A 72,089-nucleotide genomic window follows, 5' to 3' on the forward strand; every position below is an offset into this window, starting at 1 on the left:
GGCACGCGTTACATTCAGTTTTCGGTATAAACAAAAAGCGAAACTCAACTCTAATCACAGGCCCAGAGCCAGTGGTTTCTAGAGAGCTAAGTAATGTTTGGTCAGTTTTCATTTCGAGACGAGAGAGCGGGTTTTTAAAAACAAACAAACCCATTTACTGACCTCATTAAAAACTGTCCGGCACAAAATGCTAACTGCTGAATAGCTATCGCCGTCACGTCAATCAAAAACGCACACCTGTTTTTTTTTCACACTTTACTATTTTCCAACTGCGCGTCGTCAAGGCTTTGTTTTTCACGGGCACCTGTTTTTTTTCACACACACCTACAAACACCCGGGCAATGCCGGGTACCCCTCGCTAGTCTAGAATATAAAAGGCAAAATGTGTGCGTGTGTATGTCTGCCAAAAATTTTCAACAGAGGCGACGAATCCTGATGAAATCGGTATTGCTTTGAAGATCAACATCTCAGACAACAAATATCGAAAAATTGGCCAAAAAACATTAATTCCTTCACCCTAAACTGGACAGTTTTCTGCAGGAAGGGGTCGGTTTTCTGAGTTGCCATTTTTGAAAGTCATTGTATTGGTTGGATTGACTTGGCTTAATTTCAATGTTCAGAACTTCTGGTTGCGTAATGGAGCATTGCTAAGACGTCAGATGTTCTTTCACTTTTTTTTCCGCCTTTGCGTCATGGGTTCGTGCCTGGCTGCCTACTACCACTTTTATTTTTGTTTAACACCTCTTTCCACCCTGGCTGCCTACTGTTGTTTTGATCCCCACCCCCCGCTATTATCACGTTTCTCTTTAACACCTCTCTTCACTCAAACTTCTTACTGTTATTTTACCCCCCCTCCCCACACACACCTCTCCACACCCGGGCAACGCTGGGTACCCCGCTAGTCTAATATATAAAAGGCAAAATGTGTGTGTCTGTCTTGCAAAAACTTTTGACAGAGGCGACGGATCCTGACAAAATTGGTTTCATTTTAAAGCTCCGTTTTACAGATAACAAATATCGAAAAAAAACATTCATTCCTTCACCCTCAACTGAGCAGTTTTGTACAAGGAAGGGTCGCTTTTTTTTTTTTTTAACGATCCAAACTTCCAGTCGGGCGATGCAGACATCGGCTAAGATGTCACCTTTGTTTTTTATTCTCTTTCACGTTACCTACTACAACTTTTTTTTTTAAAAAACACCTCTGCCTCACCTAAGCACCTCCGCTACTGTTGTTTTAACCCTCACCCCTGGCGTCTTTACTACACCACCTAAACACCAGGGCACTCCTGTTAGTTTCTAATTAAAGTCATTTTTACGGAAAATTACATAAAATCGCATTTTTCTTAGAAGTTATAAAGTAGGCAGTAGGAGGCTATACACAGGGGACTTAACTCTGAAAGGAATATTTTAGACTACTTGTGTCATAGCTGCAATTTTTGTTGTTTATAGCGATAGACTTTTTTCTTTTTACTAAAAACACAATAGCAGTTGTTCTACTCAATGAGATTTTGTAATTTTTGGATATATTATTATTTTCGACATGACAATTAAGTACGCCATATTGTTTTTGCTTCAAATGATGTTTTTTAAAATTTTGATTTTTCAACTATATCTTAAACACCACTTTTTTAACAAGATTATTAAATTGTCTTCAGAATATCAAAGTCTTTTAATAATGAATAATTAGTTTTGCTTCATAAACTTTTTTTTTTTTTTTTAGAGTTTCTCAGATTTGGGAAATTTCAGAGTTTTGGAAATGAGATGGGATAAAGGGTTTGCAAAGGGATTGTACTTTCCCGAGTTGGCCTTCAAAGGTTCCCATGCATGAGCCAAAAAGAAAGAAATGAGAACAATAAAATGATAATAAAAAAAAGCTTTAAAATAATTTATTTAACAGTTAAGAAAATCATCATAAAAAAACATGAGAAAAAGTTTTGCTGGGATGAGGAATTTTCATTATTTACAAATTTCTGATGGGTATCAAACAACAAAAATGAGGAAAACATAGGAAATTGCAGATAAGATAGAAAATGTTTCAGAATTATTTTGATAAAAATAATAATTTCTATTATTTAAACTATTATTCTCATCATGGATGATATTATTCTCACAATGTTTTCGGCTGACCTAACCTTCAACCTTCTTCACATGCATTTTGCTTAACTTGGGAATCTATACAAATTTTTTTAACAATTTATTTAATTTATGGCAGTAAATTGCTGTCACTCAATGGAATTCTTAATTTTTATTCTATTCGTAGTATCACCTGCTGTGAATCTTGAAGAACCTGAAGTCTCTAGAAGACTGTCACTTAGAACTAATTGTTAATTGTCCATGCATTTAGTTTTAAATTCCCATATATATATATATATATATATATATATATATATATATATATATATATATACACATACTTGAAGGTCGATGGTTACATCAACCAAAATATAAGAGCAGTTTGAATAATCCAAATAACAAGTTATTTTTTTAGGATTATTTTCTGATTTCTAAAACTAAAGAAGGCCTAAAAATGATGTTCTTGAAGTTGCAAGTAACGCGTTCTTGATGCACTACAACGTCAAAATTAGACACACTGTGTGCAGCTGTAGCCTAATACATTTGCTGCTGGCTGCAATATTATTATTCATAAAATAATATTTTTTACTTGAAATTTAAAAAAAGGTTTTTATTTAGAATTCAACAAATATTTATGATGTAAGTACTTGTCACAGAACAAAGTCATATTCCGGAAATCACATAAATTGATCAAATAATTTTTTTTTTTAACTAAAAAAAATCAAATTTTATTATTAAGCAAGGTGCTATTTTTTATCCACCATTGCTTAAAGGGGAGACAACTCAATTTGAACTACTGAGATCAAAATCAGCTTATAATAAATACAATTTATTTTTAAAATCACAAAAATCATAAAAAACTGATTTTCTATATTTAAAATAAAACTATTTGATCAATTTACATGTTTTTTGGAATATGACATCTTTGTTTTGTGAAAAGTATGCACATTATAAAGAATTTTTACTATTTTTGCTTTTTTTAATCGTCGAATTATAAGAAAAACATTTTTTGAATACCTACTCATTTGTTATCAAAACGCACCTAGATCATAATCTTAGACTATTTGAGTACCCATGCCAAAAGACTATTTACGTAAAACTACTAGCAGGAACATGTGGAAATTCCACGGAGGCTTACCTACCATCTTCTCTTTCTTCTTACTGTAAAAATAATTTCATAAATAAATAAAACAAGTGTTACTTAAGTCAAGAATAATAAGAGAATTTTATTCATGACATTATGTTTCATTTTGAAATGAATAGTCTAAATGTTTGGCAACCAGCAACATCAGAAAACCAGCAATCATATTTTTGCATTTCATATTTGGCAACGAGACAATCTATTTTTTTCTTTAATGGATGCACATGGTAATGCGTACAAACATAGAAAGATATTATATAGATAAAGATTTTCTTTTTTCATGGTGGTGTTATTGTAAAAAAGTACCGGTTAATCTCCCTATAATTTACTAATCATTTCTAGCCAATTAGAGAAAACAATATGTACAGGGGGGGGGGGAGGGGGGATATTTACAATTGGATGTATTAGTAAAGGAGAATCTAGCCACTTCTAAAAAACAACATTATCAGTCAAAGAAGTAGAATTGTATATTTTCAACAAGAAACTAATCTATTTCCCTGCTACCACATAAGATGTTAACATCAACAGCAGATGCAACATTGCATATGGTTACAAGTTTACCTGAATTTTCAAATTTCCGCCCATTCGCGCAGTTATAATATGCAGGGATTTCATTTTTTTTTTTTTTTTTAGGGCAGCTGATGTGTTTAAAAATATTTTCAGTTAATACACCAGCCATGAACAGGTACAATGTAACAAAATATCTTTTTTGTTATCACTCCTGAGAACTAATGAAATATGGTAAATGGATTCATACATTTGCGAATATCTTATCTCACACGTGGTGAGAAGAGTTTGATGGTGGTTATTTAAAAAAAAAAAAAAAAATTTGCTATAGATGAAATGAATTTTCCAAATTTGACTCAAAAATATAAAATTTTCATCATTTAAAGCTTCACAGTTGTTACTTCAGTTTTTGTAACAGCATTTTTTTTTTTTAAAGAAAATTAATAAATGTATCGCTAAAATAATATTTCTAAGCCACACTTCATGATCAAAATGAAGAGGTATGAATGCAAATATACATACATATTTATTAAGATAGCTATGTACTAGATTTAACAGACATACCAATAGTTTCTTGCTAACACAGTTCTTCTGTGTCTTCCCAGCAGCTTTCAAATTACAAATCCACATGTGTAAAAAAATTTGGTGTCAGATTTTCGAGTTCCTTATAGAAAAAAATCTAGTAAATATCTTGGATTTTGGCCTATGAGTGCACATTTAGAATCTAATTTGGAAGTGAAGCCCACGTTGATATAGATTTTTACACTAGTTAAATGGATTTCTAATTTTAAAATCTTTGGGTTAGTATGAAATCATTTATATATTTAGTATAATCAGTAATTATTTTTATAAATATGTTGAACTTTTACCCCAATAATTGAGCACTCTGGACATTGTATTGATTATATATGTGTGTGTGTATGAATAGGTTAGATAGTATGTATCTTTTGTCTCCATATGTTAGGCCTTATAACAGTACATGTATGTGTATAAGAGAGTATATCAATGTGTATGAATAAGAGCGGATCAGAAAGTATGGATGTAAAAATGTGTTAATGTAAAATATATCAACATATGCGTGTATTTGAAATGTGTGTGCAAGCATATGTGATGTTATCAATGTTTATGGATGCATCCCTGTGTGCAAATGAACCAAAACGCGTGTCTCCACATATGTGCGTGAGTATGTCCATGTCTGCATTATGAATGCGTACGCTAAAACATTTTTACAGCAAAATCAAATTAGCTTTTTTCTAGAGTTTTATGCATTTTAGTTAAAGCAGTAAGTTGTGATACATTCAATATCACATGTGCATGCATGTATACATATACGCATACAGAGATGCATGCAAAACTTGTATACACATCATGGCAGTCAAATTGAATGAAAAACAAAACTGATTTAATGTCATGCTCAATCAGAACAGAAAAGACGAAATGAATCCTGCTGCACAACGAGGAAAATATTTCTGACTGCTAATTTGTTTTTGCAGTCCTTATTTTCACATATTGTAAACATTTCTCGGTCCTTTTTTTATGATTTTCAATTCAAATTATGTAAAATCTAAAACAAAAAAGATTAATAAATAAATTAGGCCATTAAGAAAGGAATTTGTTATCAGACTGTAATAGTAGAATTGTCCAATATCTTCATAAAAGTCTGTTTTTAAAAACCATACTGGCCTGTAATATTGAATGTTTTTAAAGATTATTTAATAACAAAATATAAATGTGTGTTTATTTACATATTATACAATTTAAAGGAATCCATTGAATGGAATCTGGGTTTCTCATCTCCAGATTCAGTGGAGTTTTCTTTCTTTTTTTTAATCCAATTAACATATTAGTGATCATTAAAAAAAAAAAAACAACAGTGAATCCAGAGACAAGCCACCTGGGTACCATACAATGGAGAGTTAAATGTATAGTATTCTGCTCGTTTTTACAATCGAGCACTTTGGTTGATTTTTTTCTGCTGACAGAAAATATATATATATATTGTGTGTGTGTGTGTGTGTGTGTATGTTTTGTTGAAGCATAACTGTTTCATTTTTCTATTAAATGATTTTCACTCGGTCAAATCCATTAACAACAAAGAAAAGAATACGCTCTGTCTCATCCTCCCTACTCTTTTAAGGAATCTCCCACATCAATCGGTTGCTAACAAAACTGGCATATGGCCAAAGTCTACAATGATTTGGTTGCGTTGGTGCCCAATAAAAAGGTGTGGATTGCCTAAAAAAAAAAAACCAATAGTTCTTTGTTCACGAAACTGATGCTCATACATACAAATTGTAAGCTGATATCAAAATGAATAGTGGATATGCTTCCAAATAAACAGAAACTTGTCTTTCAGATATTTTTCCATATTATACACGTTTCGTTTTGAAATAAATATTGACCTAAAAAGCAGTGCGCAATAATTATACATCTTCTTTATATAATAAAAAAGACAAATTATCCAGATGTGAAGTCTTCTTCAGCCTTTGGTATCACTTTCTTAAGAAAAATAAATATATTTTAAACTATAAATTACAGGCTGCAATTTATAGTCTTATGATGTATCAATATGATGAGACCTTAAATGCACGTAGATTGAGTTTTGTCTGAAAATATAACTCAAATGTATGCACAACTCTGGTCATTATTTCCATTTTACTGCAATCATATTGATAGGAGCTTAAAAATAAAACAAACTTTTTAGAGTGAGGGATGAGAGTGTGGACAAGCAAATGGAAGAATTGGAAGAGATTGGTGGAAGATTCTCATTCATATCGGCAAAATGGTGAGCTTAGTAGTTGTTAAAATCTCTAAAGATTGCTTTCACACTGGCGGAGCCTGCTTTATCGAAGGGAAATTCGGACTGTCAATAGTGTTCAGGATATGTTCCGTTGACTCAGACATGTCTGTCGATTCAGTCATGTCCGAGTTCTCAGAATCGGTGGTAGTCATATCGCGAGATTCTCTGACGGGTGTGAATCCAAAAATGGAGGCCGGTTTAGGTTGTAGAGGGCTCAAAATGTTTGGGGATGAAATTCTTGGCACTCGGGGTGGCAAACTCTGTTCAGGACTGCTGCACTCATCCATGCTGTTTGCGGAGGACATCGGAAGGCTGTAATAAGGAAATTAATATCAAGTTTACCAACAAAAAAAAAAAACAGAATTCTGAAAGAATAGATAGTAACCACCAACTTATCATAAAAAAAAAAAATCTATTTCCTCATATTGTTCCACTGATGCTGATATACAACGATTACTTGAGGTGGGTGGATACTAATCCAATGACTCAGTCAGAGCAGAAATTCATTCCAACCAAGCTGAACCATCACATCATGCATGACAATGTTGCCCAACCTTCTTCCAAAATCAGGTTTCTATAATTTTATGATTTTCTGCATGCAATTCGCTCAGGGATGGACAACAGTGCACAATTAGAAATACCACACTGAACCCCAGAGATAAAACTATTATTTTTAGATCATAGTTGGAGAAATATACTTTTTTTTTTTTTTACATGGAGTTCACCACTTATCAAGGCCCAAGGGCCACTCGGGGATAAGGGTTATTGTGTGTACAGTAATCAATGGAATAGTGTAGTAATAGTATTGGAGAATTGATAAAGTGTCATTACTTAAGGGGGCTGTTCATCAGGAATTTGTTTGTGTTGGACTTGAAGACATCCAGTTTGAAGTCGGGAGGGAAACAGGCAAGCGGAACAGAGTTCCACAGGCGTGCAGTTCTAAGAAAGAAGCTTTGTTCATGGAATCTTCGTTTTGATTTAGGCACAGATAAGGAGTGGGGAAAATTATTGACGGTGGTTTCAGCTAGTCGGATGTTTTTTGAAAAAGATTGGCAAGGGGGGACCAGAGAATGGAGCTCAGACGAGCACTTGCCATGGAAATAACGATGGAACAAAGATAGGCTCGCTACGTCTCTTCTGTGGGAAAGAGGTTGCAGAGAAGAGAAAAGGGCATCCCCCACAAAGCCACGAAGTCTATTTTGTACTCTGTCAAGGCAGGATAGGCTGTTTTTAGCAGCTCCTGCCCAGATGTGGCAGCAGTACTCCATCCTTGGACGTACTTGGCTTTTATATAGATAGAGAATTGCATCATTAGTGAGATATCTTCTGGAGCGGTAGAAAGATCCCACCATTTTCCCAGCGACCTTGGCCACAGAATTGATGTATGTGTTCCATTTAAAATCAGGAGTAAATTTGCAAGAATTTGTGCCAGTTGTCCAGAGGCGTTTTCTTACTGTAATAACTATAAAAAATAGCACTAGAACTATTGATGATGAGCACTTTTAATGCGAATGAATAGTGTTGTAAATACAATATGCAGTATAACTCCCATAACTTGAACATCTGCTTCATTCAAATTAGAGGATGCTGTTCAAGTTTTGTGATAAAAAAACTGTGCTGCAGTTAACTTTAATTTTCTAAGAATTAAGAAATAGTAAATGAAATTCATTGCTATATGATACTTCAAGTATATATTAAGTTGAGTTTACGATATATTGCAAGTAAGAATTGCTAAATATTATTACCAGGAGCAAAAACATTGAAAATAAATTGAATCTACTCTTACTTGTTAGGTATTTATTACCTAAATTATCATCTACAGAAATCAAACATTTATATAAAATACAGTTTTTTTTATTTATTCATTGAATGAGTCTCACTGCAGTTTCTATTTTCATCGATTGAGCTCTCGAGTGCTGCCATTGTATTCCGTAAGCGATCACGAAAATCTACAATTTCTTGGTTCTGTAGCTTCTTTATGATTATATCTCTTCCGAGTGACATTGCTTGCAAAACATAGTTGTCACTAAAGTAAGGACTTTTTTCTAAAAATTTTATAACCATCTCCATAGACTTTTCTGCATCATCCCATGATATTGCTTTATCTGGGTTATTTACATTAGGGTCAAGAGAATGAGAGCTGTTGCTATTTTCATCACCATCACTGCCTTCAGGATATTGATCAGTAGTTTTCTCATCTTGTTGCACCCACATTTCAACATCATTTGCATTAAGTGATTTACGAACAGCGTGGTTGGTCGGTAACCGTTTGGTTTCAAGAATTTTTTCTAGACCAGATGTATTCTCTGATTCTTTCAGTTCAGAAGCCTTTGGCACTGGGCATAATTTACCCTATGCTTTTGTTAATGTGCTTGCTCGAACTTGATTCCATGCACTTGCGAGAGAAAATATGGCATCTTTAATAGTAAAATGGCGATGAAAATCGCTTATACTCACCGTACTTTTTATCATATTCATCATGAAATCATTTCTGTAGAAACATTTTAAGTTCCAAATAATCCCTTGATCCATAGGTTAGATGAGAGAAGTCACATTAGGTGGTAAGTAGCACACAAAAATATTCCCGCAAGATGACACTAGTTCTGACTTAGGAGTATGTGCTTTACAATTGTCCAACAGAAGCAAGCACTTTGAATCAGGTTTACCTAATTCAAGAAAACGCCTCTGGACAACTGACACAAATTCTTGCAAAAACCATTTTTTAAACAACTGTTGATTCATCCATCCATTTTGTGAAGAATAATAGGATACTGGCAAAGGTAAAACTCTTTTCAATGCTTGGGGACACTTTGATTTGCCGATGACACAAAGCTTAAGTTTATGAGTTTCAGAAGCATTAGCGCATACCATCACTGTTAGTCTTTCTTTATTTAATTTGAATCCTTTTATTTTCTGCTCCTCAGATCCGGCTAATGTTTTTTAGGTAAGCACTTCCAATTTATGCCACTTTCATCAGCGTTGTAAACATCCTCTGGTGTTAAACGATAATCGGCAATTATCGTCTTGAATTTGTCACAATAATTTGATGCTGCGTGTGTATCAGCAGACCGTTGTTCGCCTGACATTGTTAATTGTCTTATACCATGTCTACTCTTAAAGCTCCTAAGCTAGCCTTCACAGAATTTCATATCTCCTGCGATATTCAACTCTTCCTTAAGAGATTTTGCTTTAGCAATTAACATGAGCCCAGATATTGCTACACCTTCATTCCGTTTTGCTACAAACCACTCATGCAACATTCGATCGAATTCAACTTGCTTTGGTCTGCGAAGAGTCCTTCTTTTGACATGTCTTTTATTTGAAGAGAAAGGAGCAGCCTTCAGTATTTTCTCCTTTTTGTTTTTGATGTAAAACAGTGTACTTCTTCCAATCTTATAATCTCTCAATATAATGCTATTTTCAACTCCAGCATCTAATTTTTCTATAATTTGACGTTTTTCGAGTAAAGTCAGTGTCACTTGCTTTCTTTTAGAGTTGCAAGCCATTGTGATGGGTTGTTTTACACTATTTTAAATATAGCAATCTGAAAACAAAATTACAGTTAGTGTAAATTAATTATCAATAGCTAATCTACATTAATTACATAGTACCAATATTAACATGTCTGTGCAATATCTGACTAAACCATGTAAACAGTTTTACTGCAACTCTGCATCAAATATGCTAATACAATTTCAATGACGAGACAGTTCAAGTTTAGAGAAAGTCCAGGTTTAGAAGAAGTCCAAATGAGAGGAAGTCCAACTTTAGAGGAAGTCCAAATAAGAGGAAGTTCAACTTTAGAGGAAGTTCAAATTAAAGGAGTTTTACTGTACTTTCCAAATATGCAAAGTTTAATTTGCAGAATAGACATTTTGAACATTTGTGATTGAGCAACAACCTTCCAACTATGTGGCATTATATATTTCAAATACAAATTTTTGTGACAGTTTTTTTTCAGTATCTCAACAGTTTACAACAACTAATTTGACTTTTGATCTCTCAGCTGATCATTATTCAACCAACGTACAACTAGGCCAACATCTCCCGACTATTCACCCCCACTGCATGTACTGTCCAGCTTTGATAGAGTTCAAAACAGACTTTGAACTCTAGTAGGTGATGCCTGTTTCTCTTCCCAGCAACCTCTTTCCCACAGAAGAGACATTGCAAGCCTGTCTGCTCTATTGTTATTTCCATGGCAAGTGCTTGACTGAACTCCAATCTATGATTTCCTTTGCAAACTTTCACAAAAAACACTCAACTAGCTACAACTACAATATACAATTTCCCCCTACTCTGTATCTGTACCTAAATCTAAATGCAGATTCCATGAACAAAACTTCTTTCTCAGAATTGCACATTTGTAAAACACTGTTCCATTGGCCTGCATCCTGGTTGAATACAACACAGTAGCCTTCAACTCCAATGTAAACAAGTTCTTGTTGAGCCGTCCCCATAAATAATCAAACTATCTAATTAATGATTACTGTACTACCAATTTACATTCATTACCCCTTATCCTCGAGTGGCTATCAGACCTTGATAAGTGGTGACTCCCAAGTAAAAAACACAAAAAAACAAAAAAAAGACTGGAACTTGATATACCAGCTTTCTTTCTCATCTTTCCAAATTCTACCTTTTTCCCCAGCTAACTGTTCATGCTGTCATTTCGTCTGTGCAATACAATGGATTTGCTGTTTTCATATTGTCATTCATTTCCTAGCTAATCTCTCCCCGTAATCGTAGTTGTGGGTGTGGGGAATATCTATATCACACCAGTGTTACACACACACAAAAAAAAAAAAAAAATTAAATCATGCTAAGTATTTAAATTTACACCTGCTACAATTGATCTCAAAACAGTAGCAAAATGTCAGTGCGATAATCTACAAATTGTAAAAATTATACAAATAAACTAAAATTAAGTCCAAATTAACAATCGTATCAGATTAGTTGGTTTAGTTAATCATTTTTTGCTAATAATTCTTTTCAAAAAAAGTTATGGACAGAAAACCACAGATAATTTTCTTAGAAAGAAAACAAACAACTCAGAACATAAAAATCCTTACAATTTTGAATGAGGAGATGCTATAATTCGGACAGGGGTAGTACTTGGGCCAGTGTTTAGACGCTTGGGAGGTGTCAGGTAATTATCATAGCGATCTCCATCACTTGTTTCAGCTGAAATAAAAATGAAGAAAAATCTTGAATTTAATGACAATGAAAGATAACGTGTGCACACACATATATATAAGAATTGAGTATTTTCGGTTATCAGTATCACAAAATAATGAACAAATGAATAGTTTCATTTAAATACTATATAATTTCACTTAATTCTAAATAACAGTTTAGTTAGCTCAGGTAGAGCATCACATGCTAATCATTAGATTAGAATTTCCAATCTCTCCATGTTTAACCACATTGATGAGTCTGAGATGATGAAACTCATATCTGCAAAGATATACAAGGTGCTTTCAATAAGTTTCTAGACTATTTTGTATAGGCATTTAAAATTATCATAAACGTTTGAAAATTCAGTATGTTATTGCTATACATCGTATGAGATAACTGGCCAATTTTTATAATTTCAGGTTAGAAGGAACAGCTACAGCAGGAATTGGAATACACCCTACTAAAGCCCAGCTGGTGAATTTCAAAAATGCAATCTGGGCATGAGAACACTTTAAAAGAACGATATGCAATAAAATTGTGTTTAAACTTAAAATGCTCCAGAAACATATGGAATTCTTCAGACTGCTTTTGGACCATCTTGCATGAATCGAGCATCAGTTTTGAATGGCATAAGAGATTTAAGGTAGGCAGGGAGTCTGTGAGGGATGATGAGAGGTGTGGGAGGAGTAAAGAAATCAGAACACCACAGTTTATTGGCCACATAACGAATTTCATGGATAAGGACCGTCATATGTCTATAGAGATAAGTGCACAGTTTGAGGTCAGTGTTGGAATTGTACACACAATTATTTGCGAAGAACTGAAGATGCAGAAGATTTGACCAAGATGAGCATTAAGAAAGTATCTCACCTTCCTTATAGTCTAGGCTTTGCTTCATGTGACTTTTGGTTATTCCCTAAACTCAAGGAAAACCTTAAAGGCTGTTGTTTTGAGACAATTGAGGAAATGAAAGAGGCTGTGACGAGGGTAATTGATATGCTCACATAAAAGGACTTCCATGGGGCCTTCCAGAAGTTGTTGGAACAGTACAACAAATGCATTGGAGTCGGAGTAGATTACTTTGAAGGGGACTAGAGTTTCATGTGTGTACTTTCAATGAAAGTGCCATATGGAAAAAAAGTCAGAAAAGGCACCTTATATATATATATATATTATATATATATATATATATATATATATATATATATAATTTATAAAATATATATGGCAATTAAGCTACACTGAATATTCCGCGTTTCATCCACTCTAGGACCCTTCAGGCTTATGCGCGAATTCTGTGATTGTTTATCGTTTTTTTATGCGCCTTTTCTATTGAGATTTTTGTTTAGCCAATCAGCTTTCTAGTTTGGCTGATTGGCTAAACAAAAATCTCAATAGAAGAGGAGCATAAAAAAACGATAAACAATCACAGAATTCGCGCATAAGCCTGAAGGGTCCTAGAGTGGATGAAACGCTGAATATTCAGTGTAGCTTAATTGCCATATATATTTTATAAATTACTAACTAGCTCTACCTACATATTGAGCACTTTTGAAGTAAATACTTAAAGTTTACGCATAAATCTATACTTTCGTATATTAATTTTATGTGAGTAAATTAAGTAGTTATATATATATACATGTCTAATAAAATTCTAGTTGTAAGGGTAGGCACATTTTCCTTACTGATTTCAATTGTTTGATCATAATTGAAAAAATATTTTTATATTACTATTTGTCTTAGTTGTAAACTGTAGTGAAGTAGGTTAATGACACGATACAAGAATAACAACTGAAAATTAGTTTGAATGCAAGTTTGTATATCAGCTTAAATGCTATTTAATATACAACCCTGCAATATTTAAAAAGAAAAGAAACATCAATTTATTCATAAATACGTCAGTTTTATAAAATGAGTAACCAAAATATTGTCTTCATAAGCACACTTGACCCAGTTGCTATGGCAACCATCTGACTTGGACAACTGCTATCTGGCACAGTAAAGTGATAGACTGATGTATATGAGTAATACCAATAACTGCTACTACAATGATTTTCTTGCAGATGAAAATTAAAAAAAAAATTTCAAACAGAAACCAATAAGTGGCCTAAGACATTTACAAAACATTTTTTTTATCTATCTTTGGTTATCAAAGCTATACCAATCAAACAAATAGGGGATTTTACTTTATTATATATACAAAATGATTTAATATCTTTGTAACAAATGGTTTATATTTACTTACATTTCCTTTTTCCTAAAGGACTATACCGAGCTATCGGACTCATACTCCTGGAAGAGACAAAAATAAGGAACATCTTCAAAGTGACATGAAAATCGTCTTAAAAAAAAATAATCAAAGTTTCATTAAAAAAAAAAAAAAGGATAAAACTTTGCATTAAAAAAAAAATTCAAAAATTATTGATTTGCTTCAAAATGAAAAATCAGACTCCGTTTCAGATTTATCTTTATTTTTGCAAATGCAGAAAATTGGTTGTCTAATATCACTTACCGAATCAATGTCTTTGTGTTAGGGCTGTGCGTTGGGCTCGACAAAAATGCGACATTTTTCACAGGGACCTGCATGGATGGAGAAAAACATTGCTGCAAAAATAAAAAGAGAAAAAGATAATCATTGGTGCATATAAAAAAAAAAAAAGTCCACTTTACGGCATAGCAACCCTTTTTGGATTATTTAATGCCAAAATACAATTCATCTACTGTGGATTGGTTTAGTTTGTTTTAAGAAATAGCAACATTTATGAGCTTTTGATGAAAAAAAAACAAAACAAAAAACTATTAATAATTATTTTTTATGAAGTTACACAAACATAATACAAGCTGTCAAAACAGGAAATCAAATAATAAATATTTAATTATGAAATACACATGAAGATAGATTATATAAAAAGATCTAGCTGAACATGACGCCCAACCATAGATACACTGCACCACCAGAATCCCCTTTATCAGGTGACTCTCCAACAGGCCTCCTGCCACCATCAGCTCTCTATTTATAAGATCAAGAGCTTAGTGGGGGGGTGCTCTTTTCTCTTCCCTGCAACATCTCTCGCACAGAAGAGACGCTGCGAGACTGTTTTATCATCAAAATCTTCCATTAATTGGAATGGGGCAACCAAAAGAATATCTAGATAAGAAAAGCTTTGTACACTGCATTAAAAGAAGATCGCTTCCCTATGGTCAGGAGAGGATGATAATGGCTGCCCAAGATCAAAGCTTCATGACCAATGCTATAGTTATGGACCTAAGAGGTGGAGCTATTAAATCTGATATCGTGAGACAAGAAGGTTGAAGTCAGTCCTTAGTGATGCTGGCTTAAACAGAGCTGAGAGAAAGAATATAATGAAATACCAACGTCTTATATACGACATGAAAAGAAATTGGAATCTGAGGAGATCTCCATCATTCCAGTGATTATAGGAGCAACCGGACTCATGAAAAAGAATTTCAAAAACTGGCAGCATTGAAGCAGAATACACCAGGCTTGAACAGAGGTGTATCATCAAATATTTGGTGGTTAAGAAGTACAAACCACAGGAAATTTACTAACATGTGTACAGAGAAGCACATTGGTCAAAAGGTTTCAAATGAAAATTGTTTAACGCTTGTAATAATAATCAGGATGAAGACAGAGCAGGTCACAAAATGATGAATTCATTATCATTTCTTCCTTTTTATCAACTTGTTTGACTGTCAATATTCTCAGTATTTTAACATTGAAAATTTCATGGTAACAGTTTTAATAATAATCTATCTATAAAAGTGAAATTGTCTCTGTGTGTGAGTGTGTATGTACATTTCCCTACCAAACTACTCTGTAAATTTTCAGTCTACAGACTCAAGATTTGACATAGGAGGTATTGAGATTTGGGAAAATCTTTTTAATTGGTTTTCAGCCAGAAATTTATCTGTCAAAGCTCAACGATTTGACCTCAGAGAACTCTACCAAACTCCTCTGCCAATTCTGGGTCTAAACACTTGAAATTTTAGATGTAGGTTACTTGGACATTGATCAAACTTTTTAATTTGATTTGAGCCCAAAACAATAAATGTTAAGGAGTCAAAATTGGGGTCAAAATCTTAAAAAATTTGACCTCTGGGGTCTCTACTTGGCCAATTTTTGGTCTAAACATTTGAAATTTTACATAAAGTGTATTCAAATATCAGGTAAACTTTTTAATCAGTTTTTAGCCGAAAATTTCGCTGCCAAGGGGTCAAAGTTCAAAAGATTTGACTTTTGCAGTCTCTAGCAAACTATTCAGCCAATTTTGGGTCTAAACATTTGAAATTTTAGATGTAGGTTATCTGGACATGAGTCAAACTTTTTAATATATATATATATATATACATATGCACATAAAGTTATGAACAGTACATGGGGTCCGAGCAAAGCCAGGCTGAACTGTATATTTTGAAGTTTTTGAGCCAAGGATTAATAATTTGGACTGCTGTCCTTATCCTGAATGTTATTCTTGCAACATTTTAGTCGATGTAATCTCAAATGTTCCTCAAGTGTATCTAGTTGAACTCTGGAATATTTATGTCAAATCCAGGAGTTTGTACAGAATTTGAAACTCTTCATTTAATGCACAAAGGTAACTTGTTCTCATTCTAACAATGATGGCAGAGTAAAAGTCTTATGTAATTTTTAAGTGTATTCTTCGTATTGAGCACAATGACCTACAGCGTAAAAGATACGGTGCCAAGTAATAACCAGTTCTAAATGAGAGTCTTCTTGAGTTTAAAGGTTCAATCCTCAGTGAGAACGATACTAGGAATACAATTACTAATTACTTTTGACTTGTATCCACTCATGGCTGATGGAACGAGAGAGCAAGCTACCCTTATAGATTAAATAAAGGGTTCTGCTTGAAATTCTATACAGATTGCAGTATTTAACAGGACACCTGAAAGAGGAGAATATTAGTTCAAATAATACAAATAATAAAAACAAAATCCAAATAACAGCTTACTTTATTTGGAGTATTTGTTGTAAGAGGTTACTATTTGAGGCCAGATTTGCCAGGATTTGGGCAGCGTGATGTCTGTTCACATTACACTTCAACTTCTGCATGTCAGTACAATCAGAGAAGCAGGGGACTGGGAGGTAATTCTAAAGTATGTATTTATATTTCTAGCCTATACAATACATAGTCTCTAACTAATGGTGAGTGGAAAGTGGACTTTTAATTTCATCAACTCCATAATTCTTGTTTTTTTTTTCTATTTTAAACTTTATTACTCCTATTTCATGAGTAATGCTTCTGACACAAAGGGAAAAATTGCTGTTTTCTAATGTGGAGATTTTCAATCCTCTCATAGTATTCATCATTATTCATAGAAGAGGTACAAATCTATGTGGACACAGCACAAAAAAACTCTGCATGATGACCTCACATTTTTTAGAGGTCAGTTGCCATTGGGTTCCCAAAGTATAAAGAACAACAACAATTAGAAAATGGTTAAAATCTCAATCCAAACAATTCTATGCTCAAAGAAAAACAATTTTGTTTTTTTTTTCCATCAGAAAAATGTGTTTCATATTTGAAAACTAAAACACAAGCAATCTTATTGTAAAATCCACTTTATGAAATGACTCTCATATTTTTCAAGTGAAGCCTAGACACATCCTAGAAGAGGGAGGGAGCTACGTAGGAGGTCAGCTAACCCTACATTAGCTTGATCATATGACATAGGAGACATTTGAAGTTAAACTTAGCTTCAAGAATTTTAGCAGAAATTATGTTAGTTATACTGCAGTTGGAAGAAACTCTTAGTTATAGAAATTGAGATCCATTATTTATGCCAAGAAAATACAATTTAACCAAAAAAAAAAAAAAAAAAAAAGTAATTATCTAATTTTTTAAAAGAATGTAATGAGAAAAGGATTGTCGAGAACATCTTCACTTCTAGTCCGTATTAGTCAGACAATGTAATGAAATTCATTAGTAATTTATAAAACATTTATTTACTAAAAAAAAATGTGGCTCATTAGGTCACCCAATGAGCTTGGAAAAAGAAGTTTATAAAGTCAGTTAAATATTAAAAAAATGAAAAACAGAATCCAAACAATAGGTTAGTTTTAAAACTGATTTATTTAAGAAAAAGGCAATTTTACAATCTAACATTAGATTCTATAAAGATTAAGGGAGATAATTCCTCCTGTTACAATTTTACGTGAGAAATCAAGTTTATTTTGTGATTTTGAAAAAGAGAAAACAGGGGAAACTGTTTGACTAACTGGGTTCTCTCTGACTTCAAAAAACAAAGGATATCCTCCAACAACAATAAGAAATTTATAGTGAAACAAGGGTTGTATAATTCCCAACTGTACTTTTGAACAGATATTGCTTAAATCCAGTAACAATGAGAAATCCAAATCAATCAGAAGCACTGCTGGAGTATGCAGAGAAAGACTGATTAGTGTTATTAAGGAGTTTTACTTCTATAAGTCCAGTTGTCACATTAAATTTGAGTCTAGTCTACTATACCTGAATTTAAGAAGAAGAGATGAAAGAGGATTCATTATCAGATATCAAATTCAATTGGAAGAGATGGAGAGTATTTAATACTCAAATTAATCTATCAGAGAAGGACAGCTGATAATCGATTTCATTGGAGGTGGGAGTATCTTATAATCAGATGTTCTTTTGCTAAAAATGGCAAGAGAGTCGATCATATACGAGAAACCAGTAGTTTAGTAAAGTGACGGAATGTTTCAATTTACCTTGCCAACTCTGGGTGGTGAGGGAGATCCACAGGCCATGGCTGGGGGTGTGATAATAGACAGTGATTCACTGCAAGATCGTGACCTTCGCTCAGGAAGCATTGGTTCCTCCTTAAAAATAAAAAAGAAATGATAATATACAATATATTTAAAGAAAATGTTTTTTTTGTTGTTGCTTTAAATCAATTTACTTAATGTTCAATTCTGTTTCAGTGATAGTGTTCTGGGTTTAATCGTGTATTTTTTCTGGAGACTTTTCATGATAGAGTTTTGGGATTTGTGGAATAGGTCGACAGGCTTGGTTAGAGCAGGGTAGAGAGGGAAAGTAAGAGAGAAAAAGAAAAGAAATATTTTTTTGTAGCACATAAGGTAAAGCCGTAACAATTACCCACTAATATGGCATCGAGAAGCCCCATTAGGAGCTACTGCATGATCCAGAATCTATTCAGCAAATCGTAATACAGCAGCCCCAGTACTTTGCACCTGCTGATAGAACAGCCTCCTTAGTGGTTAATCCAAGGTTTAGGTCCCTGACTTTCAGGCAGATAACGTCAGCCCAGTTAAAACGTTTATCTCCAGCACCCTTATTAGTGACATGGCTACAAAAATAGACAAAGAAACAGAGAATGTCCGACATCTCAAGCTACTTTTTACGCAAAAATACTACCAACCTAGAATACAGCTTTATCTTCTCCCTTTGTCAGAAAAATCAGTCACTATAAATGAGGACTGAGGGACAAATTAGGAGAAACAAGAGTTACGGGAGGTGCCAATAACGCATCCACAATGCATTGTCTATTCTCTATTACTACTATCCACCCGTTGCGAGCTTATCTCTGCTTTATCGTTATTTTCATGGCAAGTTCTCATCTGAGCTCCAATCTATGGTCCTCCCTCGCCAAACTTTCATGAAAAACATTCATCTAGCTGAAAACACTATCAATAATTTCCCCCACTCTTTATCTGTGCCTAAACCTAAATGTAGATTCCATGAACAAAGCTCCTTTCTTAGAACTGCACGCCTGTGGAACTCTCTTTCATTTGCCTGCTTTCCATCTGACTATAATCTGGTCGTTTTCAAGTCCAACGTAAACAAATTTTTGATGAGCCGTCTCCTTAAGTAATCCAATTTACCAAATTTCAACTACTAACGATTACTATGATAATTGTCCCATTGACTAATGTACACTCTTTAACCCTTATCCCCGAGTGGCCTCTGGACCTTGATAAGTGGTGACTCCTATGTAAAATAAAAAAAATAAAATAAAAACTCAATAAGTAAATATTTAAGATTTTGAAAAGAATCAGACTTGGAATTGGTAATTATATCGGAATTGGAGAAATTGGAATCGTCTCATCACTTGTATCAATCAACATTTTTTAGATCAAAAGAAAAGTGTCTCACCAGAGTGAAGTCTTCCCAAGAGTTTGACATGGTTATTGCATTCTGAATTTGCCTGAAAAGAAAATTCAAACAATATCAAAGATTTTTTTATTTATAATCTATCTATATATCTATAAAAGTGAACGTGTCTGTGTGTGTGTGTGTGTGTGTGTGTACATTTCCCTACGCAATAACTGTCAATTTTTAGTCTACAGACTCAAAATTTGATATACAAGGTACTGAGATTTGGGAAAATGTATGTGATCGGTAATTGGCTGTTAAGGGGTCAAAGTTAAACGATTTGACCTTTGAGAACTCTACCAAACTCCTCCGAAAATTTTGGGTCTAAACACTTAGAATTTTAGATATAGGTTCCTTGGACATGGATCTAACTTAATAACTTGATTTGAGCCCAAAACAATAAATGTTAAGGTGTCATAATAGGGGTCAAAGTTAAAAAAATTTACCCCCTTTTTTTTTTTGCTCAGCATACACCTCCAAACACCCAGGCAATGCCGGGCACCCATGCTAGTATATCTATAAAAGTGAACGTGTCTGTGTGTCTGTCTGTCTGTGTATATTTCCCTACGCAATAACTGTCAATTTTTAGTCTACAAACTCGAAATTTGATATACAGGGTACTGAGATTTGGGAAAATCTATGTGATCGGTAATTGGCCAGAAACTTAGCTGTTAAGGGGTCAAAGTTAAACGATTTGACCTTTGAGAACTCTACCAAACTCCTCCGACAATTTTGGGTCTAAACACTTGAAATTTTAGATATAGGTTCCTTGGACATGGATCTAACTTAATAACTTGATTTGAGCCCAAAACAATAAATGTTAGGGGGTCAAAAAAGGGGTCAAAGTTAAAAAAAAATTGACCTTTGCGGTCTCTTCCAAATTACTCAGACAATTTCTGGTCTAAACATTTGAAATTTTACATAAAGGGTATTCAGAGATAGGGCAAGCTTTTTCATCGGTTTGGGTTGAAAATTTTTAGTTACCAATATATAAATGTATGTATGTATGTTTGCATGTCTGCCTAAAACTTTCGACAGAGGCGACGGATTTTACCAAGATCAGTATCGTTTTAAAGTTCAACCTTTCATACGACAAATATCGAAAAATTGGCTAAAAACATTAATATCTTCACCTTCAACTGGACACTTTTCTACAGGTAGGGGGGTTGGGGTCACTTTTTTCGCCAATATTTTTTAAAGTTATCCTCTCCTTTAGATTGTCTAGCCTTAATTTTAAAAAATGTCGCTTCGGTTTGGCGGTGGTCGTAACAGCATAGATGTCAGGTTTTTACCCCGTTCTTTTCCTCCTTCGCGGTACGGGTTCGAGCCTGCTTCCTACTACCACTTTTTTTTTTTTTTTGTTCAACAGACACATCCAAACACCCGGGCAACGCCAGGCTGAAATGCTAGTATACCTATAAAATTGAGTTTTGTTCTTGCTCTGATATTGATATCAAAAGCTTACTTTTTCTATTTTAAAATTATTAAAATGAACTTAAGATACTCATTCATGCATTTGTGAAATTGTCTGTGTGTATGAATGTCTCTATCAAACTCCTTTCTGAATAGTTGGCCTACAGACTTGAAACTAGATATATAGGATATTTAGATCTCAGTAACACTTATTTTAGGTATGTAAAAATAGTTGGTAAGGGGTAAAAATTGAAAAAACAATTGGTCTTGTCAACTAATTTCTGAGCATTTGTACATATGCTTTTAGCTGGAAATCGCTTCATTTTTAGCCTTTTTTACCTACCTGGAAAGAACTCCGACATAATAACGAAGACTACTCTGCACCAATTCTGCTTTTTTACAGCCAAATGATTCCAGTAAATCCATTCCATCATTACTGGTGAAAAATGCAGATACTTAATAAAAAAAAAAATTTTTTTTAAATATATCTATTAGTTTTTATGCTTCTTCATAGAACACCTATTTGACTTTTGACAATTTTTTTTCTCTTTTTAAACTTCTTCAGCAAATATTCTTTTAATAATTTTCATTTTTGTTGTTTCGTTACTTTGTTTTCATCTTTTGTACTAATTGGTGAATTGTTATTTTAGTTGACTTTGTCGAGGTCTCCTTGTTGATCTTTAACTTATCTTTCATCAGCTTTCTTTCCCTTTCAATTTGAAACCTTTGATTATATATATATATATATATATATATATATATATATATATATAACTGACATGCAAAAAGCTGAAATCATGGAAAAAATTAAAACACTTTCATTACGTATGTGTGTGTGTATATATATATATATGGGAAAATATGTTTATTCAATTATATTTCACCTTTTATTTATACCAATCCTTTAATTTATGAAGCTCGATGTAACTACAGAGCATATACAACATATCTCTTCTGATGAGTTAAGGACAGAATAAATTCAAGAATTGACATAATTACTTGAAGGATTCTGTGCTATGAAACAGGTGCTGTCAAGAATTGTGCATGTCAACGTACTTACAGAAATAAATGGTAAGATGGTCAACGCCTTGAAATTTAGATTATAGACTTTTGTCATTTATATTAGTAGCCTGGCAAGCAAAAAAACCCTAAGCAAATTTCATCCCAAAGCAGTCAAAATGAAACAATGAAATTTTGCAGGCTTTTTGAAGATTATAATACTATTCTATGATTAAAATTTTATGACAATTGGTAAAAAAGAACCTATATTTTCAAATCAATAAAATATGCCAAAATTTGCCCATATTTGTATATATATAGTGTCCTGGCAAGTCAGCTTTAGTTTTGCTGCTTTGGAATGAATTTTACTTAGGGTTTTTATTTTGCTTGGTTGTTTTCCCTGTGGCCTTGCCAGGCCACTAATATATAGATATACCATCTTTTTGGGCAATTTTATGAGTTTCAAATCTTTGCGACTATTGATCAGAATTTAACAAATGAAGGTTCATTGGAAAAGTAATGACCTGCATTGTGCAGAGCCTATTTTTTGCCACTTTTTACAGCCATAAAATGTTTCAATCATAGACATTAGTCTTCCTAGTTTTGCATATAAATTACAAAATATCTGATATTTCTCCAAAACCTCTGGCCTTGATAGAGGAGAGACTAAAACTTGCTGCTATAGTTTCCAATGATCTGGAATAACAGCACGGGAAACTTGATTTCAAATATTTCTCATATTTTATATTTCCCCTCTTTAGTTTCCATGCATAAAGTAAATTTCACAGCGTATAAGGATTATTTGATATTAAAGATATTCATAATCATACCCTATTTCCAAAGAGGGGATATATAACATGAGAAATATTTGGAGTGAAGTTTCCCTTGCAGTTATTTCAGATCATTTAAAACCAGAGCAGCAAGTTTTAGTCTTCTTTCCATCAAGATCAGAGATTTTGAAGAAATTATATATATGAGAGAAAGAGGTGGGGATAAAATAAAATGGCCGTTCCCTACAGGTAATAGTTCCTAAAATTCTCCAGCAACTGGAAATGGATTTGATGTGAGTTGTTTAGGTTTTTTTTAATTTTGTTACATTGCTTTCCATTATTTTCTTTGAGAACTTTCTTGTTTTTTTTTTGATGAGTCTGCGGAGGAAATATCCGGGACAGACATACTAATACTGGTTTTCCCTCCATGGACAAAACAGATTTGCTATTGTGCCAAAATTTTTGTTTGGGAAAAAAGATTGGTAAGACGATAAAATCTTGGACTTTGGAATCTAGCAAAATTGATATTTATTTATATATGCTCTGACGTCAGAGCAATGAAAACATTGCAACACCCGTAGAGCAGGAGCCAGCACCAGACCAAGAGAGACACTTCTGAAAGAAGGGGGCACCACCATGCCAGTGCAATCAGTCAAGGATAAGGCGTAGAAACTGGCTGTCATATCCTTATGATGTCACTATTCTCATGGATCTGGATCCAGCAGCGGAGATGCTGGTGATGTAAAAAGTGTTAATCCTTCCTCCCTGGTCTGTTGTTATATCTTAATAATCAAAGAGCTTTGGATCTAAAAAGATAAGTATAAATAAAGAATAGAAAATATATATTTTTACATATATTTTCACACACCTATATATAACTCACCTTTCATGTTCCCTTTCTCTTTCTGACAAATGACTTTCTTCCCTTTTGATCTGGTTTATTCGGCCAGGTATTTTTACATTAGACTGAAAAAAATATTTTAGACTTAAATCAGGCCATACAGCAATAGTTAAAAAAACAAAACTTTATTGGGTCCATTAAATCTGTATGTTTGGCCATGAAAATACTATTTGAAACTTGACAGTATGACAAAATGCCGTCAAAAACCTCCAGCTTGGCTGCGACTAAATTACCAACAGCAAACAAGTGCTCTGCTTGTTCATTAAATTTTGTGTACATTGTAATTTTGATATTGAAATTCTTATATCAAATCAATGAAATATAAAACTAAATAAGGTGGACTTTCAGGAAACTGCAGCAATTTGGAAATTTGTTTTCAGACATATTTGAAAGAAATAAATTTGAAAAAAAAAACATTAAAAAAGAAAATTTGGTCCTTGTTCAGAATTCCTTCTATATTAAAAACCAAAAATGAAGAAAAATTTGTATGATGCACGTACCCATAATGCATCAACAATTCTAAAAATCACGTAATCTGTCAAGTAGTTTCATTTTTATAAAAAAAATTATTCTGAAGTGATTAATGGGAATTCATAGGCATTACAACATAAATCTAGTAAGTATGAATTATTGTTGTGTTATCTCCCTTATTTTTTTTTTCAGACTTTTTTCAAGACAGTTGGCATCACAGCCACTCTTCAAATACTTATAAAATTTGATTTTCTTATTTTAAAATAAAACTATTTGATCAACTTGCATGATTTTTGGAATATGATATTTTTTTGTTTAGTTACGTGAAATACATACATCATACAGAGTTTTTTTTCTATTTGTTTTTAATAGAAAGGAACTTCTGGAGAAGAACTAAATATTTTTTTTTAATCGATAAAACTTCATATTCACAAGACATTTTTGAATACAATATGATTTTCATTTTTCATAAAGGTGGTGGTGGGTATAGTCTTCTATGTTCAGCATAATACGGACACCAACATTGTAATTGGTTTCACAATTTCTAAAATTCCTAAGATTTATTTTTTTCATGTTAAACCGGTTATGATAGCAGTGTTCATTTTAATACAAATGGAATATCATTTTTCTTGTTTAATCATGTTCAAAAGTCCTCAAGTTGTAATGTGATGTTGTTTAGGTGCTTCTTCATTATAGAGCGAAATTTGAAAATTGAAATATTGAATTTCAAGTAAAATCAATGGTATCTATTGAATTGTAATCTCGCAGTAAAAAAAAAAAAAATATGAAAAACAATACGATAGAAAATTAATTATTTATGAAAATAATTTTTGAAGATAATTAGCGAAAATTGATCTAATTGAGTTTTTAGTTATTTCCCCGACATAAGAATGGACATCCTAATATGCATGGCAATGTCATTCTCTTTTCCAATGTGAGATTCCTTAACTTTTGGTCTGGAGAACATTCTCAGGCTGATTTCATTGGTTATCTAGATTTTTTCCATGTTCACCGCATTGTTTATGCTAGAATAATATTTTTTTTTTTAAATATAGCAAGTAATTAAAAAAAAAAAATGTGTTTTTAAATTTAGAATTTCATATTTAATCAATGCATCACCATCATATTCGGATTAACATCTGTTTTACAACATTAAGCCAATGATGATGATGAAAGTAAAGTAAACATGAAATTTTCAAATCAAATTTTTGGAGAGTTTTTCTAAGAATTAAAAAACACAAGAATTCATTGCAAAACTATCATTTAATCGATGAACTAAAGACATTTTTTTTTAAAGTTAAAAATAAAATTTTTGAAAAGTGTTGTGCAAAATTATTTGACATGATATTGAAAATCAAATTGCAAACTTACATTAAGGTTATTTAACGACATGTTACTTGAGCTGAATCTTCGCACTTTTGATTCTTGTTTGAACAAAGAGGAAGGGCTGAAGAAAACAAAGGTTTTAAAATATGAAGCACGAAAAGAAATCACATAAAATGGACATTTTTGGATCTTGTTTTTGTTTATTTACATCATAATGCTATATCCTTTATTTTACAAGTCGTTTAATGGAATGTGTTCTGATAAACTTGTAGCATTGGTCCCTCCTCGATGTAGATATACCCAACTAACCAAACAGGCAGCAAAATCCAACACCTTCACTATAAAGGCTCCTCAATGGAATCTGTTCTGACGAACTTATAGCATTCATCCCCCCCCCTCAATGTATTATCAATGAAAGATGCTATATCTTTGTATTGTCAACAAACCTGCTGAGCAAAAAATCACACCCTTCACAGTTGTGGTTCCTAGATGCCTGAACTACTCTAATAGCTTTTTCCTTCGAACAGCTGGACTTTGGAATTCCCTTCCTGCTGGCTGCTTCTCTAATTGTACTGATATGCAGAAGTTCAAATGTAACATAAACCAACATCGTGTTAATCTTTCTTAGACATGGTCCAAATTGGTAGCCCCTTATGTCCAAGTGACTATGCACCTTCCTTGGGGACGGGGGGGGGGGGGGGTGAACATAACAAAAAAAAAAAAGAAAAACTGACTGCAGTGTCGTTCAGTCTTTATCTTTACTCATAACAGGTATCAAACCAAAATATTATTTTCATGATATTTAAATACTTTTAATATAGACACAGATTCTTGTAAAACAAGTTTATTTTTGTGGTACTTGTACCGTTTAATCAAAACATTAAAAAATGAAAATATCGAAAAAAGCTTATATTGTACGTATCCATTTGAACTGAAGATCTCTGAAAAAAATTTCACTTAATTTGATCAAGTAGTTTTTTTTTACAGCAGAAAAACACGTTTTTATGAGAGCGCATTGAAGGTAGCCATCTTTGAATTTTTTTAACACACCATGGGGAGATAACTCAGTTTAAAGCGCTAACACTCCCTCCCCATCTTTAATACTAGCTTTTCTTCCTAAAAATCGAAACATGACTACCTTTTGCTTAGTATCATAACAAATTGTTGTTTCGTTGTAAAAAAAAAAAAAAAAACTACTTGATCAAATTAAGTGAAATTTTTTTTTTCAGAGAACTTCATTCCATAATGGATATGTATACTATAACCTTTTTTTCGATATTTTCATTTTTTAATGCTTTGATTAAACTGTACGAGTACCATTTTTGTAGTTTAATTAACCACAGAATTTTAAATTTCTTGTAAATTACAAAACTTGTTGTCTAGTATTATTTTGATTATTCTGTTCACATCTCAAGTGTTTTTCTCACAAGATTTCTTCAGATGTAAACTCTGATCTTGTTCAGGTATTTCTTGTCAAACCGGAGAATCTTTTCGTAGAACTGTTTGGAATTTTGAATGAAACTTTGTCAACTAGGCTCCAACCTCTGCCCCATTGCCGCAATGTTACATCTTTGTGCCTGTTTTACAAGTATCTAAATGGAATGTGCTCTGATGAACTCATTACACTTGTGCCCCCTGGACATATATACGAGGGGCGTGCAATAAGTAATGCCCCTGACCCACTTCCAGTTGTCTGATCTAGCTGAAATTTTGCATATGCAATGATTTATATCTCTACGGGTTATGTGGCAAATTACAGCTCTGAATTAATTGTGGTTTCTGTTTTACAGGTGTTTAAACTGAGTCAGGTGTGAAATGGAGCCTGTGTAATGTCGAGCAGTGATCCGGTTTTTGTATTTGAAAGGACACACACCACAGGAGACTTTTGATGAAATGAAAGAAACTTATGGTGATAATGCCCTATCATATGACCTGGTAAAACACTAGCATCATAAATTCAAACATGGCCGGAAGTCTGGAAACAGCTCCCAGACCTGGTCGCCCCCCCATCTTCAGCCATTGATGAGGCATCTGTCCGTCAAGTTGAGGGTGCCATTTTGGAAGATCGGTGCATTACTATTTGCCAAATAGCCCAAGATGTCAAGATTAGTACAGGGTCTGTGGAAACTATCATTCATGACTATTTGCATATGCATAAGATGTCTGCCAGATGGACTCCAAGGTTGCTCCACCATTCCAGAAGCGAGAACGCTTCGAGTGCTCGAGGATGAATTTGGAGATAGGCCAAGAAAATGAGTCAAAGTTTTTCAAAAGACTGATTACACAGGATGAAACCTGGGTCCATCACTATGATCCAGAGACCAAAGCCCAGTCAATGCAGTGGAAGCACTTGGACTCACCACCTCCAAAGAAGGCAAGGGTGCAGCCCTCTGCTGGCAAGGTCATGCTCACAGTCTTCTGGAACCAGGACAGAGTAGTGATGACAGATTTCCTGGCAAAGGGTATCACAATTACAGGAGCCTATTATGCTTCACTTTTGAGGAAATTAAGGGAAGCTATCAAAATCAAGAGGTGGGGTAAGATCAGCAAAGGTACCCTCCTCCTGCAGGACAACGCTCTAGTCCACAACTCGCATGTCGCTAGATCAGAAGCACGGGTGTGTGGTTATGAAATCCTGCCTCATCCTCCCTACTCTCCTGACTTTGCACCCTCTGACTTTCACCTTTTTCCAGCCATGAAGTTGTTTTTGAAAGGAAAAGCGTTTCCCAGATGATGCAGCCTTGATTTCTGAAGTCACATCGTGGTTGGAGGACCAATCTGGGGTGTTCTACAAAAACGGTCTCCAGAGCTGCATCAAACGATGGGAGAAATGCATAACTCTGGGTGGTTCCTATGTAGAGAGAGACTAATAACTGTGCCAAGTTTTGTTGCTCTACCGCTATGGGAAGTGGGTCAGGGGCATTACTTATTGCACACACCTCATATCTCCGACAAACCTGTTGAGCAACAAAATCTCACCCCTTCACTGTTGAGGTCCCTAAATGCCAGAAAGCTTTCTACTCTAATAGCTTCTTCCCTTGAACAGCTAGACTTTGGAATTCCCTTCCTGCTCTCATTCCGTCAGTTATAACCAGATAGAAGTCTTAAATAATTTGCATCTGTATTCTTAGTAATGCCAACACCTAGGATATTAAACCTTCATCCTCAAGAAGAGTGACTTAAGACTTCATCCATTATGCCACAAATCCTTGCTGTCTTGTGTGCTATTGATCCAGAAGCAAAATTTCACAGTGTATAACTAAAAATATGAAGACTTTGAACAATATGGTAAATGAAAACTAATGTACAAAAATGACATGGAAGTGTAACTTTGTTCATATAAGATTTGTTTCAACACCTAACACAGTGAATCTTCATAATATGATTCATAGTACAATAAAGATCAAATAAGATTTTTCTTTTAATAATGTATATAAATAAAACAGTAGATGTATGTGTGTGTCTGTCTGTGTGAAAATATTTAAACAATGAACTCTTAAACTACTGGTCACATAACACTGAAATTAACAGGAAATAGTAATCATACACCAAGGATGGTGCTGTTTCACGAGGGAAGAGAGAGCGCAAAAAAAAAAAAAAAATATATATATATATATATTTATATTACACGTGACGGCACAGTCCTGAACAAATTCGTCCACACAATCCCGAACAATTCCATCGAATCAGCACGCTACGCTACCAGACAATATCATTGAATTGACACGCCACATTCCTGAGCAACATCATCAACCGGCATGGCATACCACCGAACAATCTTGTCGAATCGACACACCATGATACGAAATGCAATAATGCGAGACACGTTATCAGAGTAATATTTTTCAGCTGCCTCCGAATAACTCACCGGCCCATTTTGTATAGTTGTCAGGCAAACTCAATCGTGGCTTAAGGGTAAGCTGGTAAGATGGATGTAGCTCATTAGCAGACTTTTGATTTGCAATCTAAAGGTCCTGGATTCACATTTCACCACAAGTAGGCCTATGGTACTATCGCTTCCCTGGGAGGGTTACTTGGTTTAGGAACGTCTTGGGAATGCAACCAGCTTCCTGGGGAATAAACGATATCCAACGATAGGCACATGTTGAAAACATCAACAAAAACAGGTCGATATGTCGTCAGCTATAACTGTCTGGCATGGGTCGTTGCTTGTATGTTCATTGCGTCGTTATAGGTAGCTTTCTGTCGTCGCATTAATGAGAGGATTGCAGGCTGAAATCAAACACTTGTACAAAAATAGCGAACAAATGCATTTTTATAAAAAATATATAATTTATTTAACAGTTAACGGCTCATACACTGGCACACAATTCTTGTGTGCTTTCACGCATGCTCGTCACAGATAACTTATAACAAGTAAAATCTTTGTTTGAATGGATGAATAACGTGTACAGAAATATATCAACAGGTTGAAATGCAAAATGTTCATTTCAACTTGCCAACATATTCTATTACTTTTATGCATGTGAAAAGTCATTCATAGCTTGTAGTGGTTTAACTTTAAATCTTTCTTATCTACCTATCAATAGCTCAAACGGTAGGGAACATGACTGGAGCGTTAAATGTTTTGGTTTCAGTTCTAGCTGATGGTACCCAAGTCATTATTTTTAAACAACTTTTGAAATCAGTACTCTCTCTCTCATATACATATATATACTAGCCAGCAGGGCACCCAGCTTTGCCCAGGTATAAATTATGCTTAAATATGATATTTTAATTGTTTCCAGATTTCACATATATTATTATACGGTCATGATTTCAAAAGTAAAAAAAAGGATTTGGCTACCATTAGCTAGAATCAAAACCGAAACTGAAGCATTCAAAGGTACTGATGTTACCACTGTACCAATGTGACACGCATATGAACTGATTAAAAATTAAAAATATATATAAGAGCCAGGTATGTCCAAGGATGGAGTATTATTACCACATCTAGGCAAGAGCTGCTAGAAAGATCTTACTCTACCTTGACAGAGTTCAAAATAGACTTTGTAGCCTAGCAGAGGATGCCGTTTTCTCTTCCTGGCAACCTCTTTCTCACAGAAGAGATGTTGCGAACCAGTCTCTGCTTTATCAATATTTTCATGGCAAGTGCTCGTCTGAGCTCCAATCTATGGTCCCTTCTCACCAAACTTTCACAAGAAACACTCATCTAGCTGAAAACACTATCAATAATTTCCCCCACTCTTTATCTGTGCTTAAACGTAGATTCCATGAACAAAGCTTCTTTCTTAGAACTGCACACCTGTGGAGCTCTGTTCTGTTTTTCAGCTGACTACAATATGGTTTGGAATCTGTCCATCTAATAATTATTGTTGGATAGTTTTGAGTTTTTAATAACTCCTTACATCAAATGGTATTATGTTTTGTCTAGAGTAATTTCCATAAAAAAAATATTAATTTACAGAGAGTAGAAAGTGAATCTTGGGTTTACTTTCAGCAGTTTTATAACTCTATTTCTTTATTTTTGTCCTTTTGTCCTTCACATTTCATGAACGATTTTTTAAATTTTGAGAATTGCTGTTTTCTGGGTTGGAATCTCACACTTATTGTTGGTTAATTCTTAATATTAAAATAGAATGGGTTTTTTAGTTCCTTACATCAAGTGACTTCATACTTTGAAGCAATTTCTAAAAAAAAAAAAAATACATATTTGGAAGTTTTAACCAAACACATGTACAAAAGGACAAATGCTCTTAATTCTATACAAATAGGTTAAAAAATATTTTTTTTAAAAAATGGCTGTGCATAAATAAAAGGGCTTAGAAAATGAATGATCTGACCTGTAATCAACAGCTGATGTCGTTAGAACGTTGATCATCGGTGCACTATTTGAGCGTTTTAATCCTGTAGGGCCCCCACCGACCACAGCCGATGGGCAGTTTGTTAAAGATGGAGGGTCGACCTCCATTTTGCTAGATTATTATTTAGGTCTTTTTTCCTTCTTTCTTTTTGCACTTTATGTGCAAAACTTTTTTTTGTGTGGGTATCAAGATGTGAAAATGTCACAAAGGTTGTAAATCTGTGTCCAGTGTTCATAGACTGAAAAAAGAAAAAAAAAAAAAAAGGACGCTTTGTAAAACAAATTTACAGCAACTTTTTTCATTCAATATTTTATGTTTATCCAGAATTATACTTATTTAAAAAAAATATTTATACTTATTTAAAAAAAAACAAAAAAACAAATGCAGAAAAATCTTTATGATGTTCATACTCATCATAGAACAAAGATGTTATATTCCAAAAATCATATAAATTGATCAAGTAGTGTTTTTTAATTAAGATCAGAATTTATGATTTTTAGTGATTTCAATACTATATTGTATAAATTATAAGCTGATTTTAATCTTGGTAGTTCGAATTGAGTTGTCTCCCTCTTATTTATCCAATATGGCCGATCAAAACCCAACGTCTTGCTTTATCATAAATTTTGATTTTCTTAGTTAAAAAAAAAAAAATACTTCAATTTACATAATTTTTGGAATATGACATTTTCGTTCCGTTACGAATACATACATCAAAAAGATTTTTCTGGATTTTTGTTTTTTAAATAAGTGCAATTCTACATAAACGCCATAAATTTATTTTTTTTAAATGAGGGTCTTTTCTAGAACAGTGGCACATCAATTTAGAAGTAAAAGTGAACTATAATATTCAACTTTTGCCAATAAACATTAATGCAAGCTAAAACTTACACTCAATCTGACAATTTAAAGGCTTTTAAATCACTTTCAATTTTCTTAGCATATTGAAGAAATCAGTAGTACCATTTTTTTATCTTCTCATGCGTGCTCCTCCTCCTATGTAATTTCCATATTATTTCTTTCATATTACTTTATTGAAATTTATGCAATAAAATTAGAAAATTAAATCCATCAGAATATATTTCAGTTTCTTTGAAAACAAGCCATCCATTTTAAACTTTTCTTAATAGTAAAAAAATAAAAGAAACAATTAAATTATGACCCTTCAAAATTTTAAAGCAATTTAAATTATTGAATAAAAAAAATCATTTACTGACTTTAAAATACATAGCAAATTCTCATGTATTAAAAGATTGAACGTTTTAGAAGTTATTTAAACGCAATCTATATACCTATAAAAATGAAATTGTCTGTGTGTGTGCGTGTGTGTGTGTTCCTACCAAACTACTCTGTCAATTTTAAGTCTACAGACTCGAGATTTGACATAAGGGGTATTGAGATTCGAGAAAAAATTTTTTAATTGGTTTTCGGCCAGATATTTGGCTGTCAAGGGGTCAAAGTTTAATGGTTTGACCTCTGAAAACTCTACCAAACTCCTCCGCCAATTTGGGGTTTAAACACTTGAAATTTTAGATGTAAGTGACTTGGACATGGATCAAACTTCTTAATTTGATTTGAGCCCAAAAATTATAAATGTTAGGGGGTCAAAATTGGGGTCAAAGTTAAAAAAAATTTGACCTCTGTGGGTTTTACCAAATTACTCAGCCAATTTTTGGTCTAAACATTTGAAAAAAAAGGGTATTCAGACATGCAGCAAGCTTTTTTACTCAGTGTTTGGGCCAAAATTTGGTTGCCAAGAGGTCAAAGTTGAAAGAGTTGACCTTTGCAGAGTCTACCAAACTCCTCCGCCAATTTTAGGTCTAAACACTTGAAATTTTAGATGTAGGAGAGTCAAACTTTTTAATATATGTATATATATATATATATATATATATATATATATATATATATATATATATATATATATATATGCACATAAAGTTATGAACAGTACATAGAGCCCAAGCAAAGCCGGGCTGAACTGCTAGTAATATTATATTTAAAAAACATTACTTTAACAATATTTTTTCCACATAATTTTATAATTATTTGGTTAATCAATAATTTAATTACCAAATAATACCATAATTAAAGTTAATTTTCAAATTACTTTATTTTTAAAAATTAGAATTATAAGCCCTACAGGCCCAAAATCCTTAAAGACAAAAAAAAAAGATTTTTTGGATACTTCCTGCAGCAACCCATTATTTTTAATGTTGGAAGATGAGTCTCTTTGCTACTTCAGTTGTGTGAAGACTAGGTAGAAAGTACCAGTCAAGAACCCATTCTTGACAATCAGCCCGACAAGTGCGGGGCCAGGAACTGACCTAGTACTTGTTACTGTTATGTCGTCTGTGTATTATCTAGGAGATCCACCCTCCCAGGCATTGCCACATGGCTTTTGGGTGGCGCAAGTTTATTACTTGTTGCTTGAAGCGCCCCTACTGGGGAATGCTGATGGAGATGCCGAGACAATTTTTGCTAGGTTAGAGTGCCCCTTCTTTAGGGGCGCTGGCTGGACATCCCCACTTTCTGATCATGTGTCACATCAGACTGAGGTGGGCAGCATGTAAATAATGACTTCCTGCAACCTTTTTCAGTGTAACGAAAGATGTGTGTGTGCGTGTTCAGTGAGTGGTAGTAACAGAGAAATAGAGTAGAACGAATTGAGCGAAGAGATACGTAAAGATGAGTAGCGTGTACCCATTCGTATATCTCTGACCTCTCCGTTAATTCTCAGATATTTGTGCAAAATGACAAAGTTTAGCAAAGGGTCACTAGAAACATTTTCCAAGACTTGAGTAGACAGAAAATCATAAAGTATTGTCCTATTTGGGGAGGAGAAGAGTGCATAGAGGATAAAAAAGGAATTTGATTTTTAATGTAACACATTTTGAGCCATATAATGCCTACTAGACACAGTCCTCGAGTGTTTAAGGTTTCTTTGTACAGGAGTTTATCAGAAAAACCTGGCATGAGGAAATCTTTTCCTGAAAGTAAACTGTGACCAAATATTCAAATCACATTTCTTATTTGCAGCTCAAATAAGATCTCCTTGCTATAACTAACTCACCTTGGCTTTTACGAAAAATGGTCTACTTCTCCAAGTGATGTTACCTCAAGTAGCAACAATTATGTTCTCAACTTCTTCACTGAAATAAAACTTTAATGGAACATTCGAATATCTATGTATCTCATATAAAGTTCAAGTGTTAGCTCCAAGTAGAAAGCCCCTTGATTTCTGAGAATTTTGACTGAAGGAAAATTAAACAAATCTCTATATATAAAAGGCAAAATATGTGTGTGTGAGTTTGTATATCTCACAAACACTTTTGATGGATTTTCACGAGATCGTTTTGAAGCTTGACCTTTCGGATGACAAATATTGAAAAATTGGCTAAAAACATTCATTTCTCCACCCTCAATTGGACACTTTTCTACAGGGAGGGGTAGCAAAAAATCGTTCCTTCATGACAATTTAGCCATATACTATACACAAAAAATGGTCTTTCTAGAATTAGTTTAAATATCTCCAAACACCCGGGCAACGCCGGGTACTCCGGCTAGTATATAAATATAGACAAAAAGTCCATATTCCAAAATGTTGTCCATCTTACTGTTTATTTCTGTCAGCATGTTAAAATGTTCAATTCTTCACAGCACTTATTCATTCATATAATTATTATGTCAATTTTTTAATTTATTCTGCCCTTATTCATCAGAAGAAAAGGAACTCATCAACTTTAAAAGAAAATAAAAGGAATATGGGCATGATTTAAAAATCCTTAAAATCAAAAGAGAAGTTGCAATTGTGTTTCCTTTTAGCTATGCCATCTTTGCAACTACTCTTCCAATTTTTCAGATTGTGTAATCATGCTCATATTTTTTTTAACATTTTAACATGTTAAAAGAAATAACTGGCAAGATGGACAACATCTTGAAATTTGGAATATAGACTTTTTGTCATTTATTTGCATATGCTCTGTAGTTACATCGAGCTTCATAAAATAAAGAATTGGTATAAATAAAAGGTGAAATATAATTGAATAACCATATTTTCCCCATAAACATATATATTGGACTACCCCATCGATTTCGACATATGAAGTTCTAACAACTTATTGTTTAAATTCATTCATGCTCAGCCTCAAATGACATTAAAATCCTGCAAGAGACTTACAAACGAGTGCACACAGTACGAGTGTGGTCGATGGTATAGCTGCTGACCATTTAGCTTTCTCCCTTTTTCATGCAGATATTTCAAATTGTCAGAATAAAAACAGTGAAGACCCTAAAAACAAAGTGATTTCCATTCCTTGCAATCTAAGACCTCGTTCTTAAGACTGCCGTGTTTGATACCAATTGAAGACAGATTGCTCTTTAACTTGTCTTTGTACCACAGTAATGGTCGTCCCACATTCCTTTTCCCTCTATCCAACTGACTGTACATTAGGGTTTTGGTATCCTGTCATCAGACATTCTCAAGACATGATCAGTCCATTGCAGTTGGCACTGAATAAGGAATGACTCAATTTAAGAAATATTACACTTTGTGAAAAAGTCAGCATTGGATATCTTTTCTTGAAAAGTAATGCCATACATAAATTGAACGCAGACAGCTTTTCTGAAATACATCCAATTGGTGAATATGATGCCTGTATATGTTTTTGCATATATTTTCTATTCTTCATATATACCAATCGTTTTAAAATCAGATGCTCGATATTTGTTATGATATAACAACAGAGCACACTCATACACACACACACATATATATAAGACAAGATGGCAGTTCATAGTAGATAGCAATTTAAAAAAATAAACTCCCACAACTGGAAATTGATTCAATGTGTATTATGTTGGTTCTTTCTGAATTTTATCTATCACATCACTATATATTTTTCTCTTTGATTTTTTTATGAGTCCACAGAGGAAATATCTTGTATGGACATACAAATGTCAGTTGTTTCCTTATGAATGAAACAGCTCTGTAAATGTATCTAAGTTTTTGTTTTAAAACAAATGATTAGTAAGATGTAACTATTTGACTTTGAAATCTAGCAAAATTGTTATTCATTTATATCTAATATACAATTAGCATTACAAGCGTATGCTGTATTTTCGTGGACATCGGCAATATTACATACCTAATGTGCTTCAACAAGTCATATCTTTTTTATTTGTTGGTCATTTTTTAAAAGAATTACATTGATGGAAAGAGAATAAAATAAGCATTCCAATGATGTTAATTTATTTTTCTTTTATGCAGTTAATGTTTTTATGCTCCAAGTTAAAACTGAAAATGCGGTAAAAAATGATGACAACAAAAAGGGAAACAGTTTTTTCAATGTTTACATTTTATATGTTACGTTTGGATACATATGCGTGGGGTTAAATTTGATCGGATATGGCTGAAATATTACAGGCTATATAAACATAGAAGTCCATCTCTACTGGTGTTTGATTTTTATTTTTACGACCATAGGAAGCAAAGTTACGACCGAGCAAAGTTGACGAAGAATATTTCAAAATTGATAAGATAAATTAGCATATATCATCCATTTTCATATAAATGATAGTTTCAGAATTATTTTCATGTATAATATGTAAATATTTGATAATTATTAATTGCGCGGAATTTTCTTTAAAATGTTATCTTTTATAGAAATCAAATCCGCTTGCAGAAAAATGGTCGCTAAGCACATCATGTGCTGAGCTGACTAAAGTATTCTCTTATAAATAGAAAACTGTCTTACTAGACTAGTCATTTTTTATTCTGAGTTCGTCAATTTAAAAAAATTATTTTCAAGTTTTTCAAATTTGATTTCCAAACAATACTATTTTCTCGTTTTTAACGCTTTTAGTACACATGCACTAAAAGCGCTAAAAAACAACAAAATCTACTAAATACATGCGTTTAACTTTTTATTTGTACTTAAGGTAGAATTGTTTTTTTTAGTGGTAAAAAACAAATACATAACAAATAAAAAGGTACTTGTGCACTTATGCTACCATGCTATAATAATAACATTATTTAGAAACCCATTCTTAACATGGGGAAGGAAGGGTGTTTTTTGTTAACTGTTCTGTACTTTCACCTAACAATTAAATAAAAAAGATAACGTGAAACTTGAATCTATTTTTAACTCATTGTCCAGACCATTTTTTCGAATCTGTGAAACAAACCAGTTTTTTTTTTTAACTGAGGATATCTAAATAATAATAATTAGGCGGTTTGATAAAGAATTTCATTGTGATGCATTTTGTACATTTTTACCTTGTTTCCACCTTAACATTTTTCTTTAAAATGACTACCTTTAAAAGTTTGAGTATGCTGAAAACGAATATCGCATTTAAATTTTCTGCAAATAAGTAGCTTTCCGGATATTAAGCAATGTCATTTCTTACGTTATTGCTGATGGCCATCTTGGTATGCGTGTTTGTACATAGTTTCTTGGGGTTGCGCTTGTGCGTACCAAGATGGCTACCAGCAATAACATAAGAAATGACATTGCTTAATATCCGGAAAACTACTTATTTGCAGAAAATTTAAATGCGATATTCGTTTTCAACATACCCTAAAACCTATAAAAGTAATCATTTTTAAATGCTAAGGTGGAAACAAGGTAAAAAATTACCATTCTATTTCTTTGTTTACATAATTGAATTTTCAGTAAAACAACAGAATAGAAATGACAAAAATTACCATCAAATGGTGAATATATAGTTGTTGCTTATCAGGATTCCTGGTATCCTGGTACTGTGAAATTTACATCAAGGATTCATGTAGAGTACGATTTATGGTTGCATCTCAGAAAATAGGGGTATACTTTGGGCCAGGTAGGGAAGATTTACAAAATTGAAAATTGGACTGGTCCCAAAATGCATAAGTTCTGGTTGACTATGGGGATTTCCATCTTTTACAGAAATCTAAAATCTATATAAAAAATTTTCTTCAATTTATTTCTGAGATTAATTCATATCTACTCAATTTTTTTTTCTTTGAAGGGAGTAGTAAATACCGGCCATGAATGCTCTTTAGGCATTCAATGGCTACACCTCAGATTAAGCTCTCCTTTGGTGAGGAGGCAGGAAAATGCCTTTTCTCAATAAAGCTATATTTAAATACCACTATAATACTTAGTTTTGTTCATAACTAGGCACCCACTGTATGATACCATGCATCAGTTTAAAAAAAAAATTGAAATTTGTACATCTTAATTTATAATTCATGGCTTATGGTAAAGAGATACATCAGATTTGATTGCATAATCAGAAAGAGCACACAATTTTACATAAGAGTGCCAAGTTTCATTAGAATATCTTGAAAAATAAATAAATGGTGGCGAAATTACCAAATTTCTTGAAATGTTGAGGTCCGTAATTTAGCTCACTTTTTCTAAAGAAAAATGTCCATGGAAAAGCCTAAGTTTTGGCACTTAAAATTCTCATAACTTTTGAACTACTGATGGTATTTGCATAATTCAAACGGTTTTAAGCATCTTTTACATAGCTCTTTTCATGCAAGTCGATAAAATGACAATTATCTTAAAAGAAAAAAATCAACTTGTAATGCTAATACAATATAATCACATTGACACACCGGTTCTTGTTAGATTATCAAAGTTAATCAACAATAAGTCTGGTCAGTACCAGATGGGTGACCATTTTGTAATACTAGGTGTTGGATATGTTGCACAGAGGCACAGAAATTTCCAGGTTAGTATCTGGAGATGCGTTAAATATCACTGGGAGAGATGTGCCCTCAGTTTTCATTAAGACATGCATTTATAAAAAGGAAACACTTATGTAAAAACCTGAGGTCAACTGTCAATTGACCAGCTGAGCTTAGCAATGGTTCCAAAAATGCCTTCACCACTATAAACAAATCATCTGTGTTGGATTTCAAACTTAATTGTCTAAACCTCATTGAAATTCGCAGGGAGAGTCCCTTATACATCTGCATTTATCCCGCAGCTAAATTTCATTTGTTTCATCCCCCCTCCCCTTTTTTAAATTAAATTCTTAAGATTTTGAAATTTGATTATTATGGTATCGTTCAGTCATGAAATTATTAATTGAACCAAATTGTTATAAAACTATAATGTTTATTAAAGTATAAATGTTGTTTGAACCTTTTCGATTTATTAAATGTTTGGATGTAAATAGCTTTTAAAACTTGAAATCTTGTAACATACAATTTGATAAGAATTTTACAGTAGTTGAAATGTCTTCCTATTCGGTAGTTTAAATGCTTCAAAATTCCTTTTAAATTTCAAAAGTTCATAAAATAAGTCATTCTTTCCAGTTTTTTTGTAAACTATCAAGAGTCAAATGGCTGATTTGTTTACGAAGAAACGAAATGCATTCTGGTAGATTTAATTCTGTAACAATTTTCTTTAATAGAATTCTTGGTATTTCTATAAAATTTGAACCGAAATGTGTACCCCACCCAACTCTAATCTTACCCTAAACTAATCCTAAGTTTTAGGTTTAATTCGACATAAGTCAGTTTGGTTTAAATTATTTACAAGCACCTAATTATTTAATTCCATTTTAATATTTTACGTTTATTTTTTATTTAAATATTTGATTAATAGTACATAACAGAAATAATGTTTAAGTCACGTCGAGATGATAAACATACAGACACACAAGAAGTAGTCACACAATTTCAATCAAGTATAGAGGTTTTAATTATTATTGTTGCGTGTTATTCAGAATTTTAACTCATTCATCTAAGGGAGGTAAATCTATTCTACTAAAGTAGAAAAATATTTTTTCTTTATTACATTTTCACCGCAAACAAGGCACATTGCCAGTTTGGCGTAGGGGGCTACTATCAGGGGCAGCAACTACTGGGGCACTATGTTGGGATTTGGGCAGCAAGATGTTGGTTCACGTTGCACTTGAACTCCTGCATGTCAGTACAGTTAGGGAAGCAGGAACCTGGAATGGAATTCCAGAGTCTAGCGGTTCTGGGGAAGAAACTACTGGAGTAGAAAGATCTTTTACATCTAGGGGTCTCTACTGTGTGGGGGTGGGATTTAGCTGCCTGTCGGGTTTGTCGAGGGTGTCTACGTCGTGGGGGCACAAGTGTCTGCAGTTCGTCAGAGCATTCACCATTAAAATACTTGTAGAACAGGCAGAGGGATGCAACGTTTCGTCGATGGGACAGAGGCTGAAGTTTAGATGCCAGTTCAGGGCCTATCAGATTGGCGACTCTTTTTTTAACTTTGTCTAGGAGCAAGAGACTAGTAGCAGATGCACCAGCCCAAATGTGACAATACTCCATACATGGGCGAATGGTGGCCTTAAAGAGGTACAGGATACTTTCAGGTATCAGTAGTTTTCTAGCACGGTACAGAGAGACTACCTTTTTTGCAGCGGCCCTGGCAATGTTTTCAATATAATTGTTCCAACTCATGTTTCCTGTGAACGTTAGGACAAGCAGTTTGAAAGATGTACTCTCAGACAGAGAGTCACTGGCCATTGCTATTGGTGGCAAAGAAGGTTTCTTGTAATTATTGAAGGAAACCAGTTTAGTCTTGGCAGCATTGAATGTGACCATCCATTTATGTCCCCATTCCACTACAGATTGGAGGTCATCCTCTAGTTTTTTTGCCATTTCTTACAATTAATCGAATGCTTTTGTTTAATAAAAATTATGGTAAATATAGGGATACGCTACGACAGACTCTAATTTGTTTGTTTAGGGGTAATCAAGGTCACTGACAAACCTGTCACAAATTTACCGTTTGCATGGTATTAACACCTGAACCCAGGAACTATTTTCCGCCATTTTACAGCTTCCGTTTACGCTACACGCGGTAACATAAACGCCGGCTGTTGGATGTACCTTTTCGTAGTAAACTGCCTTTTCACATGGCGTACGAATCTTGTGGAACATTTAAAATTATATGAAAAAAAAGAAAAGCACTCCAAGTGGGGGGGGGTAATGTCGGAAAGGCATTTTTTTTTTCCAGACAGAATTTTCAAATTTTTTTTCATTGGCGGATAATTTAAGGTTGGTTGTTTTTTGTTTTATGGCATATCAACCCTTTTCAGGTTATTAAATGCCAAATCCAGTTATTTTGAAGAAAAATTTAATAGAATATATTTGCTTTTTCAAGTCGGTTTCTATTTAACCCATAGTTGGGACCCTAACAGGTACTACCATTCCGGGTCACAGCGGACCTGGGAGCAATGGCAATTAAAGAGTGGCTTCACACTCCCCAAAGCCTGCAAGCTAGGGCCTTACCATCGGATATAGTTTGCCGTATCCAGGACCGGCAGATAATTTAAAATTTGAAGAAAAAATTGTCTAAAACAAAATTTTAAAAAAAACATAGAACTTTTTTTTGTGGGGGGGAGGGATTTTTTTTTTTTTGTCTTACGTCGTTTTTAATGCGGTTTAGAAAACATAAGCACCAAACATTTTTATGTTTTTCATTCTTTTTTTTTGGTGGGGGTGGGGGGATTCAATTATAGAATTTGTGTTGCTTAACAGGTGCTTCTGCAGTTTAATTAACCGTTTTCTCATAAGTAACGCGCCGACATTTACCGATTAGAATACATTTTAACATTTTTAGGAGATTTTACTGTTTTCTGTTTACATTGGGTGAGCCCCAACACCACCCCGCCCCTCCCCACCCAAGGTAAACAGAAAACAGTAAAATCTCCTAAAAATGTTAAAATGTATTCTAACCGGTAAATGTTGGCGCGTTACTTACGGAAAAATGGTTAATAAAACTGCAAAAACACCTGTTAAGCCACACAAGTTCTATAATTTGTGGTGCTTATGTTTTTGGGTGCTAATGCACTTACTGATCTGCTCCGCGCTATTTTTTAAATTGTATTCCCAAGTTTAATTTTTTATTCAATTGTAAGGTACAAAATAGGTAAGTACAGAATAGGTATAAAACACCCTCCCCTCCCCATGTTAAGAATGGCTTTTTAAATAACGTTATTATTTCAGCAAGGATCAATAAGTGTATGAGTACCTGTTTTTGTACCTATTTACTATGCCTCCCCACGGGACAGAGTTAGACACCAGGGTCGTTTTTTAACGTGGAGAAAAGGTACAAAAATAAAAATTGTCTCAGTCGTGAAGGATTTCTCCTCCACTGAAAGAGAACAAGAAATAGAAGTGCAGCATCTGAAGAACAGATACTACACTTTGATCTTGACCAAAAACCGCTCGTGAAAACTTTGTTTAAAATGCATTAAAAACTACACAAGACAAAAAAAAAAAAATCCCCCAAAAAGTAATGTATTTTTGTAAATTTTGTTTTAGACAATTTTTTCTTCGAATTTTAAATTATGCCCCAAAGAAAAAAAAAAAAAAAAAAAAAAGTATTTCCGACATTACCCCCTCCCCCCCAACACACACACACTTGTAGTGCTTTTCTTCTTTTTCATGTAATTTTTAAATGTTCCACAAAAGATTCGTACGCCATATGAAAAGGCAGTTTTCTACGTGAAGGCACATTCAACAGTCGTCGTTTATGTTACCGCGCGCTCGTGTGTAGCGTAAACGGAAGCTGTAAAATGGAGGAAAATAGTCCCTGGGTTCAGGGGTTAATACCACAGAAACGGTAAATTTGCGTGAGTTTGATTATCAGATTCGTTGTCAGCGACCTCGGTTACCTCTAATAAAAAAAAAAAATTAGAATGGTCGGTGTTCTGTTGTAGCATATCCCTACATTTACCAAAATTATAATATCGTCGCATTTTACTTTTTTTGTTATTACTGCGTCACATTAGATGAAGTAATTAGAAAAAAAAATCATTTTTTCTTACAATTCTTAGTAAAATAGAGTGAAGAAAGAGAGAGCCTGTTTCCTCCGTTTGACTATAGGTGGCGTTACTGTCTGTCCACCCAGTTACGGATGCACAAAATGTATATAATGGCACCCGTGAAATAAAAATAAATGTTTTTGTTATATTTTGATTTTAAACATGTTTTTTTTTTTTGTTTGTTTTTTTGCAAACATATTTAAGTTTTATTTTTCCAAACATTTACGTTTTGTTGCTGGTTTATTTTCAAACATTTACGTTTTTTTTGCGAGCATAAACTAAATGTTTTTTTGCTATATTTTTCTTTTAAACATATTTATGGGTATAACCGTTTTTCCGCGAGTATTTTTTACGCTCTTATAATAAAAAAAAAAAATCAACGTTTTTTTCTTTTTTTTTGTGGACCCCCCCCTTTTTCTTAATTTTTCTGCACTTATTTTACCTTTTCCGCGAGTATTTATATATATATTTGAAAAAGGATATTGTAAAACCTGAATCTTACTTGAAACTACTATTTAAAAATAGCGCGGTACAATAAGTGCATAAGCAAACTTTTCAAACAGAAAAATATTTAAAAAATATTTAGTTTATGCCTGCAAAAAAAAACGTAAAAACCAAAAAAAAAAAACGTAAATGTTTGAAAATAAACCAGCAACAAAACGTAAATGTTTGGAAAAATAAAACTTAAATATGTTTGCAAAAAAAAAAAAAAAAAAAAAAAAAATGTTTAAAATTAAAATATAACAAAAACATATATTTTTATTTCAAGGGTGCCATTATATACATTTTGTGCTTCCGTAACTGGATGGACAGACAGTAACGCCACCTATAGTCAAACGGAAGAAACAGGCTCTCTCTTTCTTCACCATTACCAATAGAGTTATCTCCCTTAGAACAGTGAGTTAAGATTCTGAATAACTTTGTATCTTATGAAAACTAAAAAAAAAAAAAAAAAAAGTAACGTTAAAAGTCTATGAAGTGTTTTCCAGTAAATAAATACCTTTACGCCGAGTTGCAACACGGAAATATATAAGAAAAAAATGAAAATATTTCGTGCACAACCAAAAGCTTTTAAAAAAAGTATAGTTAAAACAGGTGTGGATGATATTGAAATTTAAAACATACATAGATAAATAGATGTTATTCGTTTTTGTTTTTGCGATAATGAATTCAATTTACGAAAGTGCATTCAATTATTTACGAAAGTGCATTTTTACCTAAATGAGAGTTGAGAATAATTTTCCCTTTAACCAATTTGGTACCCCCATATGGAAAGCGGCATATATATTGTTTTTAAAATATAACAATTTTTTAAATATAATTTTATATCATTATTAACGTATATCAAATATAATTTTATATATTCATCAACGTTTCGTCTATTGCAAGACGTCCTCTGAATGAATTAAATTAAGAAAACAAAACACCAGTACAAATATTTGAATAATATATATATATATATATATATATATATATATATATAGACATCAAAAATATATTTTCAAATACTTGCAGTTGCACTGGTATTTTGTTTTCTTAATTTCATTCATCCAGAGGAAGTCTCACAATACAGACGAAACACTGATGAACACATAACTTGGTTTGTTTCTTTTTTATCTCTATCTCGTCGAAATACTATTTTCATAATTCTCATCACACACACACATAGAATAAACATCCAGAGAATTACCATCGGGTTTAGAATATAGATATTCTGGCTAGTTTGAGCTCGCATCCAAATGTATATAAACGTGTTGAACAGAAATGCAGCAAATGCACTTCTGGCGATCGGAGTTACCGTGAAATTGCAGTAACGTATCGAGTCTATTTTAAATATTATTATTATAAAGTTCTGTCCGAAAGGATACAGAGTTCTTCTTCGCATGTGCAAGATCAGCTGTCTTAGATCGGATCTGTTCCGACTTCGATCTATGGTACTTATAGAGTTTACGGGCCGTGCTGAAATAATAACGTTATTTAGAAACCCATTTTTTTTTTTTTTTTTTTTTTTTTTTTTTTTTTTTACATGGGAATGGGGCTTTGTTAACTATTCTGTACTTTCACCTAAGAATTTAATAAACAAATATGCCGTAAAAATGTAATTTAACTTGAAAATTCCATCCAAAAATATATAACGTAGTTGGTAAACTGCAGGAGTATTATTATATATTAATTTTATATTAAACATCAAATATACTTGCTTTAGTATTCATATGCTCCAAAAATAAATATAACCTAGTAGTAGTATGAAATATACTTATGGCAAACAAGCTACTAAAGTTAAATATGTCTCAATTTATTAACTAGGTAAATTGTATTTACTAATAACACACTGGATATACAGGTGCTTCTACACAAATCAAACTAAATCGACTTTTTGCTGAATTAAGTATAAAACTTGGGTTAAATTAAAGTTTAAAAAAATAAGGTTTCTTCGTATTATGCAGAAGTACCGCAATATATGCCACCTAATAGTGCTCGATATTAAAGTAGTTAAATATTGTACATGGGTTGTTTGGCTGAACGAAACCTTTACTTAATCCATGTTATAACATAAAAATCAGCTTCTCAAAATCGGAACAAAACCGAATCAAAACAGCAGACTTTGCACACAAACACAAGTGCTCAATATCCTTTTGGGTAGAGTTTTAAAACAATAGAACTGGTATTGGCTGATCTTAACACTTGTCAAGATAAGCTACACACATCTTCCATTGTTTAGCAAGAAGTGTAATTTATATATATATATATATATATATATATATATATATATATATATGATAGAAAGAAGTCTATAAAGACATTTAATACAATGAGGTTCCTAGGTAAATAATTTACCGATTAGATTAGTTTAGCTTTCGCATTTTTTTCGGAGGAGGAGGAGGGTATATTATACATGACCGGACGTTGTTTTCTTGTTCCCAAAGAAAGAAAAAAAGTTATTTTTGTTTAATGAATTTTCTTTACTTTGTTTATGATTCAGCTGTTGTTACCTCAGTCCTTCTTAAAACTCTCCGTCTTCACACGACAGCAACAATCAACGGGCTTCTTCGGTCTGGTGTGTAACGTAAACGTTCCCAAGAAGACCCGTTTCAACTGCATCGTGGCTAAGAAATTGGGGTTGACTCGAACTGTCAACTCCATTTCTTATTCGAGCTTTCGTCTTTCATGTTGACTGCTTGCTTTGAGCCTTGAATCAACATCCAAGCGCGCACGCCATTGGCTAATCAGCACAATAAGACGACGGCTCTCATTGGACAAAGTTCACACCTGCAAAAATAAAAAAATAATAAAAACAAATAAATTATACAAAATTAAAACAATAATGAAACCTTAAAAGATAAAAAGGGGCTAATTTTAATCTTAAATTTTAAACTATTTATATATATATTTTTTTATAATAACATTCGAGTCATTAAAAACATAAATAAAGCTTATCACCAATGTCTTTTTACGCTATTCATTGATTCAACAGATCTATTTTATGTGGTGTTGGTGTACTGGTGTCCGGTTTCGCTCGAACAAAAACTATTACCTCTCCCCTTACTCTCAAAAAGTGAATTAAAAATAATTTAAGAAGTAAATCGTAGACTATTTATATATTCTTTATATAACAATATCCAATACATTCAAAGGGGGGATAAAGTTTATTACCAATGTCTTTTTTATGACTTTCATTCATTAACCAACAAAGTTTTTCTCTTTCCTGTCCGGTTTTGTTCGAACAAAACCGGATCACCTACACAAAGAATAAAAAGTCCAATTTAAAAAATATAAAATAAATTTAACGAATTTTCATTTAGTTATATTTTTATGGTGGCATTCCAGCCATTTAAAAAAGGAATAGTTATTTTACGATTGACATAGATGATGAACCAACAGATTTCTTTTCTTCTATATTTGGGAAGGTGGGTAAATCCGGTTTCGTTCAGACAAAACCGAAATACTCCCTCCTTCCCTCAAAAAAAAAATCTAGTAAATCTAAAACTATATATATCCTTTTTTATAATAGCATTTCATCCATTTGAAAGAGAAATAAAGTTTATAACAACGACTTTTATCGATTTTAATTGATTAACCAACATACTTAGTGCCTTTCCTGTTCGGTCTCGTTCGAACGAAACCGCATTAACTCTTCCCGCCCACAAAGCTAATTTTAAAAAATCCTCTCCTCTAATAATATGTATTTATTTGTATATAAATAAATATCTTTAAAAATCTGCTGGACGAAACCATTTAACGTGTTTAGAAGAGGACATAAAGCAAATAACAAGTCTTTAATGAATTCAAAAAGAAATTCTTTACTCTATTTTTGCGAATAGATACACTTTTCTTTCGTGGTACTTGTAGAGTTTAATCAAGATATTAAAAAATGAAAATATCGAAAAAAGGTTTTGTACGTATCCGTTTTGGACTAACAATCTCCGAAAAAAAAATTTGATCGAGTAGTTTTTGTTTTTTTTTTTTTATAGAGGAAAAACACGTTTTTATGAGAGCACGTTGAAATCAGCCATTATGGAAATTTTTAACACGCCACGGGGAGATAACTTCAGTTAAATCATCGAGACTCCCTCCCCATCTTTATTACTAGCTTTTCTTCCTAAAAATCGAACCTTTTGCTTGGTATCATAACAAATTGTTTTTTTGCTGTTATAAAAAAACTACTTGATGAAATTAAGTGAAATTTTTTTGGAGAACTTCGTTCCATAACAGATACGTACAGTATAACCTTTTTTTGATATTTATATTTTTTAATGGCTTGATTAAACTTTACAAGTACCTCTTTCATTTTTAAAACTTTTCCGTTTGAGCCGTTTTCTTTCTTTATTTTTACGTAAATACGTAAATAAACTTCTCTTTCGGTATTCAAACCAGAGTGTATATTTATTTATTTAGGCACCGCCAAAAATTGGCCGAAAAATCAAGTTGTTGTTTTTTAAAACGAAATTAATTTATTAAAATCCATTATTTCTGAGTAACTTTTTTTTTTCCAGAAAGATAAAACCCTGAATTTTATCATATAGAAAGCAGAATAATGTAAAACTTTTTCTACTATTTTTAATTAAATTTGAAATGTTAAATTTTCCCCAAAAGTTAACAATTGGCGTTTTTTGTTTTGCACAAAAAACGTATATAATAGTTAAAAGAAAAAAAAAAGAAACGGTTTTTGAAAGAATTAATTTGTTTATTTCTTGTCTAACTAAGATTTAGGGTGATTTTCTATGAGAATATGAAAAAATATAATATAAGTACCTGGATTTCAAATAATTCCACTTATTCATATAGGCAACCAGTTACTTCGAGTTGATTTGATTAGTCTGTTTACATTTGTACTTGGTAAAAAGCAAACTACGGAAGACCCAAAAGCCAAAAAAAAACTTATTTTTTATTGACGAAAATTTCAATGTATTATTAACGCTGAGGCTGGCCAGTACAAGATGGGTGACCATTTGTATGAGTTTGGTTTTTAATGTGTATGTGTGTGGGGGCCAAGCTCTCCAAAATGGGGAGGGGGGGCAATTTAAAGCAGAATAAAAAAAATTATTTCAGCGTGTTTGGTCCACCGTAGTCGAAAGGCGGCAAACGTTTCCAAACTTGATCGAAAAAATAATGATATTTTTAACACAAAGGGCACAATATTTATCAATTTTTTTTTTGTATCGATTCTTCAAAGCATGCCCTGTTTAATAATGGTCATGCATTATTTGGCTTGCTAAAAAGAAATTGCTAATTTATTTATCAAAGATTTTAAAATGGCTTTTTTCGTATAAATATTAAAAAAAAATTTTTTTGTTTTGCTTAACTTAAATTAATTATTTTACTTAGCATATTCACCGAATTTCACACATCAAAATTCAAAAGTGGGATAATTAAACACAATAGGAGTTCTGATATTCAGACATCAAGATAAGGTATGCAAACAAGTTTTTTTTTTGTTTTTTTTTAATCTATAATCCCGTCCCTTACAACAACATAATATGTTTTGTTCAGTTTCAGATGATTATTTTAAGCATATTTGGAACCCCCTCAAAACAAGGGGGGGAGGGGTTGTAAGCAAAAAAATATATATATAAATATTGTTTATGAAAAATAAGTACACTGTTATAAAGTTCATTCTTCTCTTAATAATCGCTGAAAATTTCGTATTCGTTGGATAATTACCTGATTTTTGGTAGATTTTTAAAAAGACGGTCCGTCAAAAAGTACTTACCTGCCCCTTCCCCCCCCCCAGTTTTGGCGGTGCCTATATTTATTCCTTTCACAGAATACTTTATCTTTGATTGTCTGAATAATATGCCACCTTAGGACATATTAAATTGGCGATGAGGACGAGATGCAAACTCAGTCAAAAAAAAAAGAAGAAAAAAAAGTGAGCGCAAAAAAAAAAAGAAAAATTTTCGCAAAGAGTTTATATTCTTATTGGTGTTTTTTTTTTTTTTTTTAACTTTTTGAAAAGTTGACGGCATATCGTCTCGTTTTGAAAAGCGATTCAGAGGTGTTTTGTTTTTGGTTAATACCATAAAACAAATTGTACTGTGGAAATTGTTTTTCTGTCATAAAGAAATTCTTAAAAGAAGGTTATGAAAAAGCTGAAAAGGATCTCTGAAAATTTGTAAACTATTGATATTTTGTATGGTGAATTTTTTTTTTCTCTTCGAACATTTCTCAAGTGCTGGCAATTTTTTTTTTGTGACGAGATCTGAAGAGGAACATCTTATTTTTTGGAACAAAATTTTGTATACGTTGACTTTGTATTTGTGCGTTAAAAAAAAAATGTCTTCCGAACAAATGACAGAGTTAACAAAAATGTTAACTGAAAGCTTAATCGCTCAGTAGAATGCTCAAATTGAATTTCAAAAACGAATGTTGATCCAGCAAGAACATTTTGAATCACTTGTCAGTCAGCAAACTACAGAGAATCGTCTATGTGAAATTGTGTTGTTACAAAAATCTGAAGGTGGCGCATATAGATTTTTTTCGGCAGAGGGTATAGCCAACTCTCTAGCAGAGTTCAAATATGATCCAGAACAAGGTGATACATTCCCTGCCTATTATCATAGGTTCAAGACGATTTTTACAAAAAGATGTGAGAAATGGTCGGACGAGGAAAGAATCACACTCCTACTTCAGAAATTGGGTACAGACGAAAACATAAAATTTACGAATTTGATTTTACTAAAGAAACCGGAAGATATTTCTCTTTCGGAAACTGTTTGAATTTTGTACTCGATATTTGGTCAAAGAGACAGCCTTTTTCATACAAGGTATAAGTGCTTGAACTTGCAAAAAGAAGAAACAGATGATATTGTCACATATCTGGGTAAAGTCAACACCCAGTGTGAACTATTTAAATTAAAAGATTTGTCAGTTGACATGTTTAAGTGTTATATATTTGTTCAGGGACTGATAGAACCGAAGGACAAGGATTTATGGTCAAGGATTTTATTGATTATGGAGCAAGATCCATAAATTAACTTACAAAAAGTGACAAAAGAATGTCAGAAATTGATAAATGTGAAAAGGGATACCACTAGTATAGAAGGAAAAATTACATCCTATGTCCTAATAGTAAAACAAAAAACATTTCCCAAGGACAAAGGAAAATGTTTTGAATGTTGGAGCTGTGCGGGTTCGCACTTAAGAAAAAATTGCCCTTTTAAAGACCAACCTAGTCTTTCGCTCTTAGACAAGGTTCAAAAGAGAGTCGCAAATCTGATAGGCCCTGAACTGGCATCTAAGCTTCAGCCTCTGTCCCATCGACGAAATGTTGCATACCTCTGCCTGTTCTACAAGTATTTTAATGGTAAATGCTCTGACGAACAGCAATCACTTGTGCCCCTATGACGTAGACACCCTCGACAAACCCGACAGGCAGCTAAATCCCACCCCCACACAGTAGAGATCCCTAGATGTAAAGGATCTTTCTACTCCAGTAGTTTCTTCCCCAGAACCGCTAGATTCTGGAATTCCATTCCAGGTCCCTGCTTCCCCAACTGTACTGACATGCAGAAGTTCAAGTGTAACGTGAACCAACATCTTGCTGCCCAAATCCCTATATAGTACCCCAGTAGTTGTTGTCCCTGATAGTAGTCCCCTACACCAAAGTGGCAATGTGCCTTGTTTGGAGTGAAAATGTAATAAAAAAAAAAAAAATATGGTGTTGTCAAAAGGAGAAGTGAGACAAGGAAGTAAAAGAAAATTTGTCAATAGCAAAATAAATGGTCACATAGTGAAACTACTTTTGGATACAGGTAGCGATATTTCAATTATCGACAAAGTGACTTGGAAGAGGATTGGGTGTCCAAAACTAGAAAAAACATTTAAAATTCCCAAAGGAGTATCTGGCAAGGGATTAAAATTCATGGGAGAATTTAATTGCAGTTTATCCCTTGGATCAAAGACTTTTTCTACAAAAGTGTCAGTTGTTTCAGGTATAAATTCTTGCCTTTCCGGAATTGATTGGATCGTTTTGTTTGATTTATGAGAGCTACCCATAAATTCATTTTGTAACAGTCTGAGTTTAGCTGAAAAGAAAAATTCCAAACAAAATGAGGATTTTCTTATGGTCTTAAAAAGTGAATTCCCCAGGATTTTTTTCTGAGTGGTTAGGTATGTGTACTAAGACCAAAGTGAATTTTGAACTAAAGCAAAATGTGAAACCTGTTTTTAAACCAAAAAGAAACGTGCCTTTTTCTTCAAAAGAAGATATTGAAATTGAACTGTAGAGACTGCAGAAAAATGGTGTAGTTGAAAAAGTTGACTATTCTGAGTGGGCAAGCCCCACTGTATATGTTAAAAAGAAAAATAAGAGGATTCGGGTATGTGCCTCAATGACTGTCTTATGGATCATAGTTATCCACTCCCATCCCCTGAAGACATTTTTACAAAGCTGAATGGAGGGAAAATTTTCTCCAAAATTGATTTATCTGAGGCTTACCTTCAGCTAAAAGTCAGTGAAGAATGTTCGAAGTATTTGTGTATCAATACCCATTTAGCATTCTTCAGACTCAAAAGGCTCCCTTTTGGTTTGAAAGTAGCTCCAGTGTTATTTCAGCAAATAATGGACACAATGCTTGCCGATTTAGGTTTTGCAATCGCATATTTGGATGACATTCTTGTAAAGAGTAGAAATGTGCAAGAACATAAGGAGCATATCAGAACAGTTTTCCAAAGAATTAAAGAATTTGGTTTCAAATTGAGTGCCGAAAAATGTGAATTTTTTTAAAACAGATAAAATATCTGGGTCAAATCATTGACAGCCAAGACAGAAGACCGGATCCTCAGAGAACAGAAGCCATTGAGAGGATGCCAGCACCTAGCAATGTTGCCCCGTTACAATCTTTTTGGGGTTTAGCACAATATTATGCTATCTATATCCCAAAAATGCATAAGTTGACAGCACTATTGAACGAATTATTAAAAAAAGGACAAAAGTGGATTTGGTCAAAGGAGTGCCAAAGTGCATTTGAAGAGATTAAGAAATGCCTGCTATCTGATTTAGCACTGGCACACTTTGATCCACAGAAGGAATTGATTGTGGTGTCAGATGCAAGTGATTATGGTATAGGAGCAGTACTTCTCCATAGACTGGAAGACAAATCAACGAAGCTAATAGTTCATGCTTCTAGATCACTTTTGCCTGCAGAGAGAAACTATTCTCAAATTGAAAAAGAAAGTTTAGTAATAATTTATGCAATTAGAAAATTTCATAGATTTATTCATGGCAGGATTTTTACATTGCAGACTGACCACAAGCCCTTGTTGACAATTTGAACTGCCCTTAGAAGTATTGTATGACTCTTTAAATGTTCCTCTACCCATAGCACAACCTACTCCGAGAGTAGTATCTTCTGCTCCAGGTCAGAAAGTATCAGTTTCACTACCAGCTCCACCCCCTCAAACGGTGTTGAGGAGAAAAAGTACAAGGGTGAAAAGAAAAGTTAACTGACTGATCCCCAGACCTAAAAACAAACGGTATTAAGCAAAATTCTCCAAGGAGAAATTGGCTTGGGGAGAGGTGTTATGTTGAGATAGGTAACCAACTCGGAACATTCTACATAAGGAACTGAGTCACCGGATTTCATCGGACCCTTGTAAAAAACAGAGACTTCCTCCTGAACGTTAACACACTGTATTTGTCTCTATGTAAATGCATAAATAAACTTCTCTTTCAGTATTCAAACCACAGTGTATATTTATTTATTCTTTCACAAAATACTTTATCTTTGATTGTCCGAATAATAGGCCACCTTAGGACATATCAGTTAGTTGTAGAATGGAGAAGACACAGAACTAAGTGCAATCGCAGCTTTATTGAGCGGCAATCTTACAATGAGAGTTTTTCTCTTTTTATAGGAGAGTTATGTAGAAAGGGGAGAGGGCTAGGGAGGGCAAGGGTGGAGTTTTGGTTATACATTACATCTCCCCTCTGTCAGGAAGGGTTCATTTTGTTTTCTTCTTAGGTGGAAGGGGTAGAGACAGGGTTTTGAATGTCGTAGTCAATTGTTGGCTCTCATTCCTTTCATAAATGCTTTCTTTAGCCGACTCGTTTTCCTGTGCAATCCTTTTTCTTTGTAGTATAGGTTTGTCAGGCTGTATTTGGGACTGAGGGGGAGCATCAGCTGCGCGTGTAGTTTGATGGTTTCCTGGGAAGGAGTGTTTTGACTTCAACGTTTTGTGCAGGAATTACCTGTTTCGGCGGTATAGTTGTCCATCTCTTGCTTCTAATTCATAGGACCTACCAGTCATTCATTTCCGGACTATTGCTTTCCTCCACTCTCTTGTGTAGGGATTGGATTGCTGGACTCGAACATTATCATCAACATTGAGGCTTTTCAGCTCTTTTCCAATCTCATGATGTCTAAGCCTCCTTTCCTGTTTTCTCTATGCTTCATCAGTTGAGTGTGGGTAGAGGGGTTAAAGTATTAATTCGACAGCTGGTACTGTTGACCTGAGTCTTTGTGCTAGGCTGGTATTCAGTTGACGTGTTGTGTAGGTTCATCTTCTTCTGATGCTTTGTATTTGCAGAAGAGGCATGTGGTGATTTTTATTGCTGCTTCGGCAGCACCATTTGCTTGGTTGTTGCCCGGTGATATTGTTTCATGTTTGAGCAACCATTTCCCTGCAAATTTTCTGAATCTGTATGATGAAAATTGAAGACCATTGTTGGATGTTAGTACCTCTGGAATTTTATGGCATGCGAAATACACTTTCATGCATTCAATCATAGCTTCTGATGTGGGTGTATCCAGTTTGTCAATTTCAAAGAAATTGTTATGTCTGTCCATTGTGATCAGATAGCTGTTCCCTAGCCAAAATATGATGTAGCAGCTGAAACTTGCTACGATCACAGGCAGGAGCTAATTCTTGCAGCTCAAGATTTGAAATCCATTTTCTCCCTGGCTTGTCCAATCACAAGCCAGCTCTCAATCATGTGACTGAGTGTATAAAAGGTAAAACCGAGAACGTTCTCCTTCTTACTCCTCTTTCTCCCTGCTCTGCCCAGCAGCACACATCGCCGGGGGGGGGGGGCTTTGGCCCTCAGCCAAAGTGAGTATTACTAGCCATGTAAACTGAATTATTCTCTCCTCAACAAGCCAGCAATATAATAAATCCACCTTTACACAAGAACACTTCCACTTACTAAGCCGTTTCTCTTGTGTACACACTAGGTGGCCGGCATGTGCTTTTTTTTTGTTTCATCTTGGTCTGTATAGCATGAGGCATGATAATCAATGCAGAGACAAATAAAAAGTTTAGGCAAGAATCACTTGCGACAGCAACTCGATAACAATAATAATGATAATAATAATAACAACAGATTGTTGAGATCAGCAGGGACCATGAGGTGAAGGCACACCCCATTAATACATCCACGTGGGAGTGACTGAGTGAAAAAAAAAAAAGAACATAACAGAAGTTAAAACCAAAAGGAATACTGCTTACACATTATTTGATGATCTGTCATTGTTATTGGATGATATGAATTCCATAAATGCGCTGGGAATTGTCATCATTTTCTTATAATAATTTTCATATTAAAGTAACTTTCACTTTATTTGCATATCTCCTCTCACGTGATCTTGTTGCTTGCTTTTTTCTTTATTTTCTTATTTGAATACTTTCTCTTTTTTTTAATTTTATTGACATGCATTCCTGGTCACTTGCCGCATTTGTCGTAAAATTCAGTTGGAAAAAGATCTTGCTGCTTGCATCTTCATTACATTACAATTTATTCAACTGACGTTTTTTTTCAACCTAATTTTATCTCATGGCTAAAATTATTCAACTGGACAAATTTGACATATCTTCCACAGACCCTCAGCCTAGCAAACTTTGGAAATTATGGTACCAAATCTTTACTTACTTATTTATTCTGAACATGCCATCGAACTACTAAAATTTGTTTATGACAAGCCTCCCAATGTTATCCATGCAAGACATCTACTTTCAACACATCTACAATGAGACAATGAGTCCTTAGATCAGTAACTTCAGATTTTGAATCGTCTTGCCGCTGACTATTGCTTCAAAGTTGTTACTGCTGTTGCTACCCACAGGGATGAATCTGTGCAATATCCTTATACGTGGTCTATGGTCTTTCATAATATAAGTCAGACTTCTTGAAAATGATGCATTGGATCTCAATGCAAAGGCATTAGAACAAGCTCATGGAGTCATACGTCTTTCAAACTAAACCTGTTCCCGCTGCTACTCCAACTCAAAATGATTCTGTACTGTCTACTGCCCTTCTTACTTACAACAGATGCTACAATTTATTGCTCATGATAAAATATGCTGAAAATGTGGCAAACTAGGTCATTTTGCCAAAGTTTGCCATTTTACAAGACCGACACTTTCACGTTCTACTTCATCTGTTATAGTAGCCTGTGCTAACGATATTGATAATTCTCTTGTCACTAAAATAGTAAAATTAAAAGGTAAACCACTTACCGCCCTTATAGACACAGGCAGCTCCGATAATTTTATTAGTGCTAGTCTCATTAAAACCTTGAACCTGTCTACTCAGAAACGAGACTGTAATTTCTATGGCATCATCCACCTTTTCCCTCAAACTCTCTGAATCTTGCACTGAGAATATTACATTTAACGGTTCTGAGTATAAAGATATTGACTTCACAATACTCCCTAATTTATGCACAGACATTATACCCGAGTATAATACCCTTTTTAAAAATGCACCGGAGTATTGTTATTTCTTTTGGTGGGTTGCAGGATAGTTTGCACTGTTACTAAAATCAATTGTACTCCTGTTAACTTAGTCAGAAATTTGACTACTAATTTCAAACCCATTGTTACTAAGTCCCACTATTACCATGCTGAGGATGCTCAGTTCATTGAAAAAGAAACTCTTAAATCACTTGAGAATGAACCAAGTTATTCTTCATGGTGTGCTCAAGCTGTTATAAGTTCTTCATCTAATAAAAAAAAAAAAAAACGATTGGTAGTCAAGTTCTCCCAAACCATGAACTTTGCTCGATGCATACTCCTTGCCACAAAGATCTTATAAACCAAACCCAGTATCATATCTTCAGTATAATTGACTTGTCTAAAGCATAATATCAGATTGAAATTTGCCCCTCAGATCGTCCCTATATAGCCTTTCAAGCGTCTATATCAATTTAACGAATATCCATGAATGTCACAAATGGAGTTTCTGCATTTCAACGGTTCATAAATTCTTTCATTTCTGATAACAGATTGTCTGGAACCTTTTCTTTTTTGAATGACATAACAATTTGACCCAGAAGGAGCAGGACGTAAATTTGGAGCATTTCTTAAAGGCTGCCTCTACATACAGTTTTGAAATAAACTGGGAAAAGTCGAAGTTTTCACTTCATACTTGATATAAAATTTGTAATAGAACTCTTCAACCCAATTCTGAGCGTTTGAGACCTCTTTTGCCTCCTCCTTCCAATTCAAAATCGTTAAAAAGGTGCTTTGGTATGTTTGCCTACTATGCAAAAATGGATGCCTAATTACTCATATGAAATTCGCCCACTAGTTGAAAATAAACAATTTCCGATGCCTTTCATGGTTATAAACTCCTTCGAAGAGCTCAAGAAAGACATTGGTGAATATTCTGTAAAGGTTATTAATGATGAATTGCCATTTGCTATTGAAACCGATGCCTCAGAAAAATCTATTGGAGTCACTCGCTTACAAGCTGGAAGGCTTGTAGTATTCTTTTCCCGGTCGTTAAACCCCTTTGAAATGCGACTTCATATAGTCGAAAAAGAAGCGTATGCCATAGTAGAATGTGTTCATAAATGGAGAGACCTCATTACCGGGAAAACATTTCACTATTATTACAGATCAGCAAACCATATTTTTTTATGTTTAAACCTTCTAATTGTGAAAAAATTAAAAACGATAAAATTAGACGGTGGAAAATGGAAGTTCTTCCTTTTTCATATGATATAAAACACCATCTTGGGAATGAAAATGTTGTCATTGATACATTATTGTGAACATATGGTACTGCTATTTCTTCCTTGGAGGTTCATAATTCTTTAATACATCCCAGAGTACAATGCTTTTGGCATCTTGTAAGGTCACAAAATATGCCACATTCAATTGATGAATTTCAGCGCGTAACTACTGAATGTCCTTAATTCCCCTAATCATATTCTTGTCCATTCTACTGTCTCATTTCAATATTTTTCTGTTGATTACAATGGACCTCTTCTGGTATCCTCGTCAGGTTGATGTTACATACTTAATGTTGTATATAAATATAGTCGATTTCTTTTCACTTTCCCTTGTCATGATTGCTCCTCTCAAACACCAATGCAGTGCCTGATGACTATTTTCTCTATTTTCAGACTTCCCTCATTTATCCATTCCGATCAGGGAACTTCATTTATGTTGGGAGAATTCAAGCAATTTTTGCTACGACGTGGGATTAGATCCAGTAACACTACTGCTTATAACCCAAAAGGTAACAGCCAATGTGAGTGCTATAATGGAATTATATGGAACACAATCTTATTAGCTTTGGAATCTTAATGGTTATTTTTTTTGTTTTTTTTTTACAAAGTGGTCACCACTTATCAAGGCCCAGAAGCCACTCAGGGATAAGGGTTATTGTAAGTACAGTACGTTACTGTGGAGATTTAATAAAGTGTCTACTTAAGGGGGCGGTTCATCAGGAATTTGTTTACGTCGGACTTGAAGACATCCAGGTTGTAGTCAGGTGGGAAGCAGGCAGACGGGACAGAGTTCCACAGGCCTGCAGTTCTAAGAAAGAAGCTTTGTTCATAGAATCTGTTTTGATTTAGGCATAGATAAAGAGTGGAGAAAGTTTTTGATAGTGGATTCAGCTAGATGAGTGTTTTTCGTAAAAGATTGGTGAGGCGGGACCAGAGATTGGAGTTCAGATGAACACCTGCCATGGAAATAACGATAGAACAAAGATAGGCTTGCAACGTCTCTTCTGTGGGAGAGAGGTTGCAGGGAAGAGAAAAGGGCATCCCCCACTAAGCCATGAAGTCTATTTTGTACTCTGTCAAGGCAGGATAGGCTGTTTTTAGCAGCTCCTGCCCAGATATGGCAACAGTATTCCATTCTTGGGCGTACTTGGCTTTTACATAGATAGAGAATTGCATCAGTAGTGAGATATCTTCTGGAGCGGTAGAAGGATACCACCATCTTTCCAGCGACCTTGGCAACAGACTTGATGTATGTGTTCCATTTCAGATCAGGAGTGAAGGTCAAGCCCAGAAGCTTGTCAAAACATGGGGCTTCTCCTAGATGAGAGCCATCCATTTCAATCGATGCCAGATGGGGATCAGAGCGTTGATGATGTAAAGATAGGAGTTTGGTTTTAGATGCATTAAAGGTAACCAGCCACGTCTTCCTCCACTGAACCATGCACTCGAGATCAGTGGAGAGAGAATCAGAGAGAGCTTTGTCATTTACATCCTTTGATGTGTTGCTGTAGATGGTTGTGTCATCAGCATAGATGTCAACGAATGATTTTAGTATTTTTGTAGGGAGATCATTGATGTAGATCAGGAAGAGAGTTGGGCCCAGGATGGACCCTTGAGGGACTCCAGCATTAATACTGCAGGCATCTGATTTTTGTCCATCAACCACTATTCTTATGAGCCTATCAGAGAGAAATGATTTAATGATAGAGAGAACATTTCCAGTTATACCGTAGCTGGAAATCTTGTGAAGTAGACCTTTAATGCTTGGCCGGATATTCTACAGGATGTTTTACATGCTATTCACTCTTTGCACAACCATTAATGCCACCCTTCACGAATGCGTGTTCAATTTTGAAAGGTGTTCTTCCACTGGCACTGCATTGCCTATTTGGTTCTGCAAACCTGGAAAAATCTTATTAAAACGATTTGGTGGCAGGAGCAAGTATGACCCTATTATTGAGGTTGTAGAACTCTTCGAAGCCAACCCTACACATGCAAGAACAAATTCTTGCATGTGTACGGTTGGCATCATCATGGGTGGGAGGATTCAGTGGCAGTGAGACATTTGGCCCACTTTCCACGATCTCAGGATCATGGCGAAAATCCATGCCTAGATCGACCTAAGGATTCTGCTAAAAACCTGGACCTAGATCGACATCAAGATTCTGCTGGGAACATAGACCCATATCAACCTCAGGATTCTGCTAAAGACGTGAACCCCAAAATTCTGCCATCTTCAGATTCATATTTCCTCAAAGTCTGAGATTTCTGACTCTTCCGGTGGTGAGCTGCCTCTCTAGCAGGGCTTGTAAACCAGTCCAGCAGCTGGATTTATAAACTTTCTAATAATAATCGCTGTTTCAATTGGGGAGAGTGTTATAATTTTCTTATAATAACTTTCTTATTAAGGTGACTTTCTCTTTATTTGCATATCTCCTCTCGTGTGATCTTACTGTTTGCTTTTTCTTTATTTTCTTATTTGAACAAGCTGCATGTGCGTGGTCCCCCGCTGGGCTGCATGTGAGATGATGCCACAAAAAATAGTGAAGGAATGATGAATATATGATAAGTATGAACGGCCACTGTTGCCTTCACATTTTCGGCAAGTTTCAGAAAAATATAATGGATGGGGTAAAAGTTATGGGGTAAAAAATGTAATTTTTTGCAATTTTGGGGCATTTGTGACCCCTTTTGAACTCCTGGAAATGCCAAATCCCAGTGAAAATGGACAAACAGTGCAGGTTCATGCTTTAAGACATGTATATTTGAATTCAGCACCATGGAAAACCACCATATAGACATACATATCAAGTTTTTGAGTAATATGAAAAAAGAGCTCCAAAAAGCCATGTTGTTTTTAGTCCTAAAAGTCCGAGAGGGATGCGAACCAAAATTTTGCCAGGCTCATCCATACTGAATTTATATTAAAAACAATGGCCTCTACATTTTGGCCAAGTTTCAGGAAAATCTAATGGATAGATCAAACACTATTGGACAAAAAGTGTCATTTTTGGCCATTTAGGGGCATTTTTGACCTCTTTTGAGCCCCTGGGGATACCGAATCCTAGTGTAAATGGATAACGGTGCAGTTTCAGGCCTTAACACATGTACATTTGAGTTGATCACCGTGATAAACGACTATATAGTCAGATATATCAAGTTTTTGTTGAGAAATATGGAAAAATAGCCACAAAAAGAGGCATTTTTAGCACTAAAAATCGCTAGGGACGTGAACCAGAATTTTGCCAGGGTTACCCCTACTGAATTTATATTAAGAACAATGGGGTTCACATTTTTGCCACGTTTCAGAAAAATCTAATGGATGAATCAAAAGTTATGGGGCAAAATGTGTTATTTTTGGAAATTTGGGGGCACTTTTCACCTCTTTTTACTGTGCACATCTATTTAATGAAATACAATTTGTGGCAAAATTTCAAGAAAAACTAATGGACGGTTATCTGGCAATCATTTGGAATAACGGATGTACGGACAGATGCACGGACTCACAGATGCATGGACAGATGCACAGATGCCACTAAAAACATAGGGCCCCTTCTGATAAATTGGGGGACCAATACGTCCTTTTTCATTTTAATAACATGCATTCCTGGTCACTTGCTGCATTTGTCATTATAAAATTCAGTTGAATAAGGCCTTGGAAAAAGGTCTTTCTGCTTGCGTCTTATGTCAGGAGAATTCAAGCAATTTCTGCTACAACTTGGAATTGGATCCAGTAACACTACTGCTTAAAATCCCAAAAGGTAACAGCCAATGTGAATGCTATAATGGAATTATATGGAACACAATCTTATTAGCTTTGGAATCTCAATGGTAAGCCATTAATGCTTGGCCGGATATTCTACAGGATGTTTTACATGCTATTCACTCTCTGCACAACTACTAATGTCACCCCTCACGAATGCATGTTCAATTTTGAAAGGTGTTCTTCCACTGGCACTGCATTGCCTGTTTGGCTCTGCGAACCTAGAAAAGTCTTATTGTGGTTAGAAGCAAGAAAGAGAAGTCTTACCGTGGGTGCTCAGCGAGTGAGTACAGGCGAAGAAAAGGAAGAACAAACATGGCGGCCAGCATTTTTATTTTGTCCGTTCTCGCATAATCTCGTGTGTGCGTGAAGATGGAACCTATAAAACGATGTTCATTTCTGGGTGCTGGGAGATGATTCCCGGCCAGCCAAGAGAGAAGAGACAGAGGACTGTAGCAATAATCTTTCTTGAACATTCCGTTTGTGTATTTGAGGTGAACCCCCCCCCCATTTTACGCCAGGCTATTTCGGCGATGGCCAACGCAGGTTTAAGCAATATGATTAAGCCTTTTAATGGCGACGGTGATGTGGTGGCGTAGCTTAAAAGAGTGGACCTTGTAGCAAGGATTCAGAAGCTGGATGATGTGGCCGCAGTAATACCACTGTTTCTGGAAGGGGACGCACTGGCCCTCTATTTGGAGCTCAGCGAGCGGGAACAGGGTGATGCAGACGCCATCAAGGGTCGACTAATCGAAGCTTTCGCAGAGGGGCCTTTCGAGGCCTTTAATAAGTTGAAAGAGAAGAGGTGGACTGGTGAATCTGTGGATGTCTATGCGAATGAGATAAGGAGATTGGTTGAGTTGTCGGACATCAGAGGACATGCCACGAGTCACGTAGTCAAGATGACTTTTGTTACCGGGTTCCCGGAAGAAATATCGAAAAGGTTGCAGCAGGTACCGGGGGTGGAGACGCTGGATGTGAGTGAGCTGCTTAGAACTGCGAAAATTTTAGTGAGCACCCAGCCCACGGAGCCTGGAGGAACGACAGCAACGGTACAGCAGGATGTGGGCAGGAATCTGCCAAACCCGGGGATCGCATGCTACGAATGCGGGGGACCACACATGAGAAGAGACTGCAGGAAGTTCTTGCAACGGACAGTGTGTTACAAATGCAATCGAAGAGGCCATTTAGCGGTAAAATGCACAAGTTCGGGAAACTGGCGAGGGGAGGCCAACACGCCAGCGGCCGCCCCGATTCGAGAATAGAGGCGCACCCACAGCAGATGCCCAAACAGAAGATTGCGGTGGAAGGACGGGAAATTATGGCCCTGATTGACACTGGCTGCACCACTACCATGGTGCACACTACCCTGGTCGGAAGATGGAAAGGGAAGGGTGAAGTAGTGGCATTCGATGGGTCGCGAGTGAAGTGTCGAGGGAAGAAGACCGTCACTATTGATATTGCTGAACGTCGGATGAGGGTCCATGCAATTGTCACTGATCGCCTGGTGCCTGGTGTCCAAGCCATCATTGGAATGGATGTTATATGCCGCCTTGGAGGTGTTACCATCACATGTGACAATGTGAGGTTCGGACTAGCTGAGTGCGCGGTGACGGAGAACGCCCCCAGAGGGATCAACAAGGCCGGGGAGGAAAGAAAATTGTCGATCAAAGATCAGGACTTCCGAGCCGAATTCGACGAAGAGCGGTGAACGGTGGAGTGGACATGGAAACATCAAGCGCCATCGCTGACAAACAGGGTGGCGTGCTACACAAATTCGCTTAGAGGAGGGGCGAGAAAGGAGTTTGAGCAGGAAGTCGACCAATGGATTGAGGAAGGGATACTGATGCCTTGGACTGATGATGTGGAGTCGGGCATTTTGCCGTTGATGGCCGTTCTGCAAACAACTAAAGGGAAAGTAAGACCGGTCCTGGATTTCTGAGAGCTGAACGGCCATGTTAAGTGCCATACGGGAGGCGACACCGTAGATGTGTGCAGTGAGACCATTAGGGAATGGAGGCAGATGAATGGCGCATCTACATTGGTAGATCTAAAATCTGCCTATTTGCAACTCCATGTTGCCAAGAAGCTCTGGAAATATCAGTTAGTCAAGTACAAAGGCAAAACCTACTGCCTTACACGAGTAGGGTTCGGGTTAAATTCGGCACCCAAGATTATGTCAACTATCCTCAGGAAGATTCTGGAGACAATGGGAAAGGGAGATGGGGTAGTGAGCTCATACATAGACGACATTCTGGTGAATGAAACTGTGGTAACTGCCAAGGAGGTGGTAGCTCATTTGAAGAAGTTCGGCTTGGTCGCCAAAGAGCCGGAAAAATTAGATGGAGGGGCTGCTTTGGGCCTAAAACTGAAACGAGGTGCGTCAGGCGGCCTAGAGTTTCGCAGGGGAAACGAAATCCCACAACTGAAGCAGGAGCTCAACAGACGTGAACTTTTTTCCATATGCGGAAAGTTGATCGGACATTACCCCATTGCTAGCTGGCTTAGACCAGCATGCAGCTACATAAAGAGACACGCTGAAGGACAAGGATGGAATGATAAGGTGGGAGAAAGAACGGTCGCCATGATGGAAGAGCTCCTGAAAGAAGCAGAACGGCAAGACCCAGTTCGGGGAACCTGGAACATACCGCGAACATTGGATGGAGTCGTGTGGTGCGATGCGAGCAGCATTGCAACAGGGGTCGTTTTGGAAATTGGAGGAGTAGTTGCAGAAGATGCAGCCTGGTTGAGGAAAAAGAATGACGTCAGCCACATCAATGTGGCAGAATTAGACGCGACAATAAAAGGAGTCAATCTGGCCTTGAAATGGGGACTATGTGACATCTGCATCAAAACAGACTCCGCCACGGTGTTTGCTTGGCTAAAGTCTCTCATTTCAAGCGAAAAAAGGATAAAAACGAGAGGGGCTGCTGAGATGTTAGTGAAGCGCAGGCTTGGGGTGCTGGCTGAGCTGATGCAAGAGTTTTGTTTGAAGCTTCGCGTAGACATGGTGGCTTCTGAAAAGAACCGAGCAAATGCTCTCACGAGAGTGAAGAAGAGTTGGCTGTTGCCAAAGAAAGATGTTGTTGCTGCATCGGATCTAGATGATGTTGGTGTGCGAGAACTGCACAATTTGCACCATATGGGGGTAGAGAGGACTTGGTACTTAGTGAAAAAGTCGACCCAAGGATCACCAAGGAGCAGGTGAGGCAAGTGGTCAGGACATGCGACAGATGTCAGTCGATTGATCCTGCTCCAAGCACGCATGAAGCTGGCCAATTGGAGGTGAGTGGGACCTGGGAGAGACTGGCATGCGATGTGACCCATTACAGGGGTGGACTTTACCTTACCATGATTGACTGTGGGCCCGGGCGATTTGCCCTATGGAAGAAGCTACGTGGAGGAACAGGCAATGAAATAGCGGCAATCTTTGATGAGGTGTTTTTGGAGCGAGGCCCCGTGGAAGAGTTGTTAACCGACAACGGGACTGCGTTCAAGTCAGTAGCAGTGACAGAAGTACTGAAGAAATGGAAGATCCAACAATTTTTCAGAGCTGCCTACAGACCTAGTGGCAACGGGATCGTAGAGAGAAACCACCGCACCATAAAGGCAGTTGCGGAAAGAGGAGGCACCTCACCTGAGCAAGCCGTCTTCTGGTATAACATGTCGCCTTAACTGGGACAAGTACCAGAGATGGTCCCGCAACTGTCAATGTTTGCATATTCCTGGAGGCATCCCAGGGTGGAGCCGGCAAGCCGAGAAGTAGAGGCCACAGGGACAATTAAACTCGGGGACGAGGTATGGGTGAAGCCACCGGGGGCGCGCTGCACCACACAATGGAGTAGGGGTCGCGTGACTGGGAGGAACACTAGTAACAACATTGTGGTGGGAGGAGTCCGGAGGCACATTCTTGACGTCAGACCAGTTGAGGGCGAAGCAGTGGAGGGGAGTATGCAGCCACAGGAGGAGGACGAGACACCTCAGAGGCCAAGTAGAGAGAGGCGACCGCCACAGTGGATGAGAGACTATGAAATGTGATCTTGAGATCAGGGAGGCATGTGGTTAGAAGCAAGAAAGAGAAGTCTTACCGTGGGTGCTCAGCGAGTGAGTACAGGCGAAGAAAAGGAAGAACAAACATGGCGGCCAGCATTTTTATTTCGTCCGTTCTCGCATAATCTCGTGTGTGCGTGAAGATGGAACCTATAAAACGATGTTCATTTCTGGGTGCTGGGAGATGATTCCCGGCCAGCTAAGAGAGAAGAGACAGAGGACTGTAGCGATAATCTTTCTTGAACATTCCGTTTGTGTATTTGAGGTGAACCCCCCCCCCCCATTTTACGCCACTTATTAAAATGATTTGGTGACAGGAGCAAGTATGACCTTTTTATTGAGGTTGTAGAACTTTTCAAAGCCAACCCTACACATGTGAGAATTTGACATGATGATGGTCGGGAGAATTCAGTAGCATTGAGACATTTGGCCGATTTTTCATGATCTCCGGATCATGGTGAAAATCCATGCTGGATCGACCTAAGGATTCTGCTAAAAACATGAACCTAGATCCTGTCGTGCATACACAGTGTCATTTCTGCATCTGCTGCAATGACATTCATCTCGTCACACATTGTCTACACTTCCTCCTGATTCCTTATCACAGCACAGGCTAGGTAATCTCTAGCTTGTGCTTCATTGCACAGGTCGTTCTGAGGGTTCTCCATTTCATATTGTCTGTCAGCCAGGCAGTGTGATATACTCAGTGTTATTGGAGTCTCATCATCTGCTTCACCAGATGAGATGGCATTTATCTGGGGTCCTGATGCTTCTCCATTTTGTATTGTCTGTCAGCCATGTAGTGTGATATACCCAGTGTTATCTGAAGTCTCATTATCTACTCTGTCGAATAAGATGGCATTTTTCTGGGGTTGCACATCCTTCACATGGTGTGGAACACTGTCAACAATAATGGACTGTGGGCTGATCACCTCTGTTACTATTCCTTCTTGGAACTTTGGTGTGCATCAAAAACGAGGTGGTTTGACCCATACAGGTTCGCACAGTCATTACCGGTTTTGTCCAGAGGCTAGTGACATGGGCACTGAATCAATATCTATAGATCCCATTGTAGATAGATGCAGTCAATGATGATGCATTGTCCTTGGGTACAATGTTGTACCAATACACTGCTTCCTAAACAGAGCACCTCTTTCTAATTGCAATCTGCTTAATACTGCTATGACATCATTCTAAACACTAAAACTGCAAGCACACTCTTCAGCTGGCAGAAAACTCCCTGAATTCTCCAATAGCGAATGCAGTGTTATAGTCAGTAAGCAGTTCCGGCCATGGGCCATATTGATTCAAAATGCTGAACAACGCCTGCTAAATGGTAAACTCTGCCTGTACCACAATCAGTGAATATCAGGAAGTGTTTGCCCTTATAGTGGGTTATATCCATCTTTAACCTTTGTCAATTACCTTTTATCACTAATCCCCCTTTAGTCCAATGAACTGGGGCTGGATTGATCGTCTGATATACTTCACATGTTCTAATAGCCGACCTCACATCTGCTTTGGTAACATGCACAGTGTCATTTCTGCATCTGTTGCCATGATATTCTCCTAATCACACTTTGTCTACACTCCCACCTGATCCCTGATCACAGCACAGGCAAGGTCACACTGGTAATCTCCTGCATGTGTTTCATTGCATTGGTAGTGTTGGGGTTACTCCATTTTGTATTGTTTGTAGGCCAGGCAGTGTGATATACCCAGTTTCATCGGAAATCTCATCATCTGCTCTACCAGATGGGATGGCATTTGTCTGGGGTCGCACATCCTTCACAGGATGTGAGATGCCATCAGCAATAATTTACAGAACATTTTTCGCTTTCCTACTAACAGGACATTTCTTTACACATGGACTTCCTTTTGTCTTTGTCCATACTTTTGAATATATTCCAGTACTTCTTTTATTTATTGGTTAATAAAGATGGCTCAATAAAGTTGTTTTCATTATTAGAAATGGACGTTTGTCAACTTTTCTATACCTACATAGCTTTAACACATGAAAACGATTTGTAAGAGTTTTTACACATATTAACACTATGCAGGTTTCACCATTGTGTTCAGTTTATGAATTCTTAAGTGTGAACTATTCTGTACTTTTAACACTTATAAAGTTTTAAAAATCGTTTTCAAATGTTATTTCCATTCTAATGTGTTTTATGTAAATTATGTATTGTTATTTTATTTGTACTGAGAGAAATTGAGGAGATCAAAGGAATAACTTTAGGTGGATACAACCTTAACCATCTAAGGTATGCAGACGACATTGTGTTCATAGCACAATCCAAAGATATCCTCCAACACATGCTGGATACTGTTGGAGAAGTAAGTGAAAGTAAAGGAGTTGCTTGAAACATTTCAAAAATGGTAAGCATGACAGCATCCAAGAACACCCAAGCTCCAACATGCAAGCTATAAAGTTGCAGTGTACTAATTAAACAAGTTAATTAATTCAAATATTTGGACTGCTGGATCACATCTGATGGAAGGTGCTCTACTGAAATACAGAGTCACATAGCCACAGCCAAAGTTGTCTTCAAAAGACTGTCATCAGTCATGAACAACAGAGACATTAAAATAGACACCAAATTCAGAATACTCCGAACATATGTATGGTCTGTTCTTTTATACGGTTGTGAGTGCTGGACAATTACCAACAGCATGAGAAAAAGACTAGCAGCAGTTGAAACTTGTTTTTTTAGGAGAATTTTGAAGATATCCTGAACAGAAAAGAAAACAAATCAGGAGATATTAGAAATGGCAAACAGAAAGTTTCAATTAAGAATAATATGAAAAAGACAAATGAGGTTCATGAGACATGTCTACAAAAAATGCGGAATAGAACAGATTAGCTTGACAGGAAAGATTGTGGGTAGAAGAAGCACATGAAGACAGTTAAAAACATACGTTGACAGTCTGAACATCTGGGTAACATAAAAAAATGATAAACAACAATGAATTCATGGACGCCTCAAGGGATTGAGAGGAGGGTGAAGTACCACAAAATATGAGAGACTGCAATATCATTACACTCTACAAAACAAAAGAGACTGCAACAATTACAGAGGAATCTCAATATTGAGCATCATAGGAAAGCTTACTGGGTGTGTCCAAAGTCGCAATGTAGTTTCGGGGTCAAACATTTCACAGTCGACATGGTCTTCTCTTTTTGACAGATCCAGAAGAAATGCAGGGACAAAAGCATCCCCTACACATAGCATTTATTGACCTAACCTAAACCTTTGCCCGTGTAAGCAGAAGCGGCCTGTTAAAGGTTCTGGATAGGATCATATTCTCAGGGAGGCTCCTTAGCATCATCATTTTACATGAAGGATGTTGTTCAGTTTAATGGAGCAACATTATCGTCTTTTGATGTGAGAAGTGGTGTAAAACAGGGCTGCGTGCTATTTGGCATCTACTCTGCCATCATGCTCAACTAGGCCTTTGGTGACTCTAGCTATCTCAACGTCTTATGATTTTCATTGATTAATCAACAGATCTATTCTCCATTCTATCCGGTTTTGTTTGAAGAATTCACTATGAAAAAAAAAAAGGAGAAAATTTGTAGAGAGATAGTTTTTTTTTTGTTTTTTTTTTTACATAGGCATCACCACTTATCAAGGGCAAGACGCCACTCAAGGATAAGGGTTAAAGAGTGTACAGTAGAAATTGGACAATATAGTAATCATTAGTAATGAAAATTTGGTAAATTTGATAACTTATATAGAACGGCTCATTAAGAACTTATTTACGTTAGACTTGAACACAACCATATTGTAGTCAGCCGGAAAGCAGGAAAACGGAAGACAATTCCACAGGCGTGCAGTTCTAAGAAAGAAGCTTTGTTCATGGAATCTACGTTTAGGTTTAGTCACAGATAAAGAGTGGGGGGAATTATTGATAGTGTTTACAGCTAGACGAGTGTTTCTTGTGAAAGTTAGGCGAGGGGGGGACCATAGATTGAAGCTCAGTCGAACACTTTCCATGAAAATAACGATACATCAGAGACAAACTCGCAACATCTCTTCTGTGAGATAGAGGTTGCAAGGAAGAGAAAAGAACATCTCCTACGAGGCTACGAAGTCTATTTTGAACTCTATCAAGGCAGGACAAGTCCTTTCTAGCAGCTCCTGCCCAGATGTGGCAACAATACTCCATCCTTGGACATACCTGGCTCTTATATAGATAGAGAATAGCATCAGCAGTAAGATATTTACCGGATCGATAGAAAGATCCCACCATTTTTCCAGCGGCCTTGGCAACAGATTTGATGTACGTGTTCCATTTAAGATCAGGAGTAAAGGTAAAGCCCAGAAGCTTGTCAAAACTTGACAAGACGAGAGCCATTCATTTCAATTGATGCCAGATGTGGATCAGAACGTTGATGATGTAAAGAGAGAAGCTTGATTTTAGATGCATTAAAAGTAACCAGCCACTCCTTTCCCTATGGTACCACGGGCTCAAGATCAGAGGAGAGAGAAACAGAGAGATCTTGGTCGTTTACTGTGCTTTCACGTACCGATAAACTTTTTACTTTAGATATCAGTGGTAAAAGAGAAACTGTTTCTATTGATAGAGTAAAAAAAGCCTTTCTTGACATAAAAACACATGAGCCACACATTCCCCCTACTTTCACACAGCATCAAAACATGCATACACATGAAGTTAATGCTCCAAATGAAGACGATCATGTCACCACTACACGTAGTGGTCGACGGGTCCATTGGCCGAAGAGACTGTGTAAAACTTGGTATTTCTACTAAAAAAAATATTTTTCCTTGTTTTCCCTTCTTTCAAATAAATAAATAAATAAATAAAAGAATATTCTATTACAAGAAGTTTCAAATATTCCCCAACTTTTCACAGAAAAGTAAGAACATTTTTTTCTCGCTTTCTCGTAAAAATGAATAGAATAAAAAGACATTTTTATTTTTCGCTATTTGTTATGCTATCTTTTTCTCTGTCAGCTTTCAGCCTAAGCAGGGGGTTATGTAGCAGAAACAAATGGAACATTTTTCTACCTCGAATCAATGCCTCTCCCCTGTGCTATTTGGCCACATACTGACCAATCAGGGTTACGGCGCATTGATCCTTCCTATCCCCAAAGGAAATCGGCCAGCATCCGGTTTGAAGAACAACAACTCGTCCTTACTGAGAGAGAAACACCAAACAGAACAAACCTCCCTTTTCTTCTCTCTCTCGGTGATTTCTAATGGTATCAACGATTCCACAGGGAATAACTACTGCGATAGCACCAGGTAGCCGGAGTCCAGCTTTTGACAAGGAACATATCACATTCTCCTTAATAAACCTTTTCTGTGTTACCTTTTATGAAGTTGTTGCGTTCGTCATTTTAGAAGCTTGTATGGAATTATTTATTTTATTAGGTTGTGCCTTAAAAGCATTCTTAAACCCTAAAAATTATCACAATTGTCCAAGCGAAATAGTCAACCACCTCAGCAGGAATAACCTTCTTAGTGACACACAGATGTGCTGATGGTTATATCCCACAGGATTAGTGAATCTCTTGACAAAGGCTTCCTTTCTAGGGCAATTGCTCTTGACATATCAAAGGCCTTCGACAAGGTATGGCATAAGGGTCTACTTCACAAGATTTCCAGCTACGGTATAACTGGAAATGTTTTCTCAATCATTAAATCATTTCTCTCCAATAGGCTCATAAGAGTAGTGGTTGATGGACAAAAATCGGAGGCCTGCAATATAAATGCTGGAGTCCCTCAGGGGTCAATCCTAGGCCCAACTCTCTTTCTGATCTACATCAATGACCTCCCTAAACACATACTTAAATCATTCGTTGACATCTATGCTGATGACACGACCATCTACGGCAACACATCAAAGGCTGTAAATGACAAAGTTCTCTCTGATTCTCTCTCCTCTGATCTCGAGCGCGTGGTTCAGTGGGGGAAGATGTGCTGGTTACCTTTAATGCATCCAAAACCAAACTCCTATCCTTACATCATCAACGCTCTGATCCCCAGCTGGCATCAATTGTGATGGATGGCTCTCGTCTGGGTGAGGCCCCGTGTTTTGACAAGCTTCTGGGTTTGACCTTTACTCCTGATCTGAAATGGAACACAGAAGATATCTCACTACTGATGCAATTCTCTATCTATATAAAAGCCAAGTACATCCAAGGATGGAATACTGTTGCCATATCTGGGCAGGAGCTGCTAAAAACAGCCTATCCTGCCTTGACAGAGTACAAAATAGACTTTGTGGCTTAGTGGGGGATGTCCTTTTCTCTACCCTGCAACCTCTCTCCCACAGAAGAGACGTTGCGAGCCTATCCTTGTTTTATCGCTATTTCCATGGCAGGTGTTCGTCATAACTCCAATCTCTGGTCCCCCCTCGCCAATCTTTCACGAAAAACACCCATCTAGCTGAATCCACTGTGAAAAATTTCTCCCACTCTATATCTGTGCCTAAAT

General features: G+C 35.4%; 1 protein-coding gene across 3 annotated transcripts; it reads right to left on the minus strand.

Annotated features, from left to right (window-relative positions):
* Positions 1–1,858: 1,858 nt before the first annotated feature.
* LOC145291570 (P2R1A-PPP2R2A-interacting phosphatase regulator 1-like) lies at positions 1,859–47,202 on the minus strand. 3 transcript variants are annotated; one of them, XM_080137644.1, is made up of 11 exons: positions 47,011–47,202; positions 46,350–46,626; positions 31,537–31,795; positions 25,778–25,853; positions 23,918–24,000; positions 19,853–19,904; positions 18,448–18,558; positions 14,212–14,303; positions 13,945–13,991; positions 11,594–11,705; positions 1,859–6,833 (listed from the first exon to the last, which is right to left on the minus strand). In XM_080137644.1, exons 3-11 carry the CDS (start codon positions 31,662–31,664, stop codon positions 6,545–6,547), a joined length of 990 nt encoding a protein of 329 aa, XP_079993770.1. In that variant the 5' UTR covers positions 31,665–31,795; positions 46,350–46,626; positions 47,011–47,202; the 3' UTR covers positions 1,859–6,544. The 3 variants fall into 3 exon arrangements, with proteins under 3 accessions (XP_079993770.1, XP_079993769.1, XP_079993771.1); XM_080137643.1 differs by lacking the exon at positions 47,011–47,202 and adding an exon at positions 46,798–46,897; XM_080137645.1 differs by lacking the exon at positions 47,011–47,202 and adding an exon at positions 46,798–46,897 and having other exon boundaries at positions 46,324–46,626.
* Positions 47,203–72,089: the final 24,887 nt, after the last annotated feature.

The sequence above is a fragment of the Euprymna scolopes genome, chromosome 12 (assembly GCF_053919585.1).
Source record: "Euprymna scolopes isolate OS-2025 chromosome 12, ASM5391958v1, whole genome shotgun sequence".
Lineage (NCBI taxonomy): Eukaryota > Metazoa > Mollusca > Cephalopoda > Sepiida > Sepiolidae > Euprymna > Euprymna scolopes.

Excerpts from the sequence above, each read along its gene's own strand:
- LOC145291570 (XM_080137644.1), bottom strand. The coding sequence starts at position 31,664 with ATGGAGGTCGACCCTCCATCTTTAACAAACTGCCCATCGGCTGTGGTC. Across the intron at positions 18,559-19,852 it reads CTTGGGAAGACTTCACTCTG|GAGGAACCAATGCTTCCTGA; the intron begins GTGAGACACTTT and ends TTTATTTTTAAG. Across the intron at positions 6,834-11,593 it reads GCATCTCCTCATTCAAAATT|CCTTCCGATGTCCTCCGCAA; the intron begins GTAAGGATTTTT and ends TCCTTATTACAG.